General features: G+C 39.1%; 2 protein-coding genes and 2 pseudogenes across 2 annotated transcripts; 3 read left to right on the plus strand and 1 right to left on the minus strand.

The window, feature by feature from the left end:
- The first annotated feature begins 20215 nt into the window (after nucleotides 1-20215).
- On the plus strand, nucleotides 20216-29293 carry LOC113938630 (annotated as a pseudogene).
- A 4127-nt stretch (nucleotides 29294-33420) lies between these two features.
- On the plus strand, nucleotides 33421-35180 carry DEFB128 (defensin beta 128). Its single transcript, XM_027620541.1, has 2 exons — nucleotides 33421-33469; nucleotides 34945-35180. The coding sequence occupies exons 1-2, from the start codon at nucleotides 33421-33423 to the stop codon at nucleotides 35178-35180; spliced, it is 285 nt and encodes a 94-aa protein (XP_027476342.1).
- A 3466-nt stretch (nucleotides 35181-38646) lies between these two features.
- LOC113938486 lies at nucleotides 38647-45184 on the plus strand (annotated as a pseudogene).
- A 4708-nt stretch (nucleotides 45185-49892) lies between these two features.
- Nucleotides 49893-52034, minus strand: DEFB127 (defensin beta 127). Its single transcript, XM_027624266.1, has 2 exons — nucleotides 51986-52034; nucleotides 49893-50146 (listed from the first exon to the last, which is right to left on the minus strand). Exons 1-2 carry the CDS (start codon nucleotides 52032-52034, stop codon nucleotides 49893-49895), a joined length of 303 nt encoding a protein of 100 aa, XP_027480067.1.
- Between the last annotated feature and the right edge of the window lie 20055 nt (nucleotides 52035-72089).

Here is a 72089-nt window from a genome sequence, read left to right on the forward strand (position 1 = left end):
TTGGAGATGTATCTTGAAAGAAGTTGCTGTGGCCAATGTCAGAGGTTATTGCCTATGTTCTCCTCTAGGATTTTGATAGATTCCTGTCTCACATTGAGGTCTTTCATCCATTTTGCCTTTATCTTTGTGTATGGTGTTAGAGAATGGTCGAGTTTCATTCTTCTGCATGTGGCTGTCCAATTTTCCCAGCACCGTTTATTGAAGAGACAGTCTTTTTTCCATTGCATATTTTTTCCTGCTTTGTTGAACATTATTTGACCATAGAGTTGAGGGTCCATATCTGGACTCTCTATTCTGTTCCATTGGTCTATATGTCTGTTTTTGTGCCAGTACCATGCTGTCTTGGTGATCACTGCTTTGTAATATAGCTTGAAATCAGGCAACATGATGCCCACAGCTTTGTTTCTCTTTTTCAACATTTCCTTGGAGATTTGGGTTCTTTTCTGATTCCATACAAATTTTAGCATTGTTTGTTCTTGCACTTTGAAAAATAAGTCTTGGCAGCTTATAGGTTTCCAGGAAGGCATCCATTTCATCCAGATTGCTCAGTTTTTTGGCATATAGTTGTTGATAGTAATTTCTAATTGTTTCTATTTCCTTGGTGTTAGTCATGATCTCTCCCCTTTCATTCATAATTTTATTAATTTGGGTCCTTTCTCTTTTCTTTTGGATAAGTCTGGCCAGTGGGTTTATCGATCTTATTAATTCTTTCAAAGAACCAGCTTCTAGTTTCGTTGATCTGATCTACTGTGTTTCTGGTTTCTAATTCATTGATCTCTGCTCTAATCTTAATTATTTCTCTTCTAATGCATGGCTTAGGCATCATTTGTTGCTTTTTCTCTAGTTCTTTAAGGTGTAGAGTTAGTTGGTGAATTTGGGATTTTTCTGTTTTTTTCAGTGAGGCTTGGATGGCTATGTATTTCCCCCTTAGGATTGCCTTTGCAGTATCCCATAGGTTTTGGACAGATGTGTTTTCATTCTCATTGGCTTCAATGAATTGTTTAAGTTCTTCTTTGATTTCCTGGTTGACCTAAACATTTTTTTTTTTTTTAAGATTTTATTTATTTATTTGACAGAGAGACACAGCAAGAGAGGGAACATAAGCAGAGAAAGTGGGAGATGGAGAAGTAGGCTTCCCGTAGAGCAGGGAGCCCAACGTGGGGCTTAATCCCCGGACGCTGGGATCATGACCTGAGCCGAAGGCAGATGCTTAATGACTGAGCCACCCAGGCGCCCCTGACCTAAACATTCTTGAGCAGAGTGGTCTTTAGCTTCCAAATGTTTGAATTTCTGCCAAATTTTTTCTTGTGATTGAGTTCCAGTTTTAAAGCATTATGGTCTGAGAATATGCAGGGAATAATATCAATCTTTTGGTATCGGTTGAGACCTGATTTGTGACCCAGTATGTGGTCTATTCTGGAGAAAGTTCCATGTGCTCTTGAGAAGAATGAGTATTCTGTTGTTTTAGGGTGGAATGTTCTGTATATATCTATGAGGTCCGTCTGGTCCAGTGTGTCACTCAAAGCTCTTGTTTCCTTGTTGATTTTCTGCTTAGATGATCTGTCTACTGCTGAGAGTGGAGTATTGAGGTCTCCTACAATTAACGTATTGTTATCAATATGACTTTATTTTAATAGTTCGCTTATGTAGAAGACTTCTCCCATGTTGGGGGCGTAGATATTTACAGTTGTTAGATCTTCTTGGATAGACCCTTTAAGAATGATATAGTGTCCTTCTGTGTCTCTAGCTACAGTCTTTAGTTTAAAATCTAATTTGTCTGATATAAGAATTACTACCCCAGCTTTCTTTTGAGGTCTGCTGGCATGGAAGATGGATCTCTATCCCTTCATTTTCAGTCTGGATGTATCTTTAGGTTCAAAATGAGTCTCTTGTAGACAGCATACGGATGGGTCCTGTCTTTTTATCCAATCTGCAACCCTGTGCCATTTTATGGGAGCATTTAGGCCATTCACGTTGAGAGTGATTATTGAAAGATATGAATTAACTGTCATCATGTTGCCTGTGAAGACCTTGTTTTTATAGATTGTCCCTGTAAATTTCTGTTGTATATCACTCTTGGGGTCTTTCTCCTTTTATAGAATCCCCCCTTAATATTTCTTCCAGGGCCAGCTTAGTGGTCACGTATTCTTTCAGTTTCTGCCAGTCTTGGAAGCTCTGCATCTCTCCATCCATTCTAAATGACAGCCTTGCTGGATAAAGTATTCTTGGCTGCATGTTCTTCTCGTTTAGTACCCTGAATATGTCTTGCCAGGCCTTTCTGGCTTTCCAGGTCTCTGTGGATAGGTGTGATGTTATTCTGATGTTCCTCCCTCTGTACGTAAGGAATAGCTTCCCCTCTCCCTAACTGCCCTTAAGATGGTTTCCTTGGTTCTAAGATTTGCAAGTTTTACTATTACATGCTGGGGTCTTGGCCTGTTTTCCTGGATCTTGGGAGGGGTCCTCTCTGCCTCTAGGACACAAATGTTTGTTTCATTCCCCAGATTAGGGAAGTTCTCAGCTATGATTTGCTCAAATATATCTTCTAGTCCTCTCTCTCTCTCTCCACCCCCTCCAGGATTCCAATAATTCTGACATTGGAACCCTTCATGGTGTCACTTATTTCTCTGATTCTATTTTCATGGATTCTGAGTTGTTTTTCCCCTGGCCTCCTCTTTTCCCTTTTTATCTATTAAATGGTCTTCCAGGTCACTGATTCGTTCTTCTGCCTCACTTACCCTGGCTGTTAGATTATCTAGATTAGCTTGGATCTCATTGATGGCATTTTTAAGTTCTGCCAATTCAGCTTTCATTTCTGCCCTTAGAGACTCTATGTTGTCATTAATTGATTTCTCCATTCTAGCTATTGTCTTCACAATTGCTAGTCTGAATTCCATCTCTGACATCTTCGTTATATCTGAATCCATTTGTAAATCTGTGGCATAAATCATAATCTCTGAGTCTTTCCTATTTTGGGGGTTCCTCCTCCTAGTCATCCTGTTGATGGGTGGTTGAGGGAATGTACAGAGTCCAAATTATTGGCCACAACCCAAGCAAGATGCACCTGTTTTCTTGGGACCTTAGGGTTGCTGGCCTCTTGTTCTCCCAGCCTGTCTTCTGGGGGAGGGGCCTGCTGTGCTGTTACTCAGGCAACCCTGTTTGGGCAGAGTTGCCCTGCCCCCTGTGGCAGGGGATGGGCTCAGTGGGAACTAGTTTTTTGGGGCTTTTGTTCTGTGGCGGCTTTCTCTGGCGGCTTTCCCTGACAGCTTTCTGTGTCTCTTCTGAGAGTCAGAGCAGAAGAGACTGTTTCCAACCCTCTGCTTCAGAGCAGAGAGATCGCAGTCTGTTCTTCAGTGAACTCTCCAGTCCACCTCTCTCCCTTTCTGTCCGTGCTGCTATAAACTGCAGTGTCCTGGGTTGTGCGCCGCTCCGCAGCGCTCCCAGTCCTCGCCTCCAGGTGGGGGCACATCTCTGCCCTTTGTGCTTCTAAAACCACCAGCTGCCCCCAGTTCGCACGTGTGGCCCTGCCGCTCTGGTTTCCATCTGGGGGGCTGCCCTAAAGTCCTTTCCCTGCCACTACCGGTCTGCAAGTCTGTGCCCAGTCCCCAGCGCGGGAGGCTGTTGTTCACAGGTTGTGCAGGATCCCCACGGCCAGGCTCCCTCCAGCTGCCATTTATCCTCCGATATCTGCTGGCAGAATCACGGTTCCCCGCTTTGTACCTTGAAACCAACTGCCTGCGATATTCTGTTTGTAGAGATCCAGATCTATCTTCTTACACATCAGGCTGATTTCGTGGGTGTTCAGAGTGGTCTGGTAGATATCCAACTAAATTCTGGGGACCAGTTGGAATAGGGTCCCCTACTCCTCCGCCATCTTTTCTTCTCCCCCTCTTTTTTTTTTTTTTAAAGATTTTATTTATTTATTTGACAGAGAGAGACAGTGAGAGAGGGAACACAAGCAGGGGGAGTGGGAGAGGGAGAAGCAGGCCCCCTGCTGAGCAGGGAGCTTGATGCGGGGCTCATCCCAGGACCCTGGGATCATGACCTGAGTCGAAGGCGGATGCTTAATGACTGAGCCACCCAGGTGCCCCGCCCTCTTTTTTTTTTTTTAAAGATTTATTCATTCATTCATTCATTTATTTGAGAGAGAGAGAGAGAGCACAGGCAGAAGGGGCAGTGGGAGAGGGAGAAAGAATCTCAAGCAGACTCGTGCTGAGCGTGGAGCCTGATGTGGGGCTTGATTTCATGATCTGGAGATCATGACCTGAGCTGAAATCAAGAGTTGGATGCTGGGGCGCCTGGGTGGCTCAGTTGGTTAAGTGACTGCCTTCGGCTCAGGTCGTGATCTTGGGGTCCTGGGATCGAGCCCCGCATCGGGCTCTCTGCTAGGCAGGAAGCCTGCTTCTCCCTCTCCCACTCCCCCTGCTTGTGTTCCCTCTCGCTGTCTCTCTCTGTGTCAAATAAATAAATAAAAAATCTTAAAAAAATTTGGATGCTTAACCAATTGAACCACCCAGGCACCCCAGGACTTTATTTTTTAAATGAAATTTTAGGTTCATTGCAAAATTGTTGCAATTGTTGCAAGGAAGATACAGAGATCTGTCATACACTCCCTGCCCCTGCACATGCATAGCCTCCACCATTATCAACAAACTCCAGCAGAGTGGTTTATTTGCTACAATTAGCGTATAATAATCACTAAAATCCACAGTTTACATTATGGTTCACTCTTGGTGTTGTATTTTCTATGGCTTCAGGCAAATGTATTTACATGGATTCATCATTCTAGTATCACAGAATAGTTTCACTACCTTAAATACTTCCTGCGCTCCACCTACTCATCCATCCCCCCACCCCAATCCCTGCCAACTCTAATCTTTGTCTCCATAGTTTTTCCTTTTTAAAAAATGTCATACAGTTGTAATCATACAGTTTGTGTCTTTCTGAAATTGGCTTCTTTCACTTAGTCATACGCATTTAAGTTTCTTCCATGTCTGCTTATGGCTTAATAGCCCATTTCTTTTTGGCACTGAATAATATTCCGTTGTCAAGATGTATCACAGTTGTTATCCCTTTACCTTCTGAAGTATATCTTGGTTGTTTCCACATTTTGGCAATTATGAATAAAGCTGCTTTAAACTTCTGTATGCAGGTTTTTGTGTGGGCGTAAGCTTTCAATTCCTTTAGGTAAATACAGGTTTCCCCCACTATCCAAAAGTGGAGCATTCCTATGAAATCTTTTGTGAGATGAAATGGTGTAAAGTGAAGAGATAGTTATCATTAATTTATATTGAAAAATTTGAGGATGTTCCCAGAACTGAAAAGTACCCTTTCTTTAGGCTTTTCCGACACCTTTAGGCACATCTTGTCAATGAATGCACAAATTAAATTGAGATAAAGCACAGATGCTCACTGATCCAGTTTAAAGCCCTGGCAGCTTGATGCTGAGATGCTGAGTGTAGATCTGGGGGCAGGGGCTTGGCGGTGTCACTGTCATTACTCAGGGTGCGCTGCCTCTATAACAGCTTGCTGCAAAACAAACACTAAATGTTATTTTCATTTTTTGCCTTTTTTTGTAAAAGCAAGAATCCTCTTAAGATTTCTTTTGGTTAGTGAAAACAGTACTAGTGGACGGCTTTTGTCCAAGTGAAGTGGTATAACGTGAACTTTTGGGAAGTGGGGGATACCTGTACTGAGGAAGCACAATTGCTGAATCATTAGTTTTGTGAGAAATCACCAAGCTGGCTTTCAAATTGGCTGTGCCGGTTTGCATCCCCACCAGCAATGAATGAGTGTTCCTGTTGTTACACATCTTCACCAGTATTTAGTGTTGTCAGTGTTTGGATTTTGGCCATTCCAATAGATGTGTAATGATATCTCACTGTTGTTTTAACTTGAATTTCCCTGACGACGTATGATGTGTAACATCTTTTCACATGTTTATTTGCCATCTGTGTGTCTTCTTGTTGAAGTGTCTGCTAATGTTTTTAGCCCATTTTTTTTACTTGAGTTTTTTATTTTTTTATTATTGAGTTTTAAGAATTCTTTGTATATTTTGGATAACAGTCCTTTATCAGATGTGTCTTTTGAAAATATTTTTCCCCAATCTGTGGCTTGTCTTCTCACATTCCTGACATTGTCTTTTGCAAGGGCAGAAGTTTTTAATTTTAATTAAGTTTACCTTATCAATTACTTCATCTTGGATTGTGCCTTTGGTCAGTCAGTCATGAAAACTTCCGCTCTAGGTTTTTTTGGGGGGAGGAGGGGCAAAGGGAGAGGGAGAGAGAGAATCTTATGCATATTTAATGAATGCTGGGCTCGATCTCACAACCCTGAGATTGTCACCTGAGCCAAAATCAAGAACTGGCCTCTTAACCATCTGAGACACTCAGGTGCCCCTAGGAAGTTTTTTTTAAAGTGATTTCTTTTTCTTTTTTTTTTTTTAACTTATTTTGTTAAGTATTGTTTTCCTAATATTGTTTAGTTGACTATCTGTGTTTTCTTGTACTTCACTGAACTTCTGTAAGATGATTATTCTGAATTCTTTTTCAGTCAATTCACGTATCTCTATTTTTAAGGATCGGTCATTGGAATCTTACTAGTTTTCCTGGGTGGTGTCATTTTCCCTGACTCTTTGTGATCCTTGTATCCTTGTATTGGTGTCTCTGCATTTGAGGAAGGAGTCACCTCTTCTAGCCTATACAGGTTCACTTTGGATGGAAAGACCTTCATGACTCAGTTTAGCCCAGGTTTCTTGATGGGTTAGCTCACACCTTTCACCGGCAGGTGGGGTTTGCCCTAGGGTTTCTATTTGGAGGGAGCTCCTGCTTATGCTGTGAGCTTTGGTAATGCTGCTGGCTGGGCTCCCATCCACTGGCTGGGTTCTGTAGTCGAGCAGAGTTGCCTGTTGGGATCTGTGGTCAGGCAGGGCCAGTTGCTGGGCTCACCAGGTGGGTGTGAATGCAGGCTGGGCTCCTTCTGCCGCTGGCTGGACTCAGTAACTGTGCAGGGTCACTGGCTAGTTTCTGCAATCACCCCTGATTGGATGGGGTTGCAAAACCACTGGCTGGTGAAGTGGTGCTTCTAGCTGGATTTTATGTTTAAGTGAAGCTGCAGGCTGTGCTTCATTGTTTGGTGGGGCTACTGGCTGTGGCCTGCAATTGGGCAGGGCTGCAGGTTGTGCACTGTGGTTGGTTGGAGGTGTTGGCTTGGCTCTCTGGTCCAGTGGAGTCACTGGCTGTTCTCTGTGGTTGGGCAGGGTCCCTGACTGTGTACCATGATTATTAAGCAGGGCCATAGTCTATGCTCTACAGCTGGGTTGGACCACTGGCTGAGGCCAGGCAGAAATGCTGACTGTGTTCTCTGGCCAGAGGGGCTGTTGACTTGGGTTCACAGGTGGGAGTAACCACTGGCTGGCCTCTCTCTTTGGGCAAGGTCACTGGCTGGGATATGGTTGCAATGCTAAGATCCACTTGCTGGTCATTGTGAGCCCCACCCTTCTTTGTTCCAGCTGCCTTCCTGTGGTCTAGGTCTGTCAGTTATCTGACAGACAGAACATTGTTCTCCAAGATGGAAGTGGGCTTCCAGGGAGTGACCCAGAAATGCTGGGGAGGCTGAATGTCTGCTTCTGGTCCTCTTTTCTCCACTGGAGAAATCGTGGACCCAGAAGATCACTCTTGGTGTGGCACTGTTGGCCTGGGAGAGGGGTGCTATGGTCAAAGTGAACCTGCTCATCTTACCTTTCTAAAGTAGATTTTCTTGTTTTTTTGTGCTTCAAAGGATGTGCTTCAGCCTCACCCCCAAGTTCTGAGATTTTCACGAAGGCATCTTGTCTGTGGACAGTTGCTCATTTGTATTTCTGTCAGGAGGACTTGATCCAGGGGCCTCCTATTCCACCATCTTGCTTACTTCAACAGCAGAAGTGCATTTGGTTGCAAGGTAGAGACTGAATCTGAGTGCATTCATAGGAGTGACAGTGGGACTGGAGAGATTGGAAGAGCTTTGAGTAGAGAGAATATTCAGAACACTGTGTGTAAAGTAGGACAGAGGGATCTTAGGAATGCCTTTCAATTTTCCTTTAATATTGTCCTTTCCAGCTCCTCTCATGAGAAAACTCCTACTTATCTCTCAAGTCTCTGCTTAATTGTAACTTCCAAAACAAGTCTCTTTATTTATTTTTTTATTTTATCATGCTATGTTAATCACCATACATTACATCATTAGTTTTTGATGTACTGTTCCATGATTCATTGTTTGTGTATAACACCCAGTGCTCCATTCAGTATGTGTCCTCTTTAATACCCATCACCAGGCTAACCCATCCCCCCACGCCAGAACCCTCAGTTTGTTTCTCAGAGTCCATAGTCTCTCATGGTTTGTCTCCCCCTCTGATTTCCCCCCCTTCATTTTTCCCTTCCTACTATCTTCTTTTTTTTTAACATATAATGTATTATTTGTTTCAGAAGTACAGATCTGTGATTCAACAGTCTTACACAATTTACAGCGCTCAGTATAGCACATACCCTCCCCAATGTCTATCACCCAGTCACCCCATCCCTCCCACCCCCCACTACTCCAGCAACCCTCAGTTTGTTTCCTGAGATTAAGAATTCCTCATATCAGTGAGATCATATGATACACAAAACAAGTCTCTTTAAATCCTGGACTGCTGGGCGCCTGGGTGGCTCAGTTTGTTAAGTGACTGCCTTCAGCTCAGGTCATGATCCTGGAGTCCCAGGATCGAGTCCCGCATCGGACTCCCTGCTCGGCAGGGAGTCTGCTTCTCCCTCTGACCCTCTCCCCTCTCATGTGCGCTCTCGCTCTCTCTCTCTCTCTCTCAAATAAATAAATAAAATCTTTAAAAAAAATCCTGGACTGCTGTTGACCACTTTAAGCTCTTATTCATTTAATTTCTTCATTAGATATTTATTAAGCATGTATCATGTTCTAGAAACTGTCTTAGGGGCTGGCAGTATGTACCACAGGCAGTTTGTACCATCATGGAGTTTACATTAAAATGGTTTGAGATAATGAGCAAAACCAGATATTGCTCTTACTTTCATCAAGGCTTCTGTTGAATGGCAGTCAAATGGCTGCTGCTGAGGGCTGTGTAAAGATTGAAAATGACAAATTCAGATGCCACTAATCTGTACAGCTTTGTGATTTTCTCCAGCATTCTTATCAGGATTGGGATTTTTGTTTGTTTGTTTGTGGATAAGGCAAACACTTAAAAGGATCTGGGGTTGGGGTGCCTGGGTGGCTCAATTGGTTAAGCGTTTGCCTTCTGCTTGGGTCATGATCCCAGGGTCCTAGGATCGAGCCCTGTGTTGGGCTCTCTGCTCAGTGGGGAGTCTGCTTCTTCCTCTCCCTTTGCCCCTTCCCCCATTTGTGCTCTCGCTTGCTGTCTCTGTCTCTCTCAAATGAATAAATAAAAAATCTTTAAAAAAAAAGGATCTGGGGTTGAATTTTTTCCTTACAGATAGGTGCAGAAAATAATAGTGTTTGGATTCTTAAGATGTTGGCAAGAAAGCAATTGAAGTGATGAATCACGGAGTGGACACTGATAAAGAAAAGTGAAGAAGGAAAAGTCTGATTGATGCATGGAATGTATTTGGGTCAAGGGAGTATACATCTTGATGAGTTCAAGGAGAAGACTTCCATAATAACAAAATCAGAGATCTAAAGATGTGTGACTGGGTGTGATTATAGAACGTGGAGTTAGGCAGAAGGGATTCCATTCAGCTTGCACTGCTGATGCATTAATGAGACCCTGGAAAATTCGTATCAAACCTCTGAGCCTCAGTTTCCTAATTTAAAAAATGCTGGCAATGACATCAAACTCAAAGTGTTATGAGTTTTAAGTGTGATAACTTAAGTGGCACTCAGCACATGGTTGGTGCCCACAGAATAATTGTTCACTACTGCTTGATACCACCCAACCTTCTTTTATTCCTTTCCTCTCTCCTGTCCCTATTGTTAGAGGCTAGCAGAGTTATTGTCCCATGAAATAAGATGAGGAATAAAGAAATTGTGCAGGAAAGGCAGATTAAGGGACTAGAAGATAAAAGACCTTAAGAAGGAGAGTTTAGCAAGGTCAGTTCCTTCATCTAGGTCACATGAGTAGGGTGATTTCAGGGATCAAGGTAGTCCAGTGTGGCAAGTACAATGGACTCTTCAGGGGGCCTCTGATAACCCCTCTGTCTGGGCAGACAGACCCAAACTATTTGTACCTGTGACTTATCTCTCCTAGTCATACTAATGGGTCATCTCTCCTAGTCATACTAGTGGGTCCTCACCCCAGAGCACAGCATGATCAGCAACCACTTGTGTACATATACTTCTGCCATGGTCCAGAGAGCAAAGCCTTAGGAGAAATTTCCCCTAATCTCCCAGTGAAGACAGTGTAGCATGCATGCTGCTGAAAATTTGCACAGGTAGTTGTGGAGTGGTTGCAAAGTATGTGCTTCTGTAACTTGCCAGGGGAGAAAACCGTGTAAGTGTCAGAAACAAGATAGATTAATTTATAAAACTATATAATAGCAGCATAAGCAAGTTGAATACATGTAACAATTCTACTTGTTTTGGGACAACAAACTGTGGTATTTTGCATTGTAATGGCAAATATAAAGAAAACATACCATTTTAGTACAATACTTTGGCATTTTGTGTAACCAGACAGGATGGAGTCCTGATTACTTAGCCACATAGTTACTTTTTAAATTTAGACTCTTGAATTACTTTGGTACAAAAATGTCTTTTCTTGTTGAATGCTTGGATTTATAACAAAAGCTGTGCTTTCTTTTTTTGTGATTATTATTTGTGAAACAAGAAGTGTGTTCACTCATGTATCTTTTGGTGTCTATGCCCTTCTGTAATAGATGTGTGACACTTTCTTTTAGCTGCTCAGCATCTTCCAGCTCCTCTGTACCTCTCTGTATCTTTCAACCCTCCTCTATACCTGTGGCGACTCTGACCAGTTTTCCCCTGAAATGCATCCTCCCCTTATATAGTATATAATTGTCACTTGGGAAAGGTTGCCAATGTCCCATTCCCCCTGCATCTAAGTGTGGTTATGTGATTTGTTTTTACCAATGGAATGTGAGGAGAAATGATTGGTGTCACTTTTGGGAATAGACTTTTAAGAATGAGGTATGACTTTCTTGTGTTTCCATACATTGGCACCAACAGTCTGGACCTCATTGATCTGTTTATGAGAAACATAAAGAAAGTGTATGAAGTTGTTAAATGATCAGGGTTAAGGTCTCCTTACAGTGGGAGATGTGGATCCAGGTAGGAAGGCTTACTGATGTATGTGACGGTGGCCTCCACAAGTGACATTGTGGCAGTGCCTTTCTGCAGTGTAAATAATGGGAACCCAGTCCCTGTGCTGCTGCACTGCATAATACTGCTTGTTAGGCTAGATCATCAGGGACTCTTGTATTTGGTAACAGAATGGCATAATGCATTTTACAGGAACATAATGCTTTACAATAACCTGCTACCACATCAGGGAGCACACTGACTGTCCTAGAGCACTGTCCTCTAGCACTCTAGAGGAGTGACAGGATGTTTTACAGGAGTTTCTTGTAGGGTGAGTCCCAGTCTTCCCTTTACTGTAGATCTTATTTTCTTAAGTGCTATGGGGAGTGTGTGTGACCTTCACTTTTCTAGTTGTATACCTCTAGATCAGTTCAGTTTTTATATAAAATCATATAGAACTTTGCCATTTTAGAAACAAAATAGATTATATATAAAACTATAAAAAAAGAATCATTCTGGTTGTTGGAGTACACGATTGGTGGCGGGGTGGCCCGGGAGGAGAGTCCTGCAAGAACAGGTGGAAGGTGATGGAGAATGAAGCTGAGAATAGAAAGTGGAGCTGGGGAGTGGGGCATGGGTGTGGAGGGTTTGGGGGTGGCCAGTAGAAGAAATAGCAGAGGATGAAACATCTAGGAATCTGTTCCAGTTACCAGTGTATGTGGTGTGGACACAACCTCCCCTCCCAATTATCTCATATACCCCCAAATTATAGAGTAGGTCTTTCCTAAAAGAACAAAGGGGAACTTTCATCCCTGGGGATAAGCTGAACTCATGGCTTAGAATACAAGGACTTTGGTGGACAGCTAGTCCAACATTTATATGTTACAGACAGGAAGAGTGAAGCTGAAGAAAGAAAAGAGAATTATCAAAGGATCACCTAGCAAGGTTGTGAATTTGAGTCCTCACTGATTCATAGACCAGCGATCTGTTTCCTTTATCCCTGAAACCCTTCTCATCCCCCTCTTCAGAAGAAACTAAGATTAAAAGTTGGTTGTATAGACTTCTATACATCTTTAAAGGCCTTTAGAAACACAAGCACTTAGTACATTTAAAAATTATTTTTTATTGACATACAGTTGACATTGTACCAGTTTAAAGTACACAGTGACACTGTGTAAGTTTAAGTTGTACATTTATATATTGAAATACGATTACCACTGTACTGTTAGCAAACACTTCTGTCATGTCATATAATTTATCATTTTTTTGGCTTTTTTTCATTTTGAATTTTTATAATAAAAATTTCTTTTTTTAAAAAAATATTTTATTTATTTGAGAGAGAGCACTCCCACTTGTGCATGTGGGGGGGGAGGGGCAGTGGGGGACAGAGAAACAGGCTTCCCATGAAGAAGGGAATCTGAGGAGGGGCTCAATCCCAGGACCCTGGGATCAAGACCTGAGCTGGGGCACCTGGGTGGCTCAGATGGTTAAGCGTCTGCCTTCAGCTCAGGTCATGATCCCGGGGTCCTGGGATCGAGTCCCACATCAGGCTCCCTGCGCCTCGGGAGCCTGCTTCTCCCTCTGCCTCTCTCTCTCTCTCTGTCTCTCATGAATAAATAAATAAAATCTTTAAAAAAAAAAAAAAAAAGACCTGAGCTGAAGGCAGATGCTTAACCAACTGAGCCACGCAGATGCCCCTATAATAAAACAATTTCAAGCTTACAGAAAAATTGCAAAAGCAATACTGCAAAATACCCATATATCCTTTACCCAGATTCACTTATTAAGATTTAGTCTCAGCAATTTTGAGGTATATAATACAGTATTGTCTTCTATACTTAATATGCTGTGTTTTAGGTCTCCAGGATTTATTTACCCATACCTCTCATACCCTAGTCCTAGGTAATCACCATTCTACTCTCTGTTTTCTACAAGTTTGGCTTTGGCTTTTTAGTGATATCATGCAGTAGTTGTCTTTCTCTATCTGACTTCTCTCACTTAGCATAATGCTTTCAAGGTCTGTTCATGTTGTCAGAAATAGCAGGATTTCCTTCTTTCCATGGCTGAATAATATTCCATTGTGTAGGTACATGTAACACATCTTCTTTATCCCTACATATGGAATAAAGCTATTTTCATTATGGGAAAACAATCCAATGCATCCTTTGAGGCCTATTTATATGTATATTCTTTGGGGAGCTTTCTTTGATCCATATTCCATGAGACCCCCTGACTGGAATGGGAGTCCCATCTTTTTTATAGCTCTTGGCATGGCTCTATCTTTTCATCTTCTTAAACTTCTGGTCTTTTTTGTTGGTGATGGTGGTGGTCAGTGATATGCTGCATGCATTGATTGATTGATTGATTGATTGATTTTATCTTTGACCATCTTCACCCATTCCTCCCACCTCTCATACCTTTACTCTGGCAACCACCAATCTGTTCTCTGTATCTGTGAGTTGTTTTTTTTTTTTTTTAAAGATTCCACATGGAAGAGAGATCATACGGTATTTGTCTTTCTCTGTCTGACTAATCTCATTTAGCATAATGCCCTCAAGGTCCATCCATGTTGTCACAAATGGCAATATTTCATTCCTTTTTATGGCTGAATAATATTCCATTGTATATATATACACCACAATTTCTTTATCCATTTACTCATCATTGGACACTTAGGTTGTTTCCATATCTTGGTTATTGTGAATAATGCTGCAGTGAACATGGAGATGCACATATCTTTTCAAATTAGTGTTTATATTTGTTTTTTGGATAAATACATATTATAAAATTTCAGGACCAGATGGCTGCACTGGGTAGATTCTACCAAATGTTCAATGAAAAATTAATATCTATCCTTCTCAAACTATTCCAAAAAATAGAAGAGGGAACTCTTTCACACTCATTCAATGAGGCCAGTATTACCCTGATACCAAAACCAGACAAGGACACTGCAGGAACAGAAAATTGTAGGCCACCTATCTCTTTGATATCCTATTTTCATTTCCTTTAGGTACGAACCCGGAAGTGGTATTGCTGAATCATATGGTTGTTCTATTTTTAATTATTTGATGGACCTCCATACTGTTTTCCATAGCAACTGAACCAATTTGCATTTCCACCAGTGATTTTTAAGGGTTCTCTTTTCTCCAAATCCTCACCAATACTTGTTACATCTTGTCTTTTTGATGATAGCCATTCCAACAGATATGAAGTGATATCTCATTGTGGGTTGTTGTTGTTGTTTGCATTTTCCTGATGTTTAGAGATGTTGGACATCTTTTCGTGTACCTGTTGACCATTTGGGTGTGTTCTTTGGAAAAATGTCGTATTTCCTCTACCTATTTGTTAATCAGATTTTGTTGTTGTTGTTGAGTTGTGTGAGTTCTTTATATATTTTGGCTATGAATTCCTTATCTGATATCTGGTTTGCAAATATTTCCTCCCATTCCGTAGGATGCCTTTTCATTTTGTTGATTGTTAATTTTGCTGTACGGAAGCTTTTTAGTGTGATGTAGTTCCATTTGTTTGTTTTTGCTTTTGTTGCTTGTGCTTTTTGTGTCATATCTAAAAAATCATTGCCAAGACTAATGTCAAGGATTTTCTTCCCTATATTTTCTTGTAGGAGTTTTATATCAGGTATATCAGGTCTTATGTTTAGATCTTTAATCTATTTTGAGTTAATTTTTGTGAGCAGTGTAAGGTAAGAATGCACATTTTTCTGCATGTGTTTATCCAGTTTTCCCAGTGCCATTTGTTGAAGAGACTATCCTTTCCCCTTTGGGTGTTCTTGGCTCTCTTGTCAAATATTAGTTGACCATAAATGTGGGATTTTATTTTTTTATTCTGTTCCATTGGTCTGTGTGTCTATTTTTATACAAGTGTCATACTGTTTTAATTATTATAGCTTAATGTTTGGTTTGAAATCAGTAAGTACATTTGGTGTCTCCAGCTTTGTTCTTCTTTCTTATGATTGCTTTGGCTATTCAGGGTATTTTGTGGTTTCATACATTTTTAGGGTTATTCTATTTCTGTGAAAGATATGATTGGAATTTTGATAAGGATTGTCTTGAATCTGTAGATTGCTTTGGGTAGTATGGGCATTTTAATGATATTAATTCTTCCAATCTTTGAGCATGGAATATCTTTCCATTTATGTATGTGTTCTTCAGTTAGTTTTCTCTGTACAGGTCTTTCACCTTTTTGCTTAAATTTATTCCTAAATATTTTATTCCCTTTTATGCAATTGTAAATGAGATTGTTTTCTTAATTACTCTTTCTGATAGTTTGTTATTAGTGTTTAGGAATGCAACAGACTTTTGTGTATTAATTTTGTAGCCTTCAACTTTACTGAATTTGTTTATTTTAACAGGGTTGGGTTTTTGGGGTTTTTTTTTTGGTGAAGTCTTTAAGGTTTTCTATATAATATTTTGTTATCTGCAAATAGTGACAGTTTTACTTCTTCCTTCCCCATTAGGGTGCCTTTTATTTCTTTTTCCTGCCTAATTGTTCTGGCCAGGACTTCCAATACTATGTTGAATAAGTGGTGATGAGAGTGGGCATCCTTGTCTTTTACCTGATCTTAGAGGAAAAGCTTTTAATTTTTCATGGTTGAGTATGATGTCTCTGTGAAGTAGATACAAAATAGCTTCTTCCATTGTCACAGACTGCAGTTTTAACTTCTAACAGAATATGTCATCTATCAGAAAGGTAGTCAAGAGACCTGACCCCATATCTGAGAAAGCAATATTAAAGGCAGTGACATGTTTGTGAATCAGAGTATCTAGCTTTAACTAAAGATATGTATCTTGTATAATAAAGCTGATTTAAAAAAAGACTCACTCCAGGACCATTTAATTTAGAGCTTTTTCTTTCTTTCTTTCTTTCTTTCTTTCTTTCTTTCTTTCTTTCTTTCTTTCTTTCTTTCTTTCTTTCTTTCTTTTTTAAGATTTATTTATTTATTTGAGAGAGAGAGAGAGAGTGTGTGAGCTAGGGTTGGGGGCGGGGCAGAGAGAGGGAGAAAGAGAGAAGCAAACTGCCTGCTGAGGGCGGAGCGGGATCCAGGGCTTGATCTTACCACACTGAGATCATGACCTGAGCCAAAATCAGGAGTTGGATGCTTAACTGACTGAGCCACAGAGGCGCCCCTAGAGCTTTTTCTTAACATAGTTTTTGCTTGATGTGGGTACGCTAGTGGTGTGGTTGGGACAACTTGCCTCTCCTTTTATATGATTTTTAATTTCAGAAGATATTGTGTACATAAATTTGTTGAGAGTTGCCTACACAGGTAAAAACTATTTTTTGACTTTACGATGGTGCAAAAGTGATACATGTTCAGTAGAAACCATACTTTGATATTAAATTGTGATCTTTTGGGGACAGGGAGGGGCAGAGGAAAAGGGAGAGAAAGAATCTTAATTCCTTTTGAATTTTTAAAGGTTTTCCCTGATATTAGAAAATTATTTTAAGAAACAAAACAGAGGATTATAGGGGAAGGGAGGGAAAATTAAAATAAGACAAAATCAGAGAGGGAGAGAAACCGTAAGAGACTCTTAACTATAGAAAACAAACTGAGGGTTGCTAGAGGGGAGGGGGGTGAGGGAATGGGGTAACTGGGTGATGGGCATTAAGGAGGGCATGTGATGCAATGAGTACTTGGTGTCATATACAACTGATGAATCACCGAACTCTACCTCTGAAACTAATAATACACTATATAGTAATTAATTGAATTTAAATACAATACAATAAAAAAAACAAAAAAAGAAAATTATTTTGTTAATGTTTTAGAGTTTCTAGATGTCCATGGATCATGCAGAACAATTATAAAAGCACGTTGTTCATCATTTCTGGGGAGCTATCTTAAAGTTTTGGAATTTGGAATGCTTGGTCAGCTAGTGAGAGGAGTTTCTTTGGCCACTAGGTGATACTTGAAATCCAAACCACCTGAACTTTTAATTTTTATTTTATTTGTTTATTTAATAACTTTTTAATTTTTATTCCTGTATAGTTTATAAATGTTAAATGTTATATATTAGTCTCAGGTGTATAACATAGCAATTCAACAATTCTGTATATTACTCAGAGCTCATCGTAAGTGCAAACTCTCTGAATTTGACAGTGAAAATGGGGTAGACATTCAAGAGGTTATGATGCAAGAAAGGGGGAGGGAAGCGGGACTGCCGTGGGTTTTGCAGGGGCTGCAGGAATACTGAATGGTGTATTTCAACTGGGAAAAATATGCCTAACATCTTCTGTTGCCTCTTGGGCTGATATGAAGGGAATGGATTAAGAACACAGTTTTGACTAACCTGAAAGTTTTCATGTGCTCTCTGAGGTATATCAATTTTATTGCTCCAAAAATTTTATAATTATCTGTAACTATTGTTTTAAACCTAAAATAATCAGGAGTAACTCTAGATGAAGTAGATATTTTGTTGAACCACTACCTACATACATAGTTTTCTCTCAATAGATGAGTTTTCAAAATGACATTTTTATACTACTATCAAAATAATTATTTTGATAGAAAAAAATCTTTTTCTCATTTTTCTGGACATCTGAAGGTGTATATAAATTCCTTCTAGGAAAACAAGCTTTACTCTGTAACTGGTTGTAAGTTGGCCTAGGGATACCTCAGATCTCTCTGGGCTATTGTCCTGTGTGAATCAAGTCTCAGTTCACAGTTTGGAAGCTTGTTGGCAAAGTATGTCCTTTCTGACAGTACATGCTTTATTCCAGTCACTTGGCTGAGTCATGAAATTGTTCTAGATCACTGGAGGGAGTCTGACATGATGACATGAGATTGAATATTGTCTTAGTTTCCTATTGCTGCTATTACAAATTACAAAAAATTTAGTGGCTTAAACCAAAACAGCTTTACCATCTTAAAGTTCTGAAGTTAGTCTGAAATGGGTCTCATTGGGCTAAAAGCAAGATGTTCCCTTTGGAGTTTGTTTCTAAGGGAAAATCTTTCCTGGTCTTTTCCAGCTTCTAGAGGATTGAATTCTTTGGTCATGGCCTCTTCTTCCATCTTCAAAGCTAGCTATGTAGCATTGTCAGATCTTTCTTTGACACTGACTCCTACCTCTCCTTCCACATTTAAATGATCCTTGTTATCACATGAGACCCACCCAGATAATCCAAAATATTTTAAGGTCAGCTGATTAGCAACCTTAATTTTATCTACAACTGTGATTCTCACTTGCAGGTAATATATATTCATAGCTTCTGAGAATTAGAATGTGGACATCTTTAGGGGACCATTATTCTTCCTACCATAAGTATTATTAATGCAATTTGTTTTTTCCACCTTTAGAACTCAAAATTGTACATACAGATGGTCCCTGACTTACAATGTTTTGTCTTAGGAGTTTTTGACTTTACGATGGTGCAAAAGTGATATGTGTTCAGTAGAAACCATACTTTGATATTAAATCGTGGTCTTTTGGGGACAGGGAGGGGCAGAGGAAAAGGGAGAGAAAGAATCTTAATGCAGGCTCCATACCCAGTCTGGAGTCAAACGTGGAGCTTGTTCTCACAACCCTGAGATTGATCTCATAACCCTGAGATCATGACCTGAGCGGAAATCAAGAGTTGGACACTTAACTGACTGAGCTACCCAAGCGCCCCTTGAATTGTGATCTTTACCCAGGCTAGCGATATGTGGTTAGATACTCTCTCTTAATACTGGGTAGTGGCAGTGAGCTGCAGCTCCCAGTCAGCCATGTGACCATGAGGGGAAACAACCGATACACTTACAACCACTCTGTTTTTCACTTTGAGTACAATATTCAATAAACTACATGAGATATCCATGCGTTATTATAAAATAGGCTTTGGGTTAGATGATTTGCCCAACTGCTGGTTGATATAAGTGTTCTGAGCATGTTTAAGTTCAGCTAGGCTAAGCTATGATGTTTTAGTAGGTTAGGTGTATTAAATGCATTTTTGATTTATGATATTTTCATCTTACAATGGGTTTACCAGGATGTAACTTCATCATAAGTTGAGGAAAATCTGTATAATATATTGTTTTCACTATCGTCAGTTTTCTATTATTGAGGGAGGAGAAGAGAAATATTTAGCTGAGATCAACTTGGGCTTAGATATATAGAAAATGAAACATGAAAGCATCTGGCATGTTGGTTGATTGACAGATTGAGTTTCTTCATGTTTATCTTTTTTTTTTTTAAAGATTTTATTTATTTGACAGAGAGAGACACAGCAAGAGAGGGAAAACAAGCAGGGGGAGTGGGAGAGAGAGAAGCCGTCTCTCTGTGGAGCAAGGAGCCCAATGTGGGGCTCGATCCCAGGACCCTGGGATCACGACCTGAGCCAAAGTCAGACACTTAATGATTGAGCCACCTAGGCGTCCCTCTTCATGTTTATCTTTAACTAGAGTTCCAAATAAAAGGATATTTGGACCATCCAGCCCTAGGCACAGCTTAATCATCATGGACCTGCATGTGATGTTCTCTTCGAGTCATACCAGAAACAGAGTCAATCTGAGCCATCTAACATTCTTTGAACTTAACTTAAAAAAAATCACTTTAAGTTTTTCAATCCTTAATTATTACTAGAGACCTGTTTTGACCATTTCTAAGGCCAATCTGCTGAAAACAGATTCCCTAATTATCAATTGCCATTTATTTCTCATTACTAATATATGATCTTTTTCTTTTATCTTGTGTTCCTCTGACCTGAGAGTTTTCATCAACAAAAGACTGGAAGAATCAGGCAGACATGGGTAGCCCTACACACACACACACACACACACACACACACACACACACACACTCCACCCCTCCCCCCACCTGGAGAAAATTCTTATTTTGGCATGCTGTGGAATGCTGCGTCAAAGCCACAGGTGATATCTCTTCTATTTTAGATTCACCTTTCATGGTATTATTTAACTATCAAAAAATAACAAAAACAGACCAGCTCTGGAAATTTCAGAAGTATGTCTTAGGACGGTGATTATGGGAAGTGGACAGTGTCCAGTAGTGATGAACGTGAGGAGGAAAAGCGAAAACTAGACAAGCTGTCTACTTCTTCCCTCCTGCATGCTGGGCAGGGAGCAGCAAATGAACTAAGATACACCGTTCTGAGGCTAGGAAAGCTGCCCATAGAAGAAAATTAACACCTGTGAAGTTCAGCAACACAGATTCACAAGTTTCACCTCCCAAAAGGCAGAAGAGTGGTTCCCAGGAAGACCTAGGTTGGTGTCTCTCTAGCAACAATGATGAGTTGCAACCAGGAACATAGCAGAAGCAGGCTAAGAACATGGTGGTCAAAGAGGAGAGTGGCATCTCTTCTCCCAAAGACAGTGCTGCCCAAAGTACTGGAAATCATGGCCCTCCTGCCCACCATGGACTAAAAGAGGAGGAAGAGGAGTAAGAAACTTCAGGGGAAGGCCAAGACATTTGGGACATGTTGGGAAAAGGAACCCCTTCCAATTTTACCTCACTAGAGTCTCGGGAATTAAGTCAAAGTATAACTCTGGAGCCCTCCACATCAAGGATATTCTGTCTCCCCTATTTGGGGCACTTGTATCTTCAGCTCAGTTTAACTACTGCTTTGACGTAGACTGGCTCATAAAACAGTGTCCACTGGAGTTCAGAAACCAATTCTGCTTGTGCACGGAGATAAACGAGACTCGAAGTTTCACTTACATGCCCAGGCCAAGCCTTATGAAAACATTTTCCTCTGCCAGGAAAATGAATGTTACTACCGTATGAAGAAGGCCTCCGAATTGTCACACACACCTCCAACCTCATCCATGCTGACTGGCACCAGAAAACTCAGGGAATATGGTTGAGCCCCTTATACCTATGGATTATACATGGAACCCACAGATCTGGAGAATCAACAACACATTTTAAAGCTGATCTCATCAGCTACTTGATGCCTTATAATGCTCCTTCACTCAAGGAGTGGATACATATCATCCACAAGCATGATCTCTCTGAAACCAATGTTTATCTTATTGGATCAACCCCAGGACGTTTTCAAGGAAGTCAGAAAGATAATTGGGGACATTTTAGGCTTAGAAACCTTCTGAAAGAGCATGCCTCATCCATACCTAAAGGAAAGTCTTGGCCGCATAGTAGGTCAGTTTTCAAGCATTGGGTCTATGGGAGCTGATGACTCGAAATGGTTGTGTTCTGAGTTGTTTTTTTTTTTTTAAAGATTTTATTTATTTATCTGACAGAGACACAGCGAGAGAGGGAACACAAGCAGGGGGAGTGGGAAAGGGAGAAGCAGGCTTCCCACTGAGCAGGGAGCCCGATGCGGGGTTTGATCCCAGGACCCTGGGATCATGACCTGAGCCTAAGGCAGATGCTTAATGACAGAGCCACCCAGGCACCCCGTGTTCTGAGTTTAAAGAAAGCTTGGTGGGGGGCGGAGCAAGATGGCGGAGGAGTAGGAGACCTAGATTTCGTCTGGTCTCAGGAATTCAGCTGAATAGGGATCAAACCATTCTGAACACCTACGAACTCAACAGGAGATCGAACAGGAGAGTAGCAACAACTCTCTGAACAGAGAAGCGACCACTTAGTGGAAGGTAGGGCGTGCGGAGAAGTGAATCCGAGGCGATATTCGGGAGGATAGACGGCGGGGGAGGGGCCTCCGCCGGCCGCTTCTGGCAAGTGATAGAGCCACGGAGCACAAAATCGGACCTTTTAGAAGTTGGCTCGGCGGAGGGACTTCGCTGCAGTGGCTAAGCGGGGGGTGGAATCCTCCCGGGACAGTGTGGTCTCAGGACCCTTGGGGTCACAGAGAGACCGGGGGTGCCTGAGTGCGCCAGAGCTCCCAGGTATCAGAGCAGGGAAGCCGGCTGCAGATACGGAGCAGAGTCGCGGGCTCTCAGCTCGGGGTTGCCATAAACTGTGATCTGCGGCCCAGTCGGGGCACGGCTCCCCCAGCAGGGACCCAACAAGCAGCAGATCCGGGGAGACTCCCCTTCCTTCCCAGGGAGGAGCGGTGCGGGAACGCACTGCAGGGATCTGCTGGGTTTGGAGACTCCGCGCGGGGTCGGGTGCCAGAGATAGCAACGCTCGGTCACAGGCCGGGTGAGCACGGAGTGCGGCCGGAGACCGGGGACACGGAAGTGACTGCTTTTCTCTGGGGGCACACTGAGGAGCGGGGCCCCGAGTTCTCGGCTCCTCCGGGTGGAGATTGGGAGGCCACCATTTCTGCCCTGGTCCTCCAAAGCTGTGCCGAGAGCTTGCAGGGAACAAAAGCTCCTGAGAGCAAACCGGAGCAGCTTCCTTAGCCCGGACCGACAAGGGCGGGGCAATTCCGCCTCCCGCAAAGACATTTGGAAACCACAGCAACAGGCCCCTCCCCCAGAAGATCAACACAAACAGCCAGCAAGCCAAGACCAAGTTGATCGATCAAGGAGAATAGGAGAACTCCAGCGCTAGGGGAATACTGCACATAGATTCATGGCTTTTTTTTTTTTTTTTTTTTTACCATGATTCATTATTTCATCAAAGTTAATTTTTGTTGACTGTTTTTTTTTATTTTTCTTTTTCCCTTTTTCAACCAACATCTTATAAATCCCTTTTTAAAAAAAAAAACATTTTTTATTTTTCATTTTTAGAGTCATATTTTATCCCTTCATAGTAGTTACCCTTATTTTTGGCATATATATATAAGTTCTCTCTTTAAAATTTTGAGGTACAGTTTCTTCTAACAGATCAAAATATACCCTAAATCACTAGTGTATGGCTTTGTTCTAGTCTCCTGCCTGATCACATTCTCTCCCTTTTTCCTTTTTTTTTTTTTCTTAAATCTTCTTTCTTTTTTCAAACAACTTATCTTACCAAGTCCTTTTATAAAATCTTTTATAATTTTCATCTTTACAGTCATCTTCCATCCCTTCATTGTATCAACCCTTATTTTGTACATATATGTCTTTCTTCCTTTAAAATTTTGGGAGGCACTTTTTTCTAACAGACCAAAATACGCCCAAAATCTAGTGTGTGGCCCTGATCTATGCACTAGCCTGATCATATTTGATCATATTCTGCCTTTTTTGTATTGTTTTGTTTTTGTTTTTATCTTTTTTTTTTTCTTTATCTCTTTTTTCTTTCTTTCCCTTTCTTTTCCCCAGGTTTCAGGTCTTTTCTGATTTGTATACAGTATATTTGCTGGGGACGTTGTAAACCTGTTAACATTTTGTTCTCTCATTCATCTATTCTCCTCTGGACAAAATGACAAGACGAAAGAAATCACCTCAGCAAAAAGAACAAGAGGTAGTACCGTCAGCCAGGGACCTACTCAATACGGACATTAGTACGATGTCAGACCTAGAGTTCAGAATCATGACTTTAAAGATACTAGCTGGGCTTGAAAAAAGCGTGGAAGTTATTAGAGAAACCCTTTCTGGAGAAATAAAAGAACTAAAATCTAACCAAATCGAAATCAAAAAGGCTATTGATGAGGTGCAGTCAAAAATGGGGGCACTAAATGCTAGGATAAATGAGGCAGAAGAGAGAATCAGCGATATAGAAGACCAAATGATGGAAAATAAAGAGGCTGAGAAAAAGAGAGAGAAACAACTACAGGATCACGAGGGCAGAATTCGAGAGATAAGTGATATGATAAGACGAAACAACATTAGAATAATTGGGATCCCAGAAGAAGAAGAGAGAGAGAGAGGGGCAGAAGGTATATTGGAGCAAATTATAGCAGAGAACTTCCCTAATGTGAGGAAGGAAACAGGCATTAAAATCCAGGAGGCACAGAGAACCCCTCTCAAAATCAATAATAATAGGTCAACACCCCGACATCTAATAGTAAAACTTACGAGTCTCAGAGACAAAGAGAAAATCCTGAAAGCAGCTCGGGAGAAGAGATATGTAACCTACAATGGTAGAAACATTAGATTGGCAACAGACCTATCCACAGAGACCTGGCAGGCCAGAAAGGACTGGCAAGATATCTTCAGAGCACTAAACGAGAAAAATATGCAGCCAAGAATACTATATCCAGCTAGGCTATCATTGAAAATAGAGGGAGAGATAAAAAGCTTCCAGAACAAACAAAAACTAAAGGAATTTGCAAACACGAAACCAGCCCTCCAAGAAATATTGAGAGGGGTCCTCTAAGCAAAGAGAGAACCTAAAAGCAGCAAAGAACAGAAACGAACACAGACAACAGACAGTTAACAGTCACCTTACAGGTAATACAATGGCACTAAATTCATACATTTCAATAGTTACCCTGAATGTAAATGGGCTAAATGCCCCAATCAAAAGACACAGGCTATCAGATTGGATTAAAAAACAAGACCCATCAATATGCTGTCTGCAAGAGACTCATTTTAGACCCAAAGACACCCCCAGATTGAAAGTGAGGGGGTGGAAAACCATTTACCATGCTAATGGACACCAAAAGAAAGCTGGGGTGGCAATCCTTCTATCAGACAAACTAGATTTTAAAACAAAGACTGTAATAAGAGATGAGGAAGGACACTATATCCTACTTAAAGGGTCTATCCAACAAGAAGATCTAACAATTGTAAATATCTATGCCCCGAACATGGGAGCAGCCAATTATATAAGGCAATTAATAACAAAAGCAAAGAAACACATTGACAACAATACAATAATAGTGGGGGACTTTAACACCCCTCTGACTGAAATGGACAGGTCATCTAAGCAAAAGATCAACAAGGAAATAAAGACTTTAAATGACACACTGGACCAAATGGACTTCACAGACATATTCAGAACGTTCCATCCCAAAGCAAAGGAATACACATTCTTCTCTAGTGCCCATGGAACATTCTCCAGAATTGATCACATCCTAGGTCACAAATCAGGTCTCAATCGGTACCAAAAGATTGGGATCATTCCCTGCATATTTTCAGACCACAATGCTTTGAAACTAGAACTCAACCACAAGAGGAAAGTCAGAAAGAACTCAAATACATGGAGGCTAAAGAGCATCCTACTAAAGAATGAATGGGTCAACCAAGAAATTAAAGAAGAATTAAAAAAATTCATGGAAACCAATGAAAATGAAAACACAACTGTTCAAAATCTTTGGGATGCAGCAAAGGCAGTCCTGAGAGGAAAGTATATAGCAATACAAGCCTTTCTCAAGAAACAAGAAAGGTCTCAAATACACAACCTAACCCTACACCTAAAGGAGCTGGAGAAAGAACAGCAAAGAAAGCCTAAACCCAGCAGGAGAAGAGAAATCATAAAAATCAGAGCAGAAATCAATGAACTAGAAACCAAAAGAGCAGTAGAACAGATCAACGAAACTAGGAGCTGGTTCTTTGAAAGAATTAACAAGATTGATAAACCCCTGGTCAGACTGATCAAAAAGAAAAGAGAAATGACCCAAATCAACAAAATCATGAATGAAAGAGGAGAGATCACAACCAACACCAAAGAAATACAAACAATTATAAGAACATATTATGAGCAACTCTATGCCAGCAAATTAGATAACCTGGAAGAAATGGGTGCATTCCTAGAGATGTATCAACTACCAAAATTGAACCAGGAAGAAATAGAAAACCTGAACAGACCTATAACCACTAAGGAAATTGAAGCAGTCATCAAAAATCTCCCAAGAAACAAAAGCCCAGGGCCAGATGGCTTCCCAGGGGAATTCTATCAGACATTTCAAGAAGAATTAATACCTATTCTCCTGAAACTGTTCCAAAAAATAGAAATGGAAGGGAAACTTCCAAACTCATTTTATGAGGCCAGCATTACCTTGATCCCAAAACCAGACAAAGACCCCATCAAAAAAGAGAATTACAGACCAATATCCTTGATGAACATGGATGCAAAAATTCTCACCAAAATACTAGCCAATAGGATCCAACAGTACATTAAAAGGATTATTCACCACGACCAAGTGGGATTTATCCCTGGGCTGCAAGGCTGGTTCAACATCTGCAAATCAATCAACGTGATACAATACATTAACAAAAGAAAGAACAAGAATCATATGATCCTCTCAATAGATGCAGAAAAAGCATTTGACAAAGTACAGCATCCTTTCTTGATCAAAACTCTTCAGAGTATAGGGATAGAGGGTACATACCTCAATATCATAAAAACCATCTATGAAAAACCTACAGCGAATATCATTCTCAATGGGGAAAGGCTGAGAGCTTTTCCCCTAAGGTCAGGAACGCGGCAGGGATGTCCACTCTCACCACTGCTATTCAACATAGTATTAGAAGTCCTAGCCACAGCAATCAGACAACAAAAAGAAATCAAAGGCATCCAAATCGGCAAAGAGGAAGTCAAACTCTCACTCTTTGCAGATGATATGATACTGTATGTGGAAAACCCAAAAGACTCCACCCCAAAACTGCTAGAACTCATACAGGAATTCAGTCAAGTAGCAGGATATAAAATCAATGCACAGAAATCAGTGGCATTCCTATACACCAACAACAAGACAGAAGAGAGACAAATCAAGGAGTCGATCCCATTTACAATTGCACCCAAAACCATTAGATACCTAGGAATAAATCTAACCAAAGAGGCAAAGGATCTGTACTCAGAAAACTATAAAATACTCATGAAAGAAATTGAAGAAGACACAAAGAAATGGAAAAACGTTCCATGCTCTTGGATTGGGAGAATCAACATTGTGAAGATGTCAATGCTACCTAGAGCAATCTACACATTCAATGCAATCCCCATCAAAATACCATCCACTTTTTTCAAAGAAATGGAACAAATAATCCTAAAATTTGTATGGAACCAGAAGAGACCCAGAATAGCCAGAGGAATACTGAAAAAGAAAAGCAAAGCTGGCGGCATCACAATTCCGGACTTCCAGCTCTATTACAAAGCTGTCATCATCAAGACAGTGTTGTACTGGCACAAAAACAGACACATCGATCAATGGAACAGAATCGAGAGCCCAGAAATGGACCCTCAACTCTATGGTCAACTTATTTTTGACAAAGCAGGAAAGAATGTCCAATGGAAAAGAGACAGTCTCTTCAACAAATGGTGTTGGGAAAATTGGACAGCCACATGCAGAAGAATGAAACTGGACCATTTCCTTACACCACACACAAAAATAGATTCCAAATGGTTGAAAGACCTAAACGTGAGACAGGAGTCCATCAAAATCCTAAAGGAGAACACAGGTAGCAACCTTTTCGACCTTAGCCGCAGCAACTTCTTCCTAGAAACATCGCCAAAGGCACGGGAAGCCAGGGCAAAAATGAACTATTGGGATTTCATCAAGATAAAAAGCTTTTGCACAGCAAAAGAAACAGTCCACAAAACCAAAAGACAACCGACAGAATGGGAGAAAATATTTGCAAATGACATATCAGATAAAGGGCTAGTATCCAAAATCTATAAAGAACTTATCAAACTCAACACCCAAAGAACAAATAATCCAATCAAGAAATGGGCAGAAGACATGAACAGACATTTCTCCAAAGAAGACATCCAAATGGCCAACAGACACATGAAAAAGTGCTCAACATCGCTCGGCATCAGGGAAATCCAAATCAAAACCTCAATGAGATACCACCTCACACCCGTCAGAATGGCTAAAATTAACAAGTCAGGGAATGACAGATGTTGGCGGGGATGTGGAGAAAGGGGAACCCTCCTACACTGTTGGTGGGAATGCAAGCTGGTGCAACCCCTCTGGAAAACAGTATGGAGGTTCCTCAAACAGTTGAAATTAGAGCTACCGTTCGATCCAGCAATTGCACTACTGGGTATTTACCCCAAAGATACAAATGTAGGGACCCGAAGGGGTACGTGTACCCCAATGTTTATAGCAGCAATGTCCACCATAGCCAAACTGTGGAAAGAGCCAAGATGCCCATCGACAGATGAATGGATAAAGAAGAGGTGGTATATATACACAATGGAATATTAGGCAGCCATCAAAAGGAATGAGATCTTGCCATTTGCAACGACGTGGATGGAACTGGAGGGTGTTATGCTGAGTGAAATAAGTCAATCAGAGAAAGACATGTATCACATGACCTCACTGATATGAGGAATTCTTAATCTCAGGAAAGAAACTGAGTGTTACTGGAGTGGTTGGGGGTGGGAGGGATGGGGTGGCTGGGTGATAGACATTGGGGAGGGTATGTGCTACGGTGAGTGCTGTGAATTGTGCAAGACTGTTGAATCACAGTTCTGTACTTCTGAAACAAATAACGCAACATATTTTAAGAAAAAAGAAAAAGAAGAAGATAACAGGAGAGGAAGAAAAGGGGAGTATGTCAGAGGGGGATAGGAACCATGAGAGATGATGGACTCTGAAAAACAAACTGAGGGTTCTAGAGGGGAGGGGGGTAGGGGGATGGGTTAGCCTGGTGATGGGTATTGAGGAGGGCACGTTCTGCATGGAGCACTGGGTGTTATGAACAAACAATGAATCATGGAACACTGCACCAAAAACTAATGATGTAATATATGGTGATTAACATAACAATAGAAAAATTAAAAAAAAAAAAGAAAGAAAGCTTGGTGATGCTAGGGAAGGAAAGCAAGACCCCAGGGAAAATGCCGTTCCTCTTCACCTGATCTGTCCTTCTGTGGAAAATGTGTGAACCAGCTTACAAGAATATCCGGCTGGGGGCTTTCTTCACTATAGCATCCAGATAGCTGAAAAACAGAACTGGCTTCATTGGCTGACACATCTGGCCGCAGCAATGCTATGCCACATATTAAAATATATATGAGACCTTCTCCAGAGTTTAGTCAGATTGCTTGGTTCCTTGTCATGAGCACAAATCTGTCCAAGGCCACCTGGGGAGCATTAGAGAAGAATGGCACCCAGCTGATGATCCATTCCTATGAGTTTGGGGTCCCTTTTCCTGCCATCAGCATTTGGCCTGGACAGCTTCAGAGTAAAAGAGAAATTATTCTCAGGGAGCAAGGAGCCAGTGGCTGCCTTTCCTGAGCCATATGACCTGCCTCCAGAACTGTATGGAAGTAAAGATCAGCCGTGGATTTGGAACATTCCTTATACCAAAGCACCAGATACACATGGGAATATGTGGTTGCCCTCCTGAGAATCTTAAAGCACTGTGAAATTTAGGTATAAGACATCAAGCCCCAAATAATAGATGTTCTTATTTGTACTGGATGTTCATCCTTAAAGTTTTATCTACACCCCTAACAAAACTCTGCATAGCTCAAACAAAAATAAAACCAAAACAAATAAAACTTCAGATTCATTTTGATTTTATAAAATGATCTGAAACATACTGCAGCAAGGAGATAAAACCATGACATCACTTATTTCAAATACTTTAATCTTTTAGTAGTTCTGGGGAAAAAAGGAGAAAAATAGTTAAATGGCATATTTAAAAAAATTTTTTTTATTAACGTGATGTAGTATTTGTTTCAGGGGTACAGGTCTGTGATTCATCAGTCTTACACAATTCACAGTGCTCACCATATTAAATGGCATATTTAAAGCTACTTAAAGCACTTACATCTTTAGGATTTAAGCAAATACAATTTATGAGCCAATATTAATTATCATGTGAGACATTTATATGCTTTTTGTGTAGTGTTTTACAATTACTGTCCAAACACACACACATAAAAGGGCCAAATGTGCATTTCATAAAATATGACACATTTCGGGAGCACCTGGGTGGCTCAGTTGTTAAGCGTCTGCCTTAGGCTCAGGTCATGATCCCAGGGTCTTGGGATCGAGCCCCATATCGGGCTCCTTGCTCGGCGGGAAGCCTGCTTCTCCCTTCCCCACTCCCCCTGCTTGTGTTCCCTCTCTCACTGTCTCTCTCTGTCAAATAAATAAATAAAATCTTTAAAAAAAATGACACATTCCTAGTATACTTAGGTCTCAAGAGTATAGTGGAATGAGAAGGAACAGTAATATATAGCAAATTGCAACCCTAATTGGGTCCCACAATCTTACCCAAATAAATTTATTTTGTGAGACAATTTATGGATTAAAAGCAGATTCTCTTAAAATGAATATTATATTTCTAAATTTATATCAATGTTCTGCAGGAGATGCATACATGTTGTGTTTTTATGATATTGTTTGCCTATTTTCTACTAGGTCATTTGTCATTTTGTTATTGATTTGTAAACATTCTTTATATATTATGGATATTAATCCTCTTATGGTGTATAATGCATTTATAAATTTTATTCTACTCTGATTATCTTTTAATCTTATACTGATTTGAACCTTCTCCTGCATGCATTTTGTTATTAAGATATACATTTTATGTAGTCAGATTTTATGATTTTTAATAATTCTCTTCTGTCATCATTATTAGCTTTATTTCCTTTGAGGTCATTTATCCTTATTGTTCATTTAAGTTCTTCTCTTATGTTGTTTATTTTCCTGAAACTATCTGGTGACGTATATTTAAGCATGATGGTAGATTAGTAAAGGCAGCTGAATGTGGTTCCTCTGTAGTGGGTCATGCCTGTTTTGCCAATAGGCCTGTTTCTTGAATTGGAGGGGTGAATGTAGACTTTGTATGTATATTAGTATGTGTGCTCAGGGAGTGTTGACGAGCAGACTTTATTTTAAACTCAGTGACTGAAAAGCAAGCAAGCTTACTTTGTTTCATCTTACCTCTTATACAGTTGTCAAATTACTTTTGGAGTGAAATATTTAGAAGGCTAAACACCAGAATGTTAACAGAGGGAAGATTATGGGTGGTCTATTTTCACCTTTTTGTTTATGTGTCTTTCTGATTTTTCTAGCATTAAATGTTAATTCAACTTCCTCACATCCTTAAACAAAGAACAACAAAAGAATCTTGCTCAACTCCTCCAGCCTTTTTAAGAGGGAATTAGTAGTCCTATTTCTTGCCTAGATTCAGCCTATTCCAGAGTTTAGGAAGATAACATCTTAAGTAGAATTCAGAGAATATTTCTAAGAAATTAAACACATATAAAGTTCATTTATAAGTAAGGTATTAAAAGCAATTTGTACAACCATGGGTCACAGTGGGAGGTGCAGTAACAAATGTTGATGGGTGATTTTTTTTTTAATGACCATGACTAAAATGCAGCATTTAGTTATTCATCTCAGCCTACTCAAGGGGAAATCTATTAGTCACAAAGGGCTTTGAAAATGAGGAGACTGTGTACTTCTTATGCCCCACAAAGATCGCAGAAAGTCCCTCTGATATTAAGGAGTTGACAAACAGATTTAGGAATCCATTAAAGCAAGCAAGTAATATTACTTGTAACAATGCCATCTGTGGAAATCAGAAATATGAATTCTCTCAATAGAGGCAGCTCTCTGAGTGCTGAGTGGATATAAGGAGGTGGGTGGGAGGAGGATGTCCAGCCAAGTGCATGACAATAAATTTTGTGAACAAAGCAACCTCTTCATCTTGTATTTGAATATTTTGTCTTTGTCTCCCACAGATTGACCCGAAGGAGGCAACTGGAGAGGCAGGTTAGCACACAATGGCTAAGGCCTTTACTTTTAGGTTCATGTAGACCTGGGTCGATCCTAGCTCATTCCTTACTAGCTGTGTGACATTGGACACATTACCAATTCCCTAAATTGTAGTTTTCCAATTTGAAAGAGAGAGGTATTAGGTTTGTACTTCATAGTGTTCTTGTAAGGCTTAAAGTAAGTAATGTATACAAAATGCATTTGTCATCTAGTAGGCACATGTAAGAGGTCATGGAGCTGAGGCCAAATGAGATACTGGTGGGGCTAGTGCAAATCTGGTGGGGCCATTGGTCAATTCTCATTCTGCATTTTGACATATCAGTAGCATTTGATACTTACTCCTCATTGACAAATTTAATTCACTCTGGTTACTGGTTAACATAATAAGCTATATACAATACTCATTCCTAACCCTAGCCCTAACCTGAACCTATGTTGTGATACAAGTTTAATCATCATCAACAGATATTTATTCAGCCTTCACATATTCCAAATTTCTTTCAGGTACTGTCACAGAAAGCTATTTGGGTGGGTCCTAATTACTGTAAATTCAAAGTTCTGATGTCCAGAAATTGTAAAACATGGTAAACAGAATTCTTTAGAAAATGTCTTAATTAACTTTATTACTGTCTTGGGGTATTTTATGTAGCAATAATTTATTTGGTACTTTGCAATCATTCTTTCTGTAATTACATACTGAGGATATAGCATGAGTTTTGTGTTGTGCATTAAGAACTCCAACTTGAATGAAGCCAGTGGCCTGCCCTTGAGGGGCTCATAGATTATTATAGATGAACAAATAATTGGAACATGACATATTGTGACTGCCAAGAAAAATACGGACAAGATACAATGTTGACACAAAGAAGGGAGTTTGCAGCTCTATTTAGTTGGGTCAAGGGAAACTTTCATAGATGTGGAGATGATTGAACTTAGTTTTGAAGTAAAATTAGGAGCTCATTAGGTCCAGTTTGATGGATAGGATGGGAGAGCATGATATAAATTTGTGCAAAGAAACATGTTATGGAAGTAACAAGTTGGGTTGAGGTACCCACACTAACTGGCAGAACCATAAGTGGTTCTGTAAAATGCCTAGGAGAGGTGAGCAGGGACCAGTTCCTAATGAGTTGAACACTGTACTAAAGAGATTTGATCTTTTGAGCTGTACTGGGGAAGACCTTATGGGAGACTCTGAAAAAATATCAATTTATCTAGCCAAAGCTAAATGCAATCTTACTCCCAGATGACTTTCTGGAAGTTTCATACATTAAAAAATGTAATTATTATTGGATGTGCATATGTGTCTGTCTTGATTAGTTCATGATTTAATTAATCTTCCAAATGGATAACTTTTGCGAGTAAACGGTGGCATTAGCTGGTTGGGATATTGGAACGAGAGGAATAAACTTGGAGTGACTCATACAAACAAGAACATATGACCAACCAGCCTTGATCCAATTGGGCTGATGGCCCAGGTGGAGAAATCAATGTTCCTGCTCTCTGGGAGCTCTTATCCTAAGAAGAGTAGGTGTGATGTGATGGAACATTCTGTGATTATGAATTCCATATACGGAATGAAGGTGGGGTGGACTTGGATTTCCTGTCCATCGATGTGGGTTAAAATGAGAGCTCAGAATGCTAATAGCACTGAAAGCGCTTGTCTCATCTTGAAAAACTCTGTGACAGAGATCACTGGACAAAGAAATTGTGCTGCCTATTTTTCTTGGGAAGTCTGTAAACATGAAGCTCTTTCTGGTTCTCATTATTCTGCAGTTTGAGGTACCAACAGGTAACTTGTCCAAATATACCATAAAATCCTAGGAGATATTACTGTCTATAGGAGTAGGGTTAGGGCCTTTGAGATTGTTGATATCTTGCCAATATCATCAAAAGTACCCACTCTCCTTAAGCCTGTGTCTTAGAAGAAAGCATTTGGGGAGTTAAGAGGTAAGAAGACATCAGAGCTGTACTCTCAGCAGTCGTCTCCAAAGGTAGGCATGAACCCATCATCTAGAATATCTTTATAATGTTGAACATGGTACCATCTCTTTTTTCATTCAAACTCATTTTCAGCCTTTACAACAGTAATGAGAAGAGTACAAGCTTTGGAATCATGTAGATGTGAGGTTAAAATATATCTTGATCACTGATTAGTTGTATGAATGGAACTAATTATTCCCTTTGTTTTTTTTTTAGATTTATTTATTTTAGAGAGAGAGAGAAAGAGTGGGGAGAGGAGGAGAGGGAGAGGCAGAAAATCTCAAGCAGACTTCCCGCTGAGTATGGAGCCCAAGGGGGGCTTGATCCCAGGACCCTGAGATCATAACCTGAGCTGAAACCAAGAGTTGGATGCTCAACCAAGTGACCCACCCAGGCACCCCTAATTATTCCCTTTGAATCTCAGTTTTCTCATCTGTCAATTGAGTATAATGATCCGATTTCATAATGACTGAATTTTCATGTGAGGAAATGTCTTTGTTTTCCTTCTTTGTTCCATGAGCTTGTTCAAATTTGTGCACAGGGGCACATAAAGAATTGGAAACAGGTGATTTAGTGACAGTTGGATCTCTAGGGAGATGGGTACACATGGAATTGAGTTTGATCCCTGGGCAACACATTTATTTGAGATAAAAAGGAGGATGGAGAGAGAGAGAAGAAGAGAGAGAGATTGAGATTGGAGCCAGGAGGATCATGGGCATGAAGACATAGAAGCTGAATAAGGGAAGTTCTCAGCAGCATTTATTGCTGAGACCCATGAAGTCTTGGCCTTGGCAAAGGGAGATTTCTACTCTTCATGTCAGTGAGGAAACCCAATTTCTCTCTTAACTTAAAAAGTCCTGTCTGTGGTACTCTTTTAAAAGTTAACTTGGCTCTGAATAGTGCCATGGTGGTAAGTTGGTACTCTCTGGGGACACTTAACTGGGGTAAGGCTGAGGGAGTACTGACTTTGCAGCATGGAAGACAGGTCAGATTTGCCAGAGTCCAAGAGCGGGACATAGCTCCAGTTGATAACCATGAATTCATCTCTCTTCTTTTTTGTCATATAAGTTCTAATGTTCTCAGAGCCAATTGGGTGTTGGCTAGGAGCATGGGGTTTTGATGTTCTTAATTTGGGATGATTTTCAAGGAGGAGGCTCTTAGTTTTCTCTTATCAGTGTAAGGTTCACTTTGGAAGCACAGGAGGCCAAAGCTTGTGAGAACCACATAATACTTCTACTCTGCCTCAGAAACTAATCTGCATTCAATGTTGTTTCCTGTGCACAGATACAGCACGACCCAGAAAATGCTTTAGTACTATAACAGGCTACTGCCGGAAGAAATGTGGAATAGGGGAAATATATGAAATGGCATGTCTAAATGGGAAATTATGTTGTGTTAATGAAGACAAAAACAAAAAACACAAGAAAGCTCCGGAGTCACCTCACTCTTTGCCACAGCCTGATGGGAAGATAGACTATGTCATCTTACCCACCACCACACTTATCACAGTGCAACTGTAAATCAAGCACTTGCTTCACTGGGCTCCACTCTTCCTAAATCAGAAGTGCCACCTCCTTCGACAGCCTGGAGCAAAAGATTTATCTACTTTTTCTGTGAACTTGATTCTCCACATAATAAAATTTTATGCTTTTCTCTGGATTTATTTATTAATGTATTCACTCATTTTTTAAAACACTTTAACCATAAATGAATAGTTATAATGTTCCAGGCATTATACTAATAAGATGGGTGATACAGAGATGAAATAAAAATGTTGGTAGAAGTGGAAGTTAGCCCCTCCATTTTCTATGCAATTTCATAGCATTTCAAGTATTACTCCTCTTTTAAAAGATATTTACTTTTTATTATTTATTTATTTATTTATTTGACAGAGAGAGAGAGAGAGAGAGAGAGCAAAAGCAGGGGGACCAGCAGAGGGAGCATGGGAGAAGCAGACTCCCCGCTGAGCAGGGAACCCAGCATGAGGCTCTATCCCAGGACCCTGGGATCATGATCTGAGCCAAAGGCAGATGCTTAACTGACTGAGCTACCCAGGTGACCTTCTTTTAAATGAAGTTTCTTGTGTCTAAGCAGATTTAAATGTCCCAACTTTGTGTGTGTAGGATGAATAAGGGTTTTGCTAACAACCAAAAATTCATTAAAAGAAGGCAAGATATTGGAACATTTTCATAACAGTTATTGGCCAGGTCTAATGGGCAGTGATGACAGCTAGTGATAATTCCAATACAGGTTTCCCCTGCTATCCAAAAGTAGAGCGATCCTACGAGAACTTTCATAGACCAGAATGATGTAATGTGAAGAAGCCATTACCATGAACTTATATGGAAAAATTTTTGAGTGTTCCAGACCCAAAAAATAACCTCTCTTAGGCTTTTCTGATACCTTAGGACACATCTTGCTAAGGGATGCACAAAATAAATCAAGATAAAGCACAGATGCTCACAGACGCAGTTCAAAGCTATGATGGTTTGGTGCTGGGATGCTGAGTGTAGGTCCCTGGGAAGGAGCTTGGTGAGGCCACTCTCGCTGCTCAGGGTACCCACAGCCTCTGTAATGGTTTGCTGCAAAACAAACACTGAGTGCCATTTTTGCTTTTTGCCTTTTTTATGCAAAAGACAATATCTTGCCATTTTTGCTTTTTGCCTTTTTTATGCAAAAGATAATATCTTCTTCAGATTTCTTGCAGTTCGTGAAAACAGGTACTAATGTAGGTCTTTTGTAAAAGTGAAGTGGTGTAACTGCAAACTTTAAAAAAGCAGGGGTATCTGTACATCATTTGAAGTTTATTTAATGTGTGTGCTCCATTTCCTTTTTAGTAGCAATTAGACCACTCGGTTGACACAAGTTTTAGACAATATTACCCTTAGAATCTTTGAAAACATTACATATTCAATTGTTTATTAATAGCATGAAATTTACAAGCTTTCAGTTACAAGGTGAATGAAGTCTGAGGATCTAATGTGAAATACAGTGATCATAGGTGAGAACACTGTATTGTGTAATTGAAATGTGCTAAGACAGTAAAACTTAAATGTTCTCACACACACACACATAAAAGCAAACAAAACCAAAACCCACCAAGTATAATGGGAGGTGATGGGTGTGTTAATTAACTAGATGGGGAGGGAGTCCTTTCATGACATACGCATCTATCAAAACACCATGATGTACCCTTTATTTTATTTTTAAAAATTTTATTATGTTATGTTAGTTACCATACAGTACATCATTAGTTTTTTATATAGTGTTCCATGATTCCTTGTTTTCGTATAACCCCCAGTGCTCCATGCAATACGTGCCCTCCTTAATATCCATCACCGGGCTAACCCATCCCCCCATCTCCCTCCCCTCTAGGACCCTCAGTTTGTTTCTCAGAGTTCATAGTCTCTCATGGTTCGTCTCCCCCTCCGATTCCCCCCCTTCATTTTTTTCCTTCTTTCTCCTAATGTCCTCCCTGCTATTCCTTATGTTCCACAAATAAGTGAAACCATATGATAATTGACTTTCTCTGCTTGACTTATTTCACTTAGCATAATCTCCTCCAGCTCCGTCCATGTTGATGTAAAAGTTGGGTGTTCATCCTTTCTGATGGCTGAGCAATATTCCATTGTATATATGGACCACATCTTCTTTATCCATTCATCTGTTGAAGGGCATCTCGGCTCTTTCCACAGTTTGGCTATTGCGGACATTGCTGCTATGAACACTGGGGTGCATATGGCCCTTCTTTTCACTACATCTGTGTCTTTGGGGTAAATACCCAGTAGAAAACACCATGATGTACCCTTTAAATATCTTACAATTTGTAAGTCAATTATACCTCAATAAAACTGAAAATAAATAAAAAATTATGAAATTTAAAGCCTCATAAATGAGACATATTTAAGAAGCTCCTTATGAGCTAGATAAAATCTTAGTAAATAATGATGCTCTCCAGATGAACAGAACAGAACATCTTGTGGTAACATCCATTGATGTTGCTTAACCTGGTTAAGGTATTGGTCATAAATAATAAACTGTGGAGCTACCATTTGCTCATCCGAGATAAAGAAATCAATGGGCCTTATTCCTCCACGTGCAGCTCACCATCTCATTTCACTGGGAGGTGTAATGAGGGATACAAATATTTAGATGGATATGTTAACATTTTAAGAGCCTATAAAGACCTTCCTTTTAGTAGTTGTGGATTTTGAGAATCTTGGAGACGTGTATAGGAAACAAGGACCAGACTAAATTGTAGAATTAGAAATTATTTTGTTGACAATTTCACCATGGAAACTAATGTATGACTATTTCAATCTAATTCTCAGAGAGGTTTTTCAAGAGGTCCATGTAAGAAAGCCCTTTCTTTATTGCAACACTTAATAAGCTCCTCTTTTGCAGGCTTCCATCACTATGGGTCACCAGAGGCATTTTTAAGGAATGTCCATTTTGTCACTATGATATGAAGATGGGTCTTGCCCCTTGTCTTTAATCTGTATGTGTCCTCTACTCTATGTGAGTCCATTGATAAATTAGAAATAAGAATCCATTTTGGCTTAATTAGTATGAGATCAACCAGTGAAATGTTGCCTGTGTCAGGAGAGAGAGGTATAATGAAATGAACAAATTAAGCCTTGAATTCTGCTTTGAATGGGTGGACCTAATCTTTGCTTTGACTTTTCCTGTTGTCCTTTTTGTATCCCCTTCATACTCATAGAAGAGTGTATGTGGTCAGTATTGTTAGGCACATGTTTTTTTGTCCACCTTATTTTTATATACAAAGTTAAATTGAAATCCTATATTTTTATTATACCTTTCTGGCACAGGCAGTATTATTGGTACTTTATTTTTCTTGGATCTGTTTTAGAACATTCTCCAAAATCTTATTCATAGAACATTTTAAATTTGCCAGAATGTTTCAGATACATTTTTCTACTAAGTCCCAACAGTTGGGACTACCCATCTCTTTGGGGGTCTTGGATAATGATCATGAAAGGTGCTGAAGATATTAGTCATTTCATATCCAAAATTCACACCTTCTTAGAAAATTTGCTCAGCCTTTCTCAGGGAGCCTATTTCAATGGGCCCCAGCAAGAGAGTAGAAGGCCAGAAAACATTATTTTGGCTACAAGTGATTGGACCAGGGTGGATGACAAATGTGTATGTAGAGATTTAACTTCTTTGGATATCCAGGTTGGGTCCTGGTAAACTGATGAATAGGAAAAGATGGAGGGAAAGAGAGAAGGAGGGAGGGAGGGAGAGAGAGAGAGAGATTTCTAATTACTGCTTCTAGTCCCTTAGGCCTCATGTAATTACTAACATTTCTTATAATAGGTCCTCCTTTTCTAAAGTGGGCTTGAGTGGGTGTATGTTTCCTATGACCTCATATCTAAGACATGAAAATTATATGTAGGGCAAGTTTTCAGGCACAGAGGTACAAATAGAGGGTTTGTTCATTAGTAATACTTAATTAGTAAAGAGTAGGATGATGGCAGTGACAGCAATTCTGATCCACTTCAACAACTAGTTTTAGAGATACCCAAGTGCTTAAGAGAAGCCATGTTCAAAGCAACTTTATGATGATATTTTGTATTTACAGATAGGTTCTAAGTTAGCTTCAATTACTCAGTGGCCCTTGGGAGTATGTAGATACTCATTATCAGTTTGGTACTTTTCAAACTTTTTAAAAGTGGCCAATAAATATTATTAGAAAATGCAGTCCAACTAGTGGAAAATAATTATGGAGGGTAATAATTCAGATATTATCATTAAATAACCCCTCCCAAATAGTACATGTCAGATAAATATGAAAAGCCTAGATGCCATTAAATAATATTTCCCGAGTCCAAAAATCAGGTCACGTAAGACTTAGGCACATCTGAAATCCCTATCTTATGGCAAAATGGAAGCACAGAAATGATAGGATAGCTATCTTTCAACATTCTTTTTTCCTGTCTTTCAACCTGGCAAAAGTTGGAAGGCAATTATTTGTAACTTCTACAAATTAAATTACAATGCATAGTGAAAGTAAAATGTAGTTAACCAGTTTGAAGTAGTAAAATATAAATTTAGCAATGTATCTGTATTCTTTGGTTAAGAATAGTGGCATGGCAAGCATGCCATAATGGGAAAGCTCCCTCCCTCCCCGAAAAAGCCTATTTTAAGTAACATGCAACTAATGACTTGCAGACAGACAGAATATCCCCCCAGAGTTTGTACAAAGCCTATTTTTATTTTAAAAAGTTAAAAAGTATACAGTGAATATTAGGCATTACCCAAATTAAAAACTTCGGGGCTTCAAAGGACATCATGAAGAAAGTGTAAAGGTAATCCACAGAATGGGAGAAAATTTTTGCAAATCATATATGTAATAAGGGACTTGTATCTAGAATATATAAAGAACTATTGCAACTCAATAATAAAAAGAAAACCCAATTAAAAAATGGACAGAAAATAGCCCTTATCTTTTTGCACATTAGGCCAGCTGGTAGTGCTGGGAAGTCAGTACGCTGCAGTCTGCTGTCACTGTTAGTGATTGTGGCTCTGTGGACTGGGACCTTACAGAGAGCCACAGTGGATGAAAATGGTGATAATGAAAAAAATGGCTGCTCTGGAGGCCAAACTGTCATCAAATTGAGTATGATTTTGGTGACTTCAATTTGCCACATGATAAAACTTTATTTTATTTTTTTTAACATGATAAAACTTTAAAGGCACAGATCAAACTGGGTAAGGGTTGGTTACCTTTAAAGATAATGATAAAATTCATCTATCTATCTAACTTTAATGTAATAGCAGAAGCATTGAGCAAATCAAAGGCAGGACTCATGGACATAAATGAAGCTGAAACTAAAATCAGAAGATCTCCAAGCAAACCTTACCCTGAAGTAACTGATGAGTATAAAAATGATGTTAAAAAAAAAAGATCTGGGGTGCCTGGGTGGCTCAGTTGGTTAGTTGGTTAATTGACTGCCTTCAGCTCAGGTCATGATCCTGGAGTCCTGGGATTGAGTCCTGCATCGGGCTCCCTGCTCGGCAGGGAGTCTGCTTTTCCCTCTGACCCTCCCCCCTCTCATGCTCTCTCTCTCATTCTTTCTGTCAAATAAATAAATAAATAATCTTTTTTTTAAAAGATCTGTTTATATTAAAACCTTCTCAACTGATACAATGCTTGATGACATAAAAGAGTGGTAAGAGATAAAGGTCAAATACTAGATATTCAGATGGAAAGAACATTGCACAGAATATTTAAGGGATCAGTATATGCTGTGTTTGATAGTATTGAATCTAAGAAGTTTGTTGAGACTTCTGGCCAGAATACAGGGACCTGATAATACTTTTCAAGGAAGACTACTTTGGAAGGAGAAGAAACAGAAGCAGAAGGAAGAGGGAGGGGTGCCTGGGTGGCTCAGTTTGTTGTGTCTGCCTTAGGCTCAGGTCAAGATCCCGGAGTCCTAGGATCAAGCCCCATGTTGGGCTCTCTCCTCAGTGGGGAGCCTGCTTCTCCCTCTCCCTCTGCCTGCTTGTGCTCCCTCTCTCTCTGTCAAGTAAATAAATAAAATCTTTAAAAAAAAAAGTTACCTGGGAAGTACTAAACGATGACATGGAACAAGAAGCATTGAAAAAAGTCATGAATCAACAAGAATCCCTCAACAAAAGGAAGTCTAAAGGTCTCAGATTTAAAGGAAGAAGAAAGGGAAATTAAGCTGCCTAGGATGGGTAAAGGAAAAGTTCAGTTTCAGGGCAAGAAAATGAAATGTGATCATGATTATAAAGGGGATAAAAATGGTGCAGCTGGACGAGGAAAATGAGCAAGAGAAGAAACAAAGAAGAACCTGCACTGAAACAACAGAAAATAGAAAATGGTGCTGGAGACCAGTAGTTTAGAAAACAAACTGTTTATTCATTTTATTTTTTTTTAATTTTTATTATTTTTAAAATTTTTATTTTTTTAGTTTCAGATATAGAGTTCAGTAATTTATCAGTTGTGTGTAACACCCAGTGCTCATCACATCATGTGCCCTCCTTAATTCCCATCACCCAGTTACCCCACCTCCCCCACCTCCCCTCCAGCAACCCTCAGTTTGTTTCCTATAGTTAAGAGTCTCTTACGGTTTTTCTCCCTCTCTGATAACTTCCCATTCAGTTTTCCTTCCCTTCCCCTATGATCTTCTGTGCTATTTCTTATATTCCACATACGAGTGAAACCATATGATACTTGTCTTTTTCTGATTGACTTATTTCGCTCAGCATAATGCCCTCCAGTTCCACCCATGTCGAAGTAAATGGTAAGTATTCATCCCTCCTGATGGCTGAGTAATATTCATTTTAATTAGATTTTAAGTTGCTTTTGTCTTTGGAGGCTTTTAAAAAGAAAACTGAATTAGGTCCCCTTCAGTGTCACTTGTAAGAAAGGAAAATTTTTTTGTTGTTTAATGTGTCTTTTTTTGTTATCCAAATGAAGATTTAAAAAACATTTGGTTCTGTTTGTGTTATTTTAGATGATTTAAGAGTCAAAAGAAAGATTCTTCCACTAAATTACTTTTATAATATGAGAATGTTTTAGTACAAACTAATAAAATATATATACTACATGAAAAGCAAAAAAAAATAAACAAAACATCTGATATGTCCTGTAAACACACGAGAAAAATGTGCAACATCACTAGTCATCAGATAAATGCAAGTCAAAACCATAATGATATACCATTTCATACTCATTAGGATAGCCATAATCAGAAGGGCAGATAATAACAAGTTTTAGCGTGGATGTGGAGAACTTGGAACCCTCATACCCTGCTAGTGGGTATATAAAAATGGTGCAGCTATATTGGAAAACAATCTAGCAATTCCTCAAGTGTTAAACATAGATTTACTATAGTTTGATCTGACAGTTGCACTTCTAGGTATATATGCAAGAGAAATGAAAACATACTTCCAAAGACTTGTACACGAATGTTCACGGCACCATTATTGATAATAAATAGCCCAGGTCACATGCCTGCACCCTGGGAGCAGCTTTGGATTGTCCAGACTCATTCCTACAACCAAAATAAGAATCATGTTGAAAAAGTGTTGAGGGGCGCCTGGGTGACTCAGTCATTAAGTGTCTGCCTTCAGCTCGGGTCCTGATCCCAGGGTCCTGGGATTGAGTCCTGCATCCGGCTCCCTGCTTGGCGGGAAGCCTGCTTCTCCCTCTCCCACTCCCCCTGCTTGTGTTCCCTCTCTTGCTCTCTCTCTCTCTGTCAAATAGATAAATAAAATCTTAAAAAAAAATGTGTTGAGAAGTCAATTATCTGACAGTTGTCCATTGACCAGTTTTGAGATTCAGCAGAGAACCTCTTCCTTAAATGGGACTGGAGCTAGAGTAGATTTTCAGGGACAGAATCAGAGTAATTGGCCTAGCCTTAGAGATACCACTAGAAAGCGTACCGGTGTATTGTGAGGAGACACTGCACTACAACCTACAGTGCTTGCTTTTCGAAGAAACAAGGGAGACGCTGCTCTTGGGTTACAGTTCAAGGAAAAAAAATCGATATTTTCTCAGCAATGTCTCAGGTTCAGAGCCATCTCAACCCTGATTCCCAGGCATAGAGAAGACAGGAGAGAAGTCTCCTTTCCCTCTAAGAGTGGGCTTAAGTGAGGGAGAGAGTGAATTGGGGCATGCAATTGTAACAAGGTCAGTTGACTATAGGTGACTTGGGTGGCTGTATTGAAGGAAACAGGAGCAGCACCATCTATAGTCACTTAAATAAAGGAAGATTTATATATTATTTCAACACTTACTGTATACATTGAATGTAGGATCCTGCTGTCAGCTTGGTGTATTGTCAGGATCTCACTGAGCTTCACTTGTCAACTCTATGTGCCATAATTGTTAAAACGGTACCACTGGTTCAATCCATGGCTTCCAGAATTCATTTAAGGGGTTTAAATTGGCAGCTGGTGTTGTGATAATGAGACAACACAAGGACACCTATTATCCTTCAGGAAATGACATTACCACCATATCCAATGAATAATCAACTACTATAAATTATAGCTACTAAATACCTCCCAAATCTATCCACTTTGCCATCTTTGCTGTCTTGACTTTGGTCCAAACCACCTTTTTCTCCTGGCGCATTATAAAACCTTTTATCTATTCTCTCCCTGTCTACTTCCAGTTTCAATGCATTTTATGTACTCAGTACAGAGCTATTAAAAAAGTGCAGACCTGACCACATCATTCCCTGCTTAAAATACTTAATGGCTTCCTATTCCTCTTCAGTTAAAGATTAAAATGGGTCTATTAGCCTCTGCCCTATTAGTCTGTTGGTCTCTGCGCATGTCTCCAACATCATCCTTTGTCCTGCTATCTGCCCACAAGCTCTGTTTCTTCATTTTTCTTTCTTTGCGTGTGGATGTCCGGTTGTTCCAGCACTATTTGTTGAAGAAACTATCTTTTCTCCATTGAATTGATTTCCCTCCTTTGTCAAAGATCAGTTGACTATATTTATGTAGGTCTGTTTCTGAGCTCTCCATTCTGTTCCATTGATCTACTTGTCTATTTTTTTTTAACAATACCACACTGTCTTGATTACTGTAGCTCTATAGTAAATCTATATGTCTGGTAATGTCAGTCCTCAGACTGTTTTCTAAATAACGTATATGTTTTAACAATAATATGTACACACCAAATTGGCACTTTTTTATTATTTATGCTTTAATATACATTGTATTCTACAGGGAGGTTAATTGAAGAATTCCAAGTTTTACAGTCTGCATCGATGTATGTGGATTCAGATACATGTATTTATTTTAAAAATCAGTTCATCATGATTCAGCTTGCTTCAGGTCTCATTCATGTTTCCAAACCCTCAGGTACTATGTATTTCTGTGTTTAAATAGTGGATTTGAACTCAACAATGATACCAGAGTGATTGTAAAGGTGAAGGAAGAGCACTAGAGTTAGTTAATTCAATTCTGTCACTCTCTGTGATCAAATTTGTGTTTAACCATCCAAACGGTGAAAGAGAATGCAAGTTGTAATATTTTTGTTAGTACCAATTTCAATACATATATGAAGTATTTTTCTGGATTTGAATTGTATCTTTAAAATTGAAATTTATTCTTCTTTTAGGTCTTATTTTAAAATTAAAAAATAAATTAAGGAAATTATTACTAATTTTACACAATTATTATAGACAGATTTTGTTGTATGGCAAGAAAAAGTGGCCCACTCTGGATATCAACTATGACAGGGACTCCCCCTACTCTATTCTACTCCATCTTCCATGGATTACTGTCACTGGGGAGAGGAGAGGCAGAGAGTACAACTCTCTTTAATATGACTGGGCAACACTGCACCATGCTCTTGCTCTGTGAGATAATTGTCTTTTGTGTGGCAGGTGTTCAAATCCTAGCTTGTTCACGGGGTACATGTGTGGTTCTTTGCAATGCTCTTCAGGTACCTCCTACTGCCAAGTGTGTCTTTTTCCTCAGTGTTATTAAGATAGAATTGACAGGTAACATTGTGTAAGCTTGAGGTGTACAATGTGATGATATGATACATGTGTATATTACGAGAGGATTACCACAATAAGGTTAGTTTAACACATCTATCACCTCACATAATTATTATTATTATTTTTTGTGGTGAGAACATGTGTGATCTACTCTCTTAGCAATTTTCAAGTATGTAACACAGTATTATTAACTGTAGTCACCATGGTGTATGTTACGTTACATCCCCAGAGCTTATTCATTTTTTAAAAGATTTTATTTATTTGAGAGAGAGTGAAAGCAAGAGAGATCACAGAGGGAGAGGGAGAAGTAGACTCGCCGCTGAGCGGAGAGCCCAATGCAGGGCTCGATTCCAGGACCCTGAGATCATGACCGGAGCCTAAGGCAGATGCTTAACTGACTGAGCCACCCAGGCACCCTGAGATTATTCATCTTATAACTGAAAGTTTGTACCCAGCATCTCCCCATTCCCTCCAGCTCCTGGCAACTACCATTCTCCTCTCTAACTGTGAGTGTAACTCTGAGTTTGGCTTTCTCAGTTTCTGCATATAAATGAGAGAGCATATGGTATTTGTCTTTTTCTGTCAATTATTTCACTTAGCATAATTCCCTCGAGGCCTCTGTTTTGTTGCAAAAGGCAGGATTTCCTTATTTTTTAAGGCTGAATAATATTCCATTGTGTGTGTGTGTATCTATATTTATATTTATATCACATTTTCTTTTTTTAGTTCTATTTTTTAAATTTTTTATTGTTATGTTAATCACCATACATTACATCATTAGTTTTTGATGTAGTGTTCCATGATTCATTGTTTGTGCATAACACCCAGTGCTCCACGCAGAATGTGCCCTCTTTAATACCCATCACCAGGCTAACCCATCCCCCCACCCCCTTCCCCTCTAGAACCCTCAGTTTGTTTTTCAGAGTCCATCGTCTCTCATGGTTCGTCTCCCCCTCCGACTTACTCCCCTTCATTCTTCCCTTCCTGCTATCTTCTTCTTCTTCTTTTTTTTCTTAACATACATTGCATTATTTGTTTCAGAATTACAGATCTGTGATTCAACAGTCTTGCACAGTTCACAGCGCTCACCATAGCACATACCCTCCCCAATGTCTATCACCCAGCCACCCCATCCCTCCCACCCCCCACCACTCCAGCAACCCTCAGTTTGTTTCCTGAGATTAAGAATTCCTCATATCAGTGAGGTCATATGATACATGTCTTTCTCTGATTGACTTACTTCACTCAGCATAACACCCTCCAGTTCCGTCCACGTCGTTGCAAATGGCAAGATCTCATTCCTTTTGATGGCTGCATAATATTCCATTATGTATATATATCACATCTTCTTTATCCATTCATCTGTCGATGGACATCTTGACTCTTTCCACAGTTTGGCTATTGTATATCACATTTTCTTTATTCATTCATCCATTGACAGATACTTAGGTTGTTTTCATGTCTTGGCTATTGTAAATAATGCTTCAATCAAGATGGGAGTGCAGATGTCTTTTTAAGATAGTTTTATAATTTCCTTTGGATATATACCCAGAAGTGGGATTGCTAGATTGTATGGTAGTTCTTATTTTAATTTAAATTTTATTATTTTTATAATAATAATATATAATATTTTATTAGGTTTATTCACCTAATTTTTTTTGAGTATAGTTGACACACAATGTTCAGATGTACAACTTAGTGAATTGGCAAGTTTATACATTATACTATGTTCACCACAAGTATAGCTACCATCTGTCCCTATTTTTAATTTTTTGAGGAACCTTCCATAATAGTAGCCTCCCACACTGTTTTCCGTAGTGGCTATGCCAATTTGCCTCTCCACCAACAGTTACACAAGGGTTCTTTTCACCATATCCTTGCTAGCACTTGATATCTCTTATTTTTTTGATGGTAGCCATTCTTAGAGGAGTGAAATGAGATCTCATTATAGTTTTGCTTTGCATTTCCCTGATAATTAGTGATGTTTAGCACCTTTTCTTGTATACGTTGGCCATTTGTATGTCTTTGGAAAAATGTGCATCCAGGTATTTTGCACATTTTATTTTATTTATTTATTTTTTTAAAGATTTTATTTATTTGACAGAGAGTGAGAGAGCACAAGCAGGGGAAGCAGCAGGCAGAAGGAGAGGAAGAAGCAGGCTCCCCGCTGAACAGAGAGCCCGATGCGGGGCTCGATCCCAGGACCCTGGGATCATGACCTGAGCTGAAGACAGCTGCTTAACTGACTGAGCCACCCAGGCGCCCCTATTTTGCACATTTTAAAATTGGGTTGTTTGAATTTCTCCTATTGAGTTGTATGATTTCCCTATATATTTTGGATATTAAACAATTAGGGGAGTATGAACCTCATAACAATATGAATATGATTCAAAAACTGTTGAGTGTATTTGATGTTATGGTCTTTAGATGGGGCATTGGATATCACTATTATCAGAGTTCAAGAAAAGACCATGAGTCCATCTGTCACAAGCAGATAAAAAATGACAAAACCACTAACCATTAAGAATGCAATACACATTATTTATTAAGGAGACAAGTAAGCAGACACCTTCCCCACCTAACTACAGAACAAAAAATAACTGGAAGGACATTTAGATTCAGAGTGGTTATAGAAGATAAAGCATGATGGAATGGAATGGATACATCCCAGGAGACTACTGCCCCCTGAGTACCAGTCATTATATACATTTTGATTTTAAGAATTTAAGAACTAGAGAATTGAATTCTTAAGTGGATTGGTGGGTCCCAATGTGGTTCATAATATAGTTTGAGCCAGTCTGTAATAAAATGGGAAAAACTGTAATAATGCAATGAGATTTTAAGAAATCTGAATGAATTTAGTTAAAAATCTGTCCTTTTAAAACCCTTACTATGTCATATGTACATATTACTTGATAATAAAATTTAACTTTTGGAATGATGGTGATATTTAATGATAAATTAATAAAGGATGATGATAATTGGCAAACTTTTGTAAATCAAAAAAATATTTTTTTAAATTTACTGATCTAAGAGAGCCAGGACTAGAAGAACATAACAGAGGTCAATATAAATGAAAAGTAAATGTCAGTTTAAGCCATAAAAAATCTCATGGCAAGACAGAGGATAGTATTGAGACAAACTGTATGAGGGACAAGTGTGTAAAAGTTTTTGTGTAGGATATTTTTTGTTTGTTTTCAAGTTGTGTTGTTTGATTTGATTTATATATCATCAAAGTAATCTTACTGTATATGTAACTATAACCAACTGAGAAAATTACATGGTACCCATTTGTCTTCATTGTCTTCATATCATTGAGATTCTATTTATGTACTTATCTAAGAAAAGTGAGAAGGTTCATAACATAATAACAAACATACTATATGCCACAAATTTGTGGAACACTGCTAAAGCTGTGTATAGAAGGAAACTTATAGCTTTAAAATACTCGTATTTGAAATGAAGAAAGGCTAAAAACATAAACAGTGAGATAAACATCACCTAACGTTAGAAAAAGAAGAGCATGTTGAAACCAAAAGAGTAGAAATAAGACATTATACACCTAAAACTGAATTTTATGGCATGTAAAGTTGTTTGAAAAACAAGTGGAAAAAACAAAGTGGAAATAAAAGCATTAATGAAGATATTAAAGAAATGGAAACTAGACAAAAATTAACAAAGAAAATTTGTTTTTTAAAGATTAGTCAAAGTAATAAGTAAATAGACTTACCAAGAAAAAAAGAGAAGAGATATAAACAATGTCTTCCAAAAGGCCAACAGACACATGAAAAAGTGCTCAACATCACTCGGCATCAGGGAAATACAAATCAAAACCTCAATGAGATACCACCTCACACCAGTCAGAATGGCTAAAATTAACAAGTCAGGAAATGACAGATGTTGGCGAGGATGCAGAGAAAGGGGAACTCTCCAACACTGTTGGTGGGAATGCAAGCTGGTGCAGCCACTCTGGAAAACAGTGTGGAGGTTCCTCAAAAAGTTGAAAATAGAGCTACCATATGACCCAGCAATTGCACTCCTGGGTATTTACCCCAAAGATACAAATGTAGTGATCTGAAGGTGCACTTGCACCCCAGTGTTTATAGCAGCAATGTCCACAATAGCCAAGCTATGGAAAGGGCCTAGATGTCCATCAATAGATGAATGGATAAAGAAGATGTGGTATATATATAAAATGGATCCTTATTCATCAACCAGACAAGTTCATGTATATTCTCGTGAAATGTCCTGTTTGTTACAGTTTCTTTCCATTTGTTGATTTTGTTCTGTTCATGCAGATTGCCTTCTCACAAACACTCACTGGTTGAAATCCTAACACATTTCAGAAGGCACCACTATAATCTTAAACTCACTCATGATTTTCCCAGAATACTTGGTTTCACCTTTCCCTCTCCTGAATTCCATGACAACTTTCCTGAGTTTCTTGTTCCAGTCTTCCATGTTATGGATTTTTAGTGTGCTGATTATATCCCCTTTCCAAGGGGGAGGTTTTGAGTTGTCCTTATCAATTCATCATTTGGTGTATTGAGTGTTCAATCTTTTAAAGAACAAATGAGTCAGAAAACTGGCAATGAACTTTATTAGAATCTGCTGTAAGGTCATTCTGGAGGTCAAGGAATCAGAAGGGAGAAGATGTGGACCTCTTCATCTTACTTTATTGGAATAGGGTGAGAAATAAAGGAAAAGAAAATTATACTTGATTTATGTAGAATTTGCCTTGGGTCTTGAATAATTTTCTATAGGTATATCCTCATCTTGAGGGAAAGTCATTGCATATGTCCTTGGCTTTGGAGGAGGTGGCTTTGTAATTTTTCTACGTGCTTCCAATTCCACGATACTGAGGCAACAATATCTCCCATTTTCACATAGTACTTGACGTATTTCACTTATTCTGCATATTTTCCTGCAATATCCATGTATATATTCACCCCAGCATCTCTTAAGTTGTTCAGTTACTGTGCATATAAAGAACAATAGGCCAAGATCAGTGTTTGAGACTAAAAGGCAACTTTGGTAATGGGGAAGACAGACGATGTTTATGGGGTTTACGTGTATGGGAGATCCACAGGCATATACTCATAAGATCCTATGGAGGATGCTCCAAGAAGGTAAACCTCAGTGTTTATGTCTAACTGATCACTCATATTTATTTCCTCCTGGGTTTTGGGCTTCCATCTAACATCTGGTGGATTCCTCCAAGAGCATCAGATCTTGCTTGGGAAAATAAAGGAACTGAATCTTTGATTTCAGGTTATGGAACTATATACTCCATCTGGGAACCTCAGCACATCTGTCTCCATTTGAATGCTCCCAGGGCACTACTTCTTTACCACTGCCCCACCTCTAGTGCCCAGAGAATAACAATTTGTTCCTATGTATTTATATCTGAGTCAGATTATGCTCTTGGGTTCATACTCAGTACCATGGTCAAGAATGACTGTCTTGGGGCACCTGGGTGGCTCAGTCATTAAGTGTCTGTCTTCAGCTCAGGTCATGATCCCGGGGTCCTGGGATCGAGCCCTGCATCAGGCTCCCTGCTCTGCGGGAGGCCTGCTTCCCACTCTCCCTCTCCCCCTGCTTGTGTTCTCTCTCTCTCTCTCTGTGTGTTTCTCTCTGTCAAATAAATAAATAAAATCTTAATTAAAAAATATGAATGACTGTCTTATTATCCAGTCAGGTATTTTTTCTCTCAATAATCTTCCTCTCCTATTAATTCGCAGCATTGCACATTTTTGCCACTGCATATCTTCCTTTGGCTTCTATGTCGTCACAATAATCTTGGACTTGTTTTACCCCTCTATGGGTCCTCATTCTCCTTCCACCTCTAGAGGCAAGAAGTTCTCCAATGTTCAGTCCCAGAACTTTGCTCACCTTGATATATATTCTTTCTTTTAGTGATCCTAAATACTTCCAGTGATCTACAGATTTAAGATGTTCAGATTTTGGCTTCTGGGCTTGCACAATCCCCTGAGATAGACCCTCAATGGACTCCACCAAGAGCATCAGGTCTTGTTTGCTGAGGCCAGCAAAGATGCTGCCTCCCACCCCAGATTCTAGAACTCCTTTGATTCTTAGGAGTTTGAGGGGCCAGGGACAGACCATTACTAATCCTAGAAGAAGAGTCAAATATAAGAGATCTGCTTTTGAAAGAGGAAGGAAAACTAATTTTTAAGTTCTTAGTATGTGCCAAGCCTTATGCTAGATGTTTTACAAATGTTATTTAATAAAGTCACCAGGATCCATGTATAATTACCTCCACAAATGAGGACTCTGAGGCTCAGAGAGTCTTTACCATTTATCTGAGGTTGATAAACTAGTAGACATTGAAAGTTTATTTCTCAAACCTGACTCCAAAGTTGGTGCTTCTTTCACTATTCACACTCTGTAGACTAAAATGTATATTGGAGTGGAAGAAAATATGGCTGGGTGTCAGTAAAAACTGTATCCAAAAAAATAAAGGCATTCCTAGATATTGGGCCCATTCCTTTCTATAATGAGACCTTCCCAGAGGAAAATTATGGCTGCTTTTCAACTCTGTAAATACTTCTTTTTAAGAACAGTACCATAGTTTAAAAAACAAAAAACAAAAAACAAAAACAAAAACAAAAAACCAGTACTGTGGTAGAAGGCATTTCTACCTTCTAGAAGAGGAAATTTCTGGTGACACTGGGTAGACTTTAGGCATCCCAAGGGGCCCTATCTCCTACTACCACAAATTATGAAATTCCCTTTGTTCTTGGAAATACTCTATCCCATTGTTGGCTTGAGCGAGCCCCTGGAAAGCTCTGGATTACCTTTGGACTTCTGTAACAGCAGAATTGCAGTGATCAGGAGGAGCTTCATGGCCAGGCTTCCCACAGGAGGTGGCAGCCGAAGCTCTTTGTCCAGTGAGTTGCACACCATGTCACCTTCCTCAGAGACTTGGATTCTTATGCACCAAACTAGAACAGATGGTATGATATGAAGTGTGTTCCCAAATGTCTGAACTGTGGACTCTGCACCATGTGGGCAGGCACAGGAAATTTGAGGTTACCCACTTTACCCCCACGTGGAATTCAGAGACTCAGCGTGTTCTGTCTCATCCTATCTGATGCCTTCTGTAGGCTGTAGACTACTGGTGAGAATAATCTGGCTTTCTCTACTTTGGCTGTCTGCCCTGCTAGACCAGGGTAGACGTGTTCACTTCTAAGTATGAATAAAGTAATATAAATAATGAAGGCTATTCCATTTACTGCATTCATCTAAGTCTAGGATCTCTGGGCGTTGTGTCTATCACTTCAGTCCATCCAAATGGTAGCTGATTTTCATGCCCACATACTAGATAAGTTTAATTACTCACAGACAAGCAATATACAATGATAGGGGAATAATAGGATAACTAAAATACAATTTCATTTAGAATCGACAAGGAGGAGAAAAGACAGAGATAACATAGCATATATAGCATCATCCTGATGGACAACAGCAAGTGTTTCTTTCCTGTCAGTGTAGAGAATTCTTTAGTTTGTATTCTTTCTGTTCTGCTGTCTGGGAAGATGTCACTTGTCCATTAATCTCAGTGGCCATTTTTCTTGGAGGAGGTTGGAGGAGAATTCTTCTGGGGGATGTGCTACTTTAGCAGCACATTTCCCATTAGTGCAGGTTTAGAAAACTATACAAATGATTTTGTTACCCAGGCTTTGATTTCTATGGCATATTATCTCTTTTTGAAAGATAACACACTTTCCTTTGAATTGCTTTCAGTCACTTTCATGTCTAAGAACAATCAACAAATCATTTTGAATCAGGAAATTCATTTTAGAGCCCAACCAGGGCACTGATATCTACAGAACAAGATTTTGGAGATTATACCAACTCTATACCATCTCTAAGCTCATCCCTTAACTTAACCTCTCACTCAGGCCCTGGCTGTAAGCAGTTCAATACAGTAGCATTGGGACAATGTGGATGAACTAATTCAGAGATCACCATGAATTTATAGTGGTATCAATGTATACTTTTGTGTAATGCCACACCAGCAACACTTGTCTATCTAAATTTAGAAATGTACACAACAAATAATTGCATTAATGCAGGGTTGTGGTGTGCCCAAGGAATTAAAGGACTGAAAGAAGAACAAAGGAGTCCTAGTTACTGGCTAGAGAGCTATTGAAATAGATCATGGACTCTCTTCTCAATATATAGAGAAATATAAATGGTGTGGCTAATAAATTGATCTTTGAGTTTTGACAATGAGTTTATTTTTTTAAAAGATTTTTTTTAATTTATTTGAGAGAGAGAGAGCATGTGCGAGTGGGGGGAGGGACAGAGGGAGAGGAATAGAGAGAATCCTCAAGGATATTCTTCACTGAGTGTGGAGCCCGACTTGGGACTCAGTCCCACTACCCTAAGATCATGACCTGAGCGGAAGCCAAGAGTTGGATGGTCAACCAACTGAGCCACCCAGATGCCCCTAAAGAGTTTATTTATATAAACAAAATGTATTGCCTGTGCAATGGAGAGAACATTCTGTATCTAATATGCACTATGTTTCACCAATTCCTTGATTAGAAAACTCACATTCTTTTGTTCCACAGATAACATTAAGACTGCATCTTGGAAAAAGTGGTATCTCTATACTCCCACTTTAGTAATGTGTGTGTGCTTGTGTGTGTGTGTATGTGTGTATGTGTATGTCTTTTCTGTCCCCTGCTGCCAGAGAGTCAATGAGTCTGATCTCCTAGACTGATTCCATAGAGAGTCTTCCTTTCTCCACATCCCCCTAGGGCTAAACAGTAGGTGTTCTCATGAGCAAGATGGGATGAATAAAGAACATGATGTTTCTTAGGAAAACATCCACTGGGACTTTTATTTATTTATTTAAAATTTTATTGTTATGTTAATCACATACATTACATCATTAGTTTTTGATGTAGTGTTCCATGATTCATTGTTTGTGCATAACACCCAGTGCTCCACGCAGAACATGCCCTCTCTAATACCCATCACCAGGCTAACCCATCCCCCCACCCCCCTCCCCTCTAGAACCCTCAGTTTGTTTTTCAGAGTTCAACTGGGACTTTTAAAAGTACAATTTGTTTTAATGTACTACTTATAAAAGGACAGGAGTGTAATATATTTCTGGATAACTCACCCACCATGCTCTATTGAGGAGTTAGGAGAGCAAATTATTTGATTATTTAAATGGGTCGACCAGGGAAGTTGTGTTTGTTTGCAAGATTAAAAATTTTTTATTTTTTTCTTTCTGGGCGCCTGGGTGGCTCAGTTGGTTAAGCGACTGCCTTCGGCTCAGGTCATGATCCCGGAGTCCCAGGATCGAGTCCCACATCGGGCTCCCTGCTCAGTAAGGGAGCCTGCTTCTCCCTCTGACCCCCCCCCTCATGTACTCTCTCTCTCTCATTCTCTCTCTCTCAAATAAATAAATAAATCTTTAAAAAATTTTTTTTCTTTTTATGTCTATTAAAAATAGTATTTGAAAAGTACTTTTATTGTACAACATGTGCATTATTAACAAGAATCAGGAAATACAAAAGCAAAGATAAGAAAGGAAGCAACCAGTAGCATTACTACTGTCTAAAGAAAACATCTGGAAACATGTATACCATTTAAAATTTTTTCTTTAGTAGAATGAAAATAATTTGATTGTTTAACCCAAATACCAGCTTATGAGATTTTCCTGATTAACAGGAAAGATATGGCAAAACTGTCTCAAACTTACATCAATTACATGGCTTTTGAGAGTCTAGAATCCTTCAAATCTCTCCTAGTTCCAGAGATGTGTACATTCTCAGGGATATACTGGTCTTCAGAATTCTCTATCATTTGCTCTTACTTGCACCATATCCATCCTCCCTGATGCACAAGTCTTCCTTAACTCCCCCTACCACAACAAAACCACACATACTAAGCATTTTGGAATTTATCAAAATGTGTACAAGAGTTTGGAAAGGAGGGTTACTGAGAAGGTGATTACTTGGCAGTAACACAAGCAACTTTCAAAAGAGCTGGAAGACATCATTGATCTTAAATTAAATTTATTCATCATACTAATGATGAGTTTTCCTGGTTTCACCTACTTTCTAAGCTTCTTACTAGCTCACTGGCTTTTTTTTTTGTTATGTTATGTTAATCACCATACATTACATCATTAGTTTTGGATGTAGTGTTCCATGTTTCATTGTTTGTGCATAACACCCAGTGCTCCACGCAGAACGTGCCCTCTTTAATACCCATCACCAGGCTAACCCATCCCCCCACCCCCCTCCCCTCTAGAACCCTCAGTGTGTTTCTCAGAATCCATAGTCTCTCATGGTTCGTCTCCCCCTCTGATATCCCCCCTTCATTTTTCCCTTCCTGCTATCTTCTTCTTTTTTTTTTTTTTGACATATAATGTATTATTTGTTTCAGAGGTACAGGTCTATGATTCAACAGTCTTACACAATTCACAGCACTCACCATAGCACATACCCTCCCCAATGTCTATCACCCAGCCACCCCATCCCTCCCACCCCCACCACTCCAGCAACCCTCAGTTTGTTTCCTGAGATTAAGAATTCTTCATATCAGAGCGCCTGGGTGGCTCAGTTGGTTAAGCGACTGCCTTTGGCTCAGGTCATGATCCTGGAGTCCCGGGATCGAGTCCCACATCGGGCTCCCTGCTCAGCGGGGGGTCTGCTTCTCCCTCTGACCCTCTTCCCTCTCATGCTTTCTGTCTCTCATTCTCTCTCTCAAATAAATAAATAAATAAATAAAATAAAAAGAATTCCTCATATCAGTGAGGTCATATGATACATGTCTTTCTCTGACTGACTTATTTCACTCAGCATAACACCCTCCAGTTCCATCCACGTCGTTGCAAATGGCAAGATCTCATTCCTTTTGATGGCTGCATAATATTCCATTGGATATATATACTCACTGGCTTTTGAAGTATTTTTCCCTTTTCCATCTCCCACTCAAACTTTTCAAGATTGCCCACAAGCTCTTTTATATATTGTGAAATAGATTTTAGTGTCTACTGGTTACCTGAATATTTCCTTGGCATTAATTCCTAGAGGCCGGTTTGGGGGACTACTGGAAAAGGACATTTCTAAAACTATTTTGAGACAGAGTGGGACATTATCTATTAATAAAAGAGTCAATTTGTTATGAAGACATAACAATTATAAAAATGTATGCATCAAACGTAAAGAAGCCCATAATATATGAAGCAAACATTGATGGAATTGAAGAGAGAAATAGTTCTACAATAGTTGGAAACTTTAATAGTCCACTTTCAATAATGGATAGAACGTCAAGATAGAAACTAATAAGGAAATAGAAAACTTAACAATATGAACCAATTAAACCTAGAAGACATCTATAGAATACCCAACAACAGCAGAATCACATTCTTCTGTAGTGTACATGGAACATTCTTTGGGATAGACCATATATTAGGCCACAAAACAAGCCACAAGATTTTAAAAAAGATTTAGATAATACAGAGTATCTTCTTCAACCACAATGGAATGGAACAAGAAGTCAAAAGCAAAGGGAAAACTTTTAGAAAATCCCCAAATATGTAGACTTTAAATCACAGTCTTAACCAATGGATCAAAGGAGAAATCACTAGGTAAATTAGAAAATACTTAGAGTTGAATTAAAATGAAGCACAACATGCCAAAAAGCATGTGCAGTGACATTGTGAAGAGGAAAATTAATAGCAGTAAATGTCTACATTAAAAAAGAAAGATCTCAAAACCATAATCTATCCCTACACCTTAAGGAAATAGAAAAAGAAGAGTAAACTAAACTCAAACTTAGCAGAAGGAAGGAAACAGTAAAAATGAGAGCAGACATAAGTGAAACAGAGAATAGAAAACAACAGAGAGAATCAACAAAGCCAAAACATTTTTCTTTGAGTAAAATATTGACAAAACTTTAGCTAGGTTGACTAAGAAGGAAATAGAGAAGACTCAAATTATTTAAAATCAGAAATGAAAGAGGGGACATTACTACAACCTTAGAAATAAAAATGGTTATGAGAGAACAATTGAATAACTGTATGCCAGTAAACTGGATGATCTAGAAGAAAAAGGCAAATTCCTACAAAACCTACTAAAACTGACTCAAGAAGAAAGAGAAAATCTGAATAGGTCTATAACAGGTAAGAAGATCGAATCTGTAATAAAAAAAAAAAAACCTCCTGGGGTGCCTGGGTGGCTCAGTCGTTAAGCGTCTGCCTTCAGCTCAGGTCATGATCCCAGGGTCCTGGGATTGAGTCCTGCATTGGGCTCCCTGCTCAGTGGGAAGCCTGCTTCTTCCTCTCCCGCCTACCCCCCCCCCCGTACTTGTGTTCCCTATCTCTCCCTCGACAGAGAAAGAGATAAACCTCCTAACAACAGTCAAGGACTAGATAGATTGCTAAACTGGTGAATTCCCCTAAACATTTTTAAAAATATATTTATTTATTTATTTTGAGAGAGAGAGAGAGAGAGAGAGCTTGAGTAGGGGTGGGGAGGGGGAGAGGGAGAGAGTGAATCCCAAGCAGGCTCCACCCCTGGCATGGAGCTGACCTAGGGCTCAATCCCAGGACCTTGAGATCGTGACCTGAGCCAAAATCAAGAGTCCAGTGCTCAACTGAGTGAGCCACCCAGGCACCCTGAATTCCCCTAAACATTTAAAGAATTAACACCAATCTTTCTCGGATTCTTCCAAAAAATTGAATAGGAGGGAGCACTTCCTAACTCATTCATGAGGTCAGTATTACCCTGATACTGAAACCAAACAGACATTACCAGAAAATTAAGGACCAACATCCCTCATGAATATAGCTGAAGAAATCTTTGATAAAATAATAGCAAAATGAATCAATAGCCTATTTGAAGGATTATACACCATGACGAAGTGGGATTTATCCTGGGAATGCAAGGAGGGCTCATCACATGAAATACAGTCAATATAAAACACCACATTCACAGAATGAAGATAAATAACTTTACATGGTCATTACAGTTGATGCAGAGAAAGCATTTGACCATATCCAGTACCTTTTCATGATTAAAAAAAAAATCAATAAACTAAGACTGGAAGGAAATTCCTCAACATGATAAACCCCACAGCCAACATAATACTCAAGGGTGAAAGACTGAAAACTTTTCTTCTAAGGTCAGGAACTAGACAAGAATGTGTGCTTTCACACTTCTATTCAAGTTCTAGCTAGAGCAGTTAGACAAGAAAAAGCATCTAAATTGGAAAGGGAGAAGTAAGATTATATTCACAGAGAACATAATCTTATATATGGAAAACCCTAAATCACAAAAAAACACATTAGAGCTAATTAATGAATTCAGCGAAGTTGTAGGATATAAAACCTACTGTAAAAACCAGTTGCATTTCTCTACGCTATCAAAGAACAATCTGCAAAGGATATGAAGAAAATAATTCCATTTACAATAGAATCAAAAAGGATAAAACACTGAGGAATAAATTTAACCAGGTAGGTATAAGACTTGTATCCTGAAAACTCCAAAACATTGAAAACTAAGTAAAAAGACAATTTTAAAAAGATATTTCTTTATTTGAGAGAGAGAGCATGCAAGTGAGCATGTGGGAGCAGGTGGGGAGGGGCAGAGGGAGAGAGAGAATCTCAAGCAGACTCCATGCTGAGCATGGAGCTGACTTGGGGCTGGATCCCACGACCCTGAGATCATGACCTGAGCTGAAATCAAGATTCGGACACTATATCGACTGAGCCACTCAGGCACTCTGTAAAAAGACATTTTTGTTCATGAATTAGAAGACAATATCTTTAAGATGTCAAAAGTACCCACTGAGAGCGAGACACAATGGCAGGTGTGCTGTGATGTGTTACTGTCTGGAGTGATGGCCACAAACATCCTGGGCCACCCAACTGATGGGGTACATTAGAATAAAGTGCTTAAAACCCGTGAGGATCACACACACACACAAAAAGATGTCAAAAGTACCCAAAATGAGCTACAGATTTAATGCAACCCCTATCAAAATCTCAATGGCATTTTTTTTTCAGAAATGTAAAAACTCATCCTCAAATTCATATGGAATTTCAAGAACCTCAAATAGGGGAAAACAATCTTAAAGAACAAAATTGGAAGACTCAGACTTCTCAGTTTCAAAAGTTACTGCAAATCTACAGTAATCAACACTGTGTGGTCTAGGTGTAAGGATAAATAGACCAATGGAAGAGAATAAAGAGCCCAGAAATAAACTCACATTGTGGTCCATTGATTTTTGACAAGGGTGTCAAGACCATTTGATGGGAAAGATTAGTCTCTTCAACAAATGGTGCTGGAAAAACTAGATATCCACATGTAAAAGAATGAAATTTGGCCTTGTATCATTTATGATTATTAACTTAAAATTCAGCAAAATCTAATTTAAGTTGTAAATCTATAAACCTCTTAGAAGAAAACAGGGAGAAATCTTTATGACCTTGGATTTGGCAATGGTTTCTTAAATATGACACCAAAAATATAGGCAACAAATTAAAAAATAGATAAATCTGACTTCACCAAAATTAAAAACTTTTGTGTATCAAAGAGCACTATCAAGTGAAAGGGACGCCTCAGTGGTTCAGTTGGTTAAGCGTCTGACTCTTGGTTTTGGCTCAGGTCGTGATCTCACAGTTCTGAGATGGAGCCCTGTGTCCCGCTCCCTGCTCAGTGGGGAGTCGGCTTCTCTCTCTCTCTCCCTCTGCCCCCCCATCCATGCATTCTCTCCCTTTAAAATAAATAAACTTTAAAAAAAGTGAAAGTACACCAATAGAATGGGAAAAATATTTGCCAATCATATATCTGATAAGAGTTTAATATAGAGAATATATAAAGAACTACAACTCAAAAACAAAAGAACAATCCCATTTAAAAATGGGCAAATGATTTGAAAAGAAATTCCTCCAAAGAAGATACAGAAATGGCCAATAAGCACATGAAAACATGCTCAATATCTGTAGTCATTAAGGAAATGCAAATCAAAAACCACGATGAGATGCCACGTCACACCTACTAATATAGTTTAAAGGTGGCTCGCCTTAAGCATCTGCCTTCTGCTCAGGTCATTATCCTGGGATCCTGGGATCGAGCCCGGCATTGGGCTCTTTGCTTGGCGGGAAGCCTGCTTCTTCATCTCCCACTCCCCCTGCTTGTGTTCCCTCTCTGGCTGTGTCTGTCTGTCAAATAAATAAATAAAATATTAAATAAAAATAAAAAATAAAAATAAAAAAATAAAAAATTTTTTAAAGATTTGTTTATTTGATAGAGAGACAGAGAGCACAAGTGGGGGAAACAGCAGAGGGAGCACGGGAGAAGCAGGCTCCCCGCTGAGCAGGGAGCCCAACGTGGGGCTTGATCCCAGGATCCTGGGACTATGACCGGAGCCAAAGGCAGATGCTCAACCGACTGAGCCACCCAGGCACCCCAGTTAAAAATTTTTTTTAAAAGGAAAATAACAAGTGTTGGTGAGGATGTGGAGAAATTGAAATGTTCTTGCATTGTTGACTGGCATGTACAATTGCGCTGTCACTGTGGAAAACAGTTTGGTACTTCATCAAAAAGTTAAATACAGGGGCGCCTGGGCGCTGCAGTCGGTTAACCATCTGCGTTAGGCTCAGGTCATGATCTCAGGGTCCTGGGATCAAGCCCCACATTGAGCCCTACATTGAGCCCCACATCGGGTTCCCTGCTCAGCGGGGAGTCTGCTTCTCCCTCTCCCTCTGCTGCTCCCCCTGCATATGCTCTCTCTCTCTCTGTCAAATAAATAAAATCTTTAAGAAAATAGTTAGGATGGAAATTTTATGTTTTGCCACAAAAGGAAAAAGAAAGAGGATATATGTATTTTTTTACCAGATGTACCTTGTCTTTGAGGAAATTTAGATCTTTTAATTCTCTTTTAACATATTTAACATCCTTTATCTTTATTATTTTATTTATTCCATTATTATTTAAGTGTGCATGTGTGTGTGTGTGTGTGTGTGCACGTGTGTGTCCTGTAACTGAGAAATCTCCAGTAGGGGGAGATGTATACTTAGATTATCCTTTGACCACTGATTCCACTTTTTCAAAAAACTTCAATTCGTGAACCATTGATAGGCATAAAAAAACAAACCAAAAAGGTCATTTGGCTTTAATGAGGACTATCCCCATCATTCAGGTGATACAGTAGTTTTTCATAGGAATATGTTTTACCTCAAAAGAAACTGGTATGGAAGAAATCCTTATTGGAGGCAAACGTAAATTTTAAGAGAAGTTACCTCCGAGGTCCCAAGGATCACTTTTCTTCACCTTTGCCACCAGTCTTTAAATGGTGTAAGCCCTAGTTAAAGAATTGGCTTTATTATTTGTAGTCTTCCTGTGGACATGAATTTCCTTTATAGGTGACTTGTGAGTCACCTGTAAGTACCAAATAAGGATAATCTGTTAAGTCGGAGTCATCAAGAGAAGTATATAAGGCTTTGCGTTGTTTAAGTTTTATTTGTGAAGTTTTGTGGTAAGTTAATAATGGTAAACATAATCATAAGTATGGCTCTTAAATGTGAAGACAAATAACTAAAATAAATGTATAAATAAATAAAACCAAAATATTTAATGTTCTTATCAGCAGGAGAAAAGATGATCTATCTAATGGAAACTAAGATATGAGAAATATATAGGACATAGCCAGAGGGCAGGAAAATGTCCTAATATACAAGTAATCATAATACATTCGTCTGGTTTAAACCCACTAATCAAATGACAGAGATTCATTGTTGGATTAAAAAAAAAGATTCCAGTATTATATAGCCATCAAAAAAAATGAAATCTTGCCATTTGCAACAACGTCTGTGAAACTAGAGGGTATTATGCTAAGCGAAATAAATCAATCAGAGAAAGACAAGTATCATATGATCTCACTGATATGAAGAATTTGAGAAACAAGACAGAGGATCATAGGGGAAGGGAGGGAAAAATGAAACAAAACAAAACCAGAGAGGGAGACAAACCATAAGAGACTCTTAATCTCAGGAAACAAACTGAGGGTTGCCGGAGTAGAGGGGGGTGGGAGGGATGGGGTGGCTGGGTGATGGACATTGGGGAGGGTATGTGCTATGGTGAGCGCTGTGAATTGTGTAAGACTGATGAATCACAGACTTGTACCCCTGAAACAAATAATACATTATATGTTAATTAAAATAAATAAATAATTAAAATTAAAAAAAGGAAAAAAGAGTCAAGGAATATTAGACTATATGACACAGGTAGAGTGGACTTCTATAATGGAAATATAGTACAATAGATATGTTGAATAATGCATCTGATGAAAACAACTCCAAAAGTTGGATAAATTGAAGGAAGGAATTATTACCACATTGCCTAGCTGTCAAAAACAAGGAATCTGCAAAGGACAAAAATTAAGAAAGAATGGAAACCCTGGATGGTAAATGAACACCAATTTGATGGGATATATAAAGTCAAGATCCAGTCTTATGTGAAGTATATAATATACATCTTTCTATAAACCTGGTATTAGGTCTTATGTTTAAGTCCTTGAGGCATTTCAAGTTAATTTTTGTGAGGGGTGCAAGATAGGGATCTAATTTCATTTTTCCCCATGTGTTTATTCAGTTTTCCCAGCACCATGTTGAAGAAATTATCCTTTCCTGATTGAATGAATATTCTTGACTCCCTTGTCAAACATTAGTTGATTGTATACATGGGCGTTTAATTCTGGGCTGTCTATTCTGTTCCATTCTACAAATCCATGACTACATGATATCTTTCCATTTGTTTGTGTCTTCTATTTCTTTCAACAAGATATTATAGTTTTCATTGTATAGATCTTTCATTTTCTTGGCTAAATTTATTACCAGGTATTTTATTATTTTAATGCTATTAATGGGATAGTTTTGTTTCTTTTCAGATGATTTGTTGTTATGTATAGAAATACAACATTTCTCTATGTTGATTTTATATCCTGAAACTTTACTCAATTATTTTATTAATTCTAACAGGGTTTTTTTGTTGTTTTTGAGTTTGGGTTTTTTATTTTTTTATTTTTTATTTTTATTTTTTAAAAAGATTTTATTTATATCTTTGACAGAGAGAGAGAGAGACAGCGAGAGAGCGAACACAGCAGGGGGAGAGAGAGAGGGAGAAGCAGGCTTCCTGCTGAGCAGGGAGCCTGATGCGGGGCTCAATCCCAGGACTTTGGGATCATGACCTGAGCTGAAGGCAGACGCTTAACGACTGAGCCACCCAGGCGCCCCTAGTTTGGGTTTTTTATATATGAGATCATATCCTCCGTAAATAATGACAGTTTTAGTTCTTCCTTTCTGATTTGGATGCCTTTTATTTCTGTGTCTTGCCTAATTGCTGTAGCTAGGACTTCCAGTAAGTACTATGTTGACTAAGAGGCTGAGAGTGTGCATCCATTTATCTTGTTCCTGATCTTTGAGGAAAAGCTTTCAGTTTCTCACCATTTAGTATGATGTTAGCTGTGGGTTTGTTGTATGTGGCTTTTCTTTTTTTTTAAGATTTGTTTATTTACTTGAGAGAGAGAGAGAGAGAGAATCCCAAGCAGACTCACTGCTGAGCACAGAGCATGACGCGGAGCTCAATCCCAGGACCCTGAAATTGTGACCCGAGCTGAAATCAGGAGTTGGCTGCTTAATGAACTGAGCCACCCAGGCACCCCATATATGGCATTTATTATGTTGAGGTATGTTTGTTCTATACTCAGCTTGTTGAAGGTTTTACTTATGAAAGGATATTTATTATGTCCAATGCTTTTTCTGCCTCTATTTAGATGATCATGTGATTTTTATCTCTCATTTTATTAACGTGCAGTATCACATTTAATTTGTTATGTTGAACTATCCTTGCATCCCAGGGATAAACCCTTCTTGGTCGTGGTGGGTAATCCTTTTAATATGTTGTTGAATTTGTTTTGCGAATATTTTGTTGAGTACTTTTGCATTTTTTTCACCAGTACATTAGTCTAGTTTTCTTGTAATGTCCCTATCTGGCTTTGGTGTCAGGGTGGTTCTGGCCTTGTAGAATGAGTTTGGAAGTGTTCCCTTCTCTTCAGTTTTTGGGGAGGATTGGCATTAATTCTTCTTTAAATGTTTGATAGAATTTGTTACTGTAGCTGTCTGGTCCTGGGTTTTTCTCTGTTGGAAGATTTTTGTTTACTGATTCAAGCTCCTTAGTCATTATTGGTCTGTTCAGATTTTCAATATCTTCATGATTTAAAAAAGGCACTTGATATGATCTTAAATTTGCTAAGATTTGTTTTGTGTCCTATTATATGGTCTATCTTGGATAATTTTCTCTGCACTCTTTTTTTTTTTAAAGATTTTATTTATTTGACAGAGAGAGACACAGCGAGAGAGGGAACACAAGCAGGGAGAGTGGGAGAGGGAGAAGCAGGCTTCCTGCTGAGCAGGGAGCCCGATGCGGGGCTCGATCCCAGGATCCTGAGATCATGACCTGAGCCAAAGGCAGACACTTAACAACTGAGCCACTCAGGCGCCCCTAAAGATTTTAATTCTCTGCACTCTTGAGAAGAATGTTCATTCAGCTTCTGTTGGATGGAATGTTCTGTAAATGTCTGTTAGGTCCATTTGGCCTAATGCATTGTTCAAGTCCAGTGTTTCCTTGTTGATTTTCTGTCTGGATGATCTATCCATTGCTGTAAGAGGGTATTGAAGTCCCCTGCTATTATTGCATTGGTGTCTATTCCTCCCTTCAGATCTGTTAGTATTTGCTTAATAAAGTTAGGTGCTCTGATTTAAAAATTTAGGTGCATATATATTTATGACTGTTACATCTTCCTGATGAATTGATCCCTTTACCATTATATATTGACCTTCTTTGTCTCTTGTTACCCTTTTTGGCTTAAAGTCTATTGTGTCTGTTATGATTATAGCTATTCCTATTGTCTTTTGGTTTCACTTGCATGGAATATATTCTTCCATCCCTTCACTTTGAGCCTATGTGTGTTAAGTTGAAGTGAGTCTCTTGTAGGCAGCATATACTTGCTTCTTATTTATCCATCAAGCCACTCTGTGCCTTTTGATTGTTGAATTAAATCCAATTACATTTAGAGTTATTATTGATATGTAAGAATTTACTAATGCCATCTTATTAATTACGTTCTGATGTTTTATATTTCTGTTGTTTCTTTTTCCCTCTGTTTCTACCCTCCATTGTAAGTTGGTGATATTCCATGGTGGTATGCTCTGTTTTCCTTTTCTTTATCTTTCGTGAATCTACTCTAGTCTTTTGTTTTGTGATTACCATGAGGTTTACATAAAATATCTCAAAGATAAAGCAGTCCATTTTGTTTTCTCTTTTTTCTAATTGCATTATTTTATTTTATTTAAATTCAATTAGCCAATATATGGTACATCATTAGTTTTTGATGGAGTGTTCAATGATTCATTAGTTGCGTATAACACCCAGTGCTCATCATATCACATACCCTCCTTAATGCCCATCACCCAGTTATTCCCTCCCCTCCCCCACCTCCCTTTCTACAACCCTCAATTTGTTTCCTGGAGTCAAAAGTCTCTCATGGTTTGTCTCCCTCTCTGATTCCATCCCATTCAGTTTTCCCACCCTTCCCCTATGATCCTCTGCACTATTTCTTATATTCCACATATGAGTGAAACCATATGATAATTGTCTTTCTCTGCTTCTTTCACTTAGCATAATATCCTCTAGTTCCATCCATGTCAGTGTGAATGGTAGGTATTCATCCTTTCTGATGGCTGAGTAATATTCCATTGTATATATGAACCACATCTTCTTTATCCATTCATCTGTTGAAGGACATCTCAGCTCCTTCCACAGTTTGGCTAATGTGGACATTGCTGCTATGAATATTGGGGTGCAAGTGCCCCTTCTTTTCACTACATCTGTGTCTTTGGGATAAATACCCAGTAGTGCAATTGCTGGGTCTTAGGGTAGTTCTATTTTTAACTGCTTGAGGAACCTCCATACTCTTTTCCAGAGTGGCTGTACCAACTTGCATTCCTACCAGCAGTGTAAGAGGGTTCCCCTTTCTCCACATCCTCGCCAACATTTGTTGTTCCCTGTCTTGTTAATTTTTGCCATTCTGACTGGTGTAAGGTGGTATCTCATTGTGGTTTTGATTTGTATTTCCCTGAAGACAAGTGATGTGGAACATTTTTTTCATGTGTCTGCTGGCCATTTGTATGTCTTCTTTGGAGAAATGTCTGTTCGTGTCTTCTGCCCATTTCTTGACTGGATTATTTGTTTTTTGGGTGTTGAGTTTGATAAGTTCTTTATAGATCTTGAATACCAGCCCTTTATCTGTTGTCATTTGCAGATATCTTCTCCCATTTTGCAGGTTGCCTTTTAGTTTTATTGACTGTTTCCTTTGCTGTGCAGAAGCTTTTGATGAAGTCCCAGTAGTTCACTTTTGCTTTTGTTTCCCTTGCCTTTATTTTTTTAAAAGATTTTATTTATTTATTTGACAGAGAAAGACACAGTGAGAGAGGGAACACAAGCAGGGGGAGTGGGAGAGGGAGAAGCAGGCTTCCTGCGGAGCCGGGAGCCCGATGTAGGGCTTGATCCCAGGACCCTGGGATTATGACCTGAGGCTAAGACAGACGACTTAACGACTGAGCGATGCAGGTGCCCCTCCCTTGCCTTTAGAGACGTGTCTTGCAAGAAGTTGCTATGGCTGAAGTTGAAGAGGTTACTCCCTCTGTTCTCCACAAGGATTTTGATGGTTTCCTGTCTCACCTTTAGGTCTTTCATCCATTTTGAGTTTATCTTTGTGTATGGTGTAAGAGAATGGTCCAATTTCATTCTGCATGTGGCTGTCCAATTTTCCCAGCACTGTTTATTGAAGAGACTGTCTTTTTTCCATTGGATATTCTTTCCTGCTTTGTTGAAGATCAGTTGACCATAGAGTTGAGGGTCCATTTCTGGGTTCTCTATTCTTTTTTTTTTTAATTTTTTATTGTTATGTTAATCACCATATATTACATCATTTGTTTTGGTGTAGTGTTCCATGATTCATTGTTTGTTCATAACACCCACTGCTCCATGCAGAATGTGCCCTTTTTAATACCCATCACCAGGCTAACCCATCCCCCTACCCTCCTCCCCTCTAGAACCCTCAGTTTGTTTTTCAGAGTCCATCATCTCTCCTGGTTCGTCTCCCCCTCTGACTTACTCCCCTTCATTCTTCCTCTCCTGCTATCTTCTTCTTTTTCTTTTTTCTTAAAATATGTTGCATTATTTGTTTCAGAAGTACAGATCTGTGATTCAACAGTCTTGCACAATTCACAGCGCTCACTGTAGCACATACCCTCCCCAATGTCTATCACCCAGCCACCCCATCCCTCCCACCCCCAACCACTCCAGTAACACTCAGTTTGTTCCTGAGATTAAGAATTCCTCATATCAGTGAGGTCATATGATACATGTCTTTCTCTGATTGACTTATTTCACTCAGCATAACACCCTCCAGTTCCATCCACGTCGTTGCAAATGGCAAGATCTCATTCCTTTTGTTGGCTGCATAATATTCCATTGTGTATATATACCACATCTTCTTTATCCATTCATCTGTCGATGGACATCTTGGCTCTTTCCACAGTTTGGCTATTGTGGACATTGCTGCTATAAACATTGGGGTGCACGTACCCCTTCGGGTCCCTACATTTGTATCTTTGGGGTAAATATCTGGGTTCTCTATTCTGTTCATTGATCTATGTGTCTGTTTTTGTGCCAGTACCATGCTGTCTTGATGATCACAGCTTTGTTAATATAGCTTGAAGTAGTTGGATTTTTTTTTAAACAGCTTTTTGTTTTGAAATAATTATGGATTCACAAGAAGTTGCAGAGATAGTACAGAGAAGTCCTACGTCTCCTTCACCCAGTTTTCCTAGTGATTACATTTTTAAAACAGGTAGCTGACAACAGTATAAAGTGTTTGCAGAGTTCTGTGTCATTTTGTCTTATGTTTTCATTTGGTAAGCACCACTACAATCAATATATAGAACTATTCCCTCACTGCAAAGACCTCCTAGGCTACCCCTTTATAGTCACACTTGCCTTTTCTCTCCTCCATCCCTATCCCCAGGCAAGTTAACCTGGTAATAGGTGATATTGGCCCTGGAGGTGACAACAAGTAAAGAGACATAGACATGTGCCTCATGTAAATCAAATACAGAAAATCTAAGGTATATTCATTTCAGGCTTTTATATAAAGGGCATCCTACAATATGTGACTTTTTGAGACTGGCTTTTTTCTTTTTTCACTCAGCACAATGTCCTTGAGATTCATCCAAGTTGTTGCATGTATCAGTAGTTTGTACCTTTTTTATTCCTAAGTGCTAAGTAGTAATCTTGGTATGGATGTATATTGTTTAAACAGTCACCTATTATGGATATTTTTATTATTTCCAGTTCTTGGCTATGACATATAAAACTGCCATGAACAATCGTGGGCAGGTTTTGCATGGACATGTGCTCATTTCTCTGGGTAAATGCCTAGGAGGTAAATTTCTGGGTTGTGTAGTACACGTATATTTAGTTATTTTGAGAAGCTGCCCTACTAGGTTCCAGAGTGGCTATACCATTTTACATCACCACTAGCAATGTATGAAAGATCCAGTATTTCCTTATCCTTGCTAATATTCTGGGTTGTTACTATATTTTTGTGTTTTGATAGGTATGTAATGCTAATTCATATTGATCTTAATTTACATTTTCTTATTTGCTAGCAATGTTGAATATGTTTTCATGTGCTTATTTTCCATTTGTGTATCCTCTTTGGTGAGTTATCTCTTCATGTCTTTTCCCTATTTTCTAATTGGATGGTTAATGTTTTTATTATTTCATTTTAACTTGACATTTGACATATAGCATTGTGTAAGATTAAGGCATACAACATGTTGATTAACACATTTATATATTTCAATATGATTGCTACTGTAGCATCAGCTAGCACCTCTATCACATCACATAATTATCATTCCTTTTTTGTGGTGGAAATAATTAAGATGTAGTCTCTTAGAAAGTTTGATATCCATAATACAATATAGTTGTCTATAATCACAATACTGAGCATTAGATCTCCAGGATTTATTTATCTATTAGTTGCACTAGTAAGTTTGTGCTCGTACAATATCTCCCCAATTCTATCATCTCTGACAATTCTGTTGTTGTTTTTTAGTCTACCCAGCCACTCTGTGCCTTTGATTGGGGAATTCAATGCATTTATTTTAGAGTAATTGTTGATATATAAAGGCTCTTCTCCTCCCCTTTTATATTTCTGATGTCACAATTTACCTCTTTTTAAAATTTTTATTTAAATTTTAGTTAGTTAACACACAGTGCAATATTGCTTTCAGGAGTAGAATGCTTATCTACAACAAGTGCCCTTTTTAATACCCATCACCCATCTAGCCCATCCCCCCCATCAGCCCTCAGTTTGTTCTCTATCATTAAGAGTTTCTTATGGTTTATTTCCCTCCTTTCCACCCATATGTTCATCTGTTTTGTTTCTTAAATTCCATATATGAGTGAGATCATAATGGTATTTGTCTTTCTCTGACTGGCTTATTTCACTTAGCATAATACACTGTAGCTCCATCCACGTCATTGTAAATGGCAAGATTTCATTCTTTTTTTTTAAATTTTTTTAAAAGATTTTTATTTATTTATTTGACAGAGAGAGACCACAGTGAAAGAAGGAACACAAGCAGGGGGAGTGGGAGAGGGAGAAGCAGGCTTCCAGCCGAGCAGGAAGCCCGATGCGGGGCTCGATCCCAGGACCCTGGGATCATGACCTGAGCTGAAGGCAGACGCTTAATGACTGAGCCACCCAGGTGCCCCAAGATTTCATTCTTTTTGATGGCTGAGTAAAATTCCATCATATATATATATGATGGAATATACACACACACACCACATCGTCTTCATCCATTCATCAGTAGATGGACACCTGGGCTCTCTCCATAGTTTGGCTATTGTTGATAATGCTGCTGTAAATATTGGGGTGCATGTACCCCTTCAAATCAGTATTTTTGTATCCTTTGGGTAAATACCTAGTAGTACAATTGCTGGATCATAGGGTAGTTCTATTTTTAGTTTTTTGAGGAACTGCTCTGGCACGGCTGCACCAGTTTGCATTCCCACCAACACTGCAAGAGGGTTCCCCTTTCTCTGCATCCTTGCCAACACCTGTTGTTTCCTGTGTTGTTAATTTTAGTCATTCTGACAGGTGTAAGGTGATATCACATCGTGTTTTTTATTTGTATTTCCCTAATGATGAGTGATGTTGAGCATCTTTTCATGTGTCTGTTAGCCATCTGGATTTCTTTTTTGGAAAATTGTCTATTCATGTCTTCTGCCCATTTTTTAACTGGATTATTTGTTTTTTGGGTGTTGAGTTTGGTAAGTTCTTTATAGATTTTGGATACTAAACCTTTATCAGATATGTTGTTTGCAAATATATTCTCTCATTCCATAGGCTGTCTTTTAGTTTTGTTGATTGTTTCTGTCACTGTGAAGAGACTTTTTAATCTTGATGAGGTACCAGTAGTTCATTTTTGCTTTTGTTTCTGGTGACATGTTTAGTAAAAAGTTGCTATGGCCAAGGTCAAAGAGGTTTCTGCCTGTGTTCTCCTCTAGGATTTTGATGGTTTCCTGTCTCACATTTAGGTCTTTTATCGATTTTGAATTTATTCTTGTGTTTGGTGTAAGAAAGTGGTCCAGTTTCATTCTTCTGCATGTCGCTGCTCAGTTTTCCCAACACCATTTGTTGAAGAGACACAATTTACCTCTTTATAAGGCTGTGAATTTATTAACAAATTATAGTAGCTATAATTATTTTTAATACTCTTTTCCATTAACCTTTATATTATATACTTTACTATTATAAAATTAGAGTTTTCTATATCTGACTAATATTTTCCACCTTTAGCAGTGTGTTGTGTACTTTCATATGTTGTCATGTCACTGATTAGCATCTTTTCATTTCAGCTCAAACTCCTATCAGCATTTCTTGCAAAGCAGGTCTAGTGGTGATGAACTCCCTCAGCTTTTGCTTGTCTGGGAAAGTCTTTATTTATACTTCATATCTCAAGAACACTTTGCCAGATAGAGTATTCTTGGCTGGCAATTTTAAATCACTTGTCATATGTCACTCTGCTGTCTCCTGAGGGTTTCTGCTGAGAAATCTGCTGACAGCCTGGTGGGGTTTCCTTTGTAGGTTACAATCTTCATTCACTGGCTGCCTTTAGGATTCTTTCTTTATCTTTGATTTTAGTAGTTTCATTATAATGTATCTTGGAGAAAGTTTCTCCAGTCAGATGATAGGGTGATTGATCTGTTAGCTTTGTAAACTTGGATGTCCAAGTCTCTCCCCATATTTGGGAAGTTCTCACCTATGATTTCTTTAAATGAACTTCTGTGCCCTTCTTTCTCTCTTTTCCTTCTGGAATCCAGATTATTCTGCATGGACTGCAGACCTCATTCTTGAGGACTCAATGGCTATGCAAAATGACAAGCTTAAGAGGTAGAAATCAGCTTTGAGGATATCTTCCAGTTTAGAATGAGATGGGTTACAGATGGGTTGTGGCATTGGAAGTAGTGGAACTGCCTTTGATATGTGACTGTCTGTGTTGGTGCAAGATCCTCTTCCTCCATGAACTCAGAGTTTTCATTTTTAAATGGGAGAAGCTTATATCTCACTAAGTATAGTATACATGTCATAGAGTTTTATACATGCCAGAAACTCTTCTTTATGCCTTACCTATTTTAAGTTTTAGAGTGAGTCTAGGATGTAGGTGTATGTGAAACATACCAGTGAAAGAATTGAGGAAGAGGCCATGTGATGAGTAAAAGCAGTAAGGAGCAA

Source organism: Zalophus californianus, chromosome 8 (assembly GCF_009762305.2).
Source record: "Zalophus californianus isolate mZalCal1 chromosome 8, mZalCal1.pri.v2, whole genome shotgun sequence".
Taxonomy (NCBI): domain Eukaryota; kingdom Metazoa; phylum Chordata; class Mammalia; order Carnivora; family Otariidae; genus Zalophus; species Zalophus californianus.

Bases quoted from the DNA above. Each gene is read 5' to 3' on its own strand.
- DEFB128 (XM_027620541.1), top strand. From the start codon at position 33,421: ATGAAGCTCTTTCTGGTTCTCATTATTCTGCAGTTTGAGGTACCAACA. The intron at 33,470-34,944 runs GTAACTTGTCCA...TCCTGTGCACAG, and splicing joins GCAGTTTGAGGTACCAACAG to ATACAGCACGACCCAGAAAA.
- DEFB127 (XM_027624266.1), bottom strand. From the start codon at position 52,034: ATGAAGCTCCTCCTGATCACTGCAATTCTGCTGTTACAGAAGTCCAAA. The intron at 50,147-51,985 runs GTAATCCAGAGC...TTATATGCACAG, and splicing joins GCTGTTACAGAAGTCCAAAG to TAACTGAACAACTTAAGAGA.